The 72,089-nt window shown below is 34.2% G+C and overlaps 3 protein-coding genes across 3 annotated transcripts; all 3 read right to left on the bottom strand.

Annotated features, from left to right (window-relative positions):
• Positions 1-13,154: 13,154 nt before the first annotated feature.
• LOC145131376 (disease resistance protein At4g27190-like) lies at positions 13,155-16,061 on the bottom strand. The gene has a single exon (XM_079066067.1). It carries the CDS (start codon positions 16,059-16,061, stop codon positions 13,155-13,157), a length of 2,907 nt encoding a protein of 968 aa, XP_078922193.1.
• Positions 16,062-37,180: 21,119 nt separating this feature from the next.
• LOC145131377 (disease resistance protein At4g27190-like) lies at positions 37,181-40,087 on the bottom strand. Its single transcript, XM_079066069.1, has one exon. The coding sequence runs from the start codon at positions 40,085-40,087 to the stop codon at positions 37,181-37,183; it is 2,907 nt and encodes a 968-aa protein (XP_078922195.1).
• A 21,138-nt stretch (positions 40,088-61,225) lies between these two features.
• On the bottom strand, positions 61,226-63,916 carry LOC145131378 (disease resistance protein At4g27190-like). The gene has a single exon (XM_079066070.1). It carries the CDS (start codon positions 63,914-63,916, stop codon positions 61,226-61,228), a length of 2,691 nt encoding a protein of 896 aa, XP_078922196.1.
• Positions 63,917-72,089: the final 8,173 nt, after the last annotated feature.

Consider the following 72,089-nt stretch of genomic DNA (forward strand, 5'->3'; position numbering starts at 1 on the left):
AGGACCATTTGGGCCTTTCTGAAATCCAACAACCAAGCCAACGTGACCGTTCTAAACACCTCTCCCGTAAGTAGATCAATCAGTATAACGAATTGGAATCACTGATAACTCTTGTTTCTAGTTTCATAATAACGATAATGAATTTAAACATAAGTTACACTTAAAGTGTAATAGGGGTAGCTCAACCTACAGGGTTTCTAGCGAAAACTTAGAACTCCGTGGTCAGAACTTCATCACTGAATCCTTTTTCTAAAAAGATTCTTGTAGTGCTTCAACGCTCACCTTACTATACGAAAACTATAGAAAGAGAAGTCGAATCACGAGGGACCGAAATGCTCGGGGATAAGAAGAGAAAAACTCTTGAATCAAGAAATGGTGCAAGAAATATGAGAGCCTAGAGCTTCTTATTTATAGTAATTGAATTTTCAAAAACTATCATTTATAGTTACTTAAATATCCTTATAGTTATTTAAACGACTAAACACCTCTTTATAATACTATTTATAGTAATAGATTTAACGATAGTAATAGATTTAACGATATTTGTACTAAACTAATGTCGAAAGCACTCAATACTAGTATTATAATGACCGCATCGTCGATACCTTTCTAATGATATATACATATGTATATGTGTGTGTGTGTATATATATATATATATATATATATATATATATATATATATGTATGTATGTATATACGTATATGTAATTTATACTTTATTTTAATACGTAAATATGCTATTATAAATCATAACTCGTTCATACGAACTCCGTTTTTGACGTTATTTATATCCACCCGTAGCTATCGACAAGATCTACAACTTCCGTTTAGACTCCGTCGGCTAATTTTCACTTTATTTTTCGTCCATATTCTTATAAAATTAAATGATTTTGCTAAAATCATAACACTCTCGTACGGACTCCATTTTTTGACATTCTTTTTCTTAAAATTCTTATTTTAAAGAGTACTACAATTTTCTTTTTGGTGGCTTTAGCTAAAATTCAATCATTTTCTTACTAGCTTTTTACGTCATACATTTATTGTGCGCGTCTCACTTTTATATCTAATAAAAATCATATCTAATTCATACAGAGTCGGATTTCTACGAAATTTATATTTCGTGATCGGGACGACATGTACTTTCTAAATATATAATAATATATATGTTTTGTCAAACTTATTTTTACGATTTACGGGCGATTCGGCTGATTTTTCCTATTTTATTATATTATAGAAATCATGAAACACATAATATTCACATAATTCTTATTTATTACATCAAATAGGTTACAATTGTTGACCCTAACTATTACATCATCTTATTAATGCTTACTGAGAAATACGGACGTTACAGCGGGAGATGCAATCCCCGTCCCGTTTGCCCCCGTTGACATCTCTACCTTGAAGTCTAATTAAGGCAACATACAATTGCCCATGCAAAATAACAGGATCTTTAAGATACAGACCAACCTAAGGTAACGAAGGCCCTTGGCTCTTATTTAATGTCATTGCCAAACATTCATAAACTACATGTGACAACCGTTAATTTTGGTCAAACAAAGTCAACAAAAGTCAACCAGGTCAACTCAACTCGTATTCGAATTTTAGGAGGAATGAGATATTCCCTAATGTTTCTAATGTACTATTAACAAGTTATAATACAAAGCACCTCTCTTGTTTCCATATATTAAATATAAACCCTAATCAGTAACATAAAAATTCGATAATTCAATTATATATTATTTAGGTATAAATAATATTCATAACACAATGTAGTTGAGTTCATAAACTTTATGCTATATGGAAAATTCATAACAAGGGTTACATATTCAGATTTTTGGTGAATTCGTCACCAAATGCGACAAATTCTTTATCAAGCTTAAACACTCAAACTTTAAGGAAAAGAATTAAGAATCATCCTAACTTTCATGTAAGGTGTTATTATTTTTTGATGATAATGATTTTTATAAAGATTTGAATTTATATGATTCAAACTAAGTAATTATACATCATTTTTACCATACTTTTTATAAAAATCACAAACTCTTATAAAAATTACCCAATTTATATACAAATACACTACAAAGACAACATTTGTCTTATATGGTGATTACACCTTTAATAAAGAATTGTTATTTTAATAAAAAAATCAACTTGAATTTTTTATTCAAAAAGCCACACCCTACCCCCTATACCCACCCCACCTCACCCCCCCCCCTCACCCCTCCCTCTCTTCCTTAAACTCGGCCGAACCCTCCCCCCCCCTATTCATTCTATTTTCTTCATTTCTTCATCTTCTTCAAGAACAAGTCATTTCTCTCAAGATTAATATCCATAAGTTGGTTCTTGATCTTTTGGTAAGTTTTTCCTTACTAATCTAGTGATTCTATACAAATATATACTAGTTTTGTTATTGTTACACACAGTAATATGTGTTAATATCCATAGGATATTTCGAACTTCAAATGTTCTTCAAGTGTTCTTCGAGTGTTCTTATCTTGAAACCTTCATCTTCACCTCTTTATCCACCAAGAAACACACTCAAAGTGAGTTCATATCCCTCATTTTCATTTTTATCCAACTTTTAGGGGGGGGGGGGGAGGGAAATACAAGTAAACTTGTATAATTATACAAGTTGTTATACATGCTTTATCTTCATGTTGTGTAAAAATGTTATCTATATGAAATAATGTTATTACCTAGTATTATGAACATTTATGTGTGGTATGTTGTTTAAACTGCAAATCTATGAAAAATGAGTATAAATATGCTATATGTTCTTAAGAAAAGTCATATAAACAAAGGTAACTAGCGTTTTTATGAACATAATATGACTTTTCTAGCAAAAAAATGGTTTTTAACCAAGTTATTCTCCCATTTTTGTGGGATATAAACCAAAATATATTATTTTGGACATATGTTATGAAACTAGTTATAAATACCAAGGATTTGGTTTTACAAAAAGAAAACCCAAAAATCCACCATTTTTATGTAAAAATTAGGGTTTTCTAGTAAAAATGGTCATAACCCGGTTATGGTACCATTTTTGTGAGTTTTAACCTAAAATATGTTGTTTTAAACATATAAGGTTAGCTTGACATAAACTTCACAAAAAGGTAAAAATAATTTTTACAAAGTTTATAATTTAATATTTACCGTTTGGTGATGTAAAAAGGCCAAAAACTAGAAAACTGGCCTTATCATACTAAAAGTTCATATACTCGTGTTAGATGTATAATATATGTTATTTATGAAACATTTATAACATTTTGGGTACAACGAAACATTTATAATAAACTATAATAGGTATAGTTTATGGGTCATTAACACTATTATAACGTTTTGGGACAAGACGAATAATTATATAAAAGTATATAATTATTATACGCTACATTAATACTATGGAAAAGTGATATTTACACTTACAAAGGGTTTTCATTACACAAAACGTAAACTTGTTGAAATAATTATGTGACCGTAAACATTAGGGAACTCGACGAATCACTCAAGTGACTCGACGAGTTGGCGAGCCATGCAAGTAACTCGACGAGTGGCTGGTTATACTCGACGAGTTGAGGTCAACATGGACTGTTGACCTTGACCATGGACCTTGACTTTGTCCGGGGTTGACCTGAGGGTATTTATGGGTTTGTGTCAAATAAATCAGATGATGATTATGGGCAGTTGAGAAGGAGCAACGTGTGGGATATGTCTGATTTCATCTTATCAGTTCAGCATTCGAGAGATGAGTCTTCTCACCATACCAATAGGTCTAAGGTACCAAGGCCGGCCCATTTTATGATAGTTGGTATACTTGCTTTGTAGAGGTGTGTGATATGTATGTATGCATGATATGCGGTAGAGATAGCCTTTGTGGCTAACAGTAGAGATAGCCTTCCGGCTAGTGGTAGAGATAGCCTTCGGGCTAATGGTAGAGATAGCCTTCTGGTTAATGGTAAAGACAACCTTTATGGCTGATGGTAGAGATAGCCTTGTGGCTAATGGTAGAGATAGCCTTTGTGGCTAACGGTAGAGATAGTTTGTATAGCTAATTGATATGTGCTAATGGTAGAGATAGCTTTTATAGCTATTTGATATGTGATATGTGGTTGAAGTAGCTTTTATAGCTGATTGATATGTGAAAATGGTAGAGATAGCTTTTATAGCTAAATGATACGCGATATGTGGTAGAGGTAGCTGTTATAGCCACTTGCTCTGTATTATGCGGTAGAGATAACTATTACAGCTAATACGATATGTGTTATGTGGATTGAGTGTGGGGTATGCTCTGGGGGACTCACTAAGCTTCGTGCTTACGGTTTACAGTTTTGGTTTTAGGTATCTTCGATTTGGAAAAGAAGGGCTCGGACTGATCCCAGTGCACACACCTATGCAAGGTTGTAGAACTCGTTACTCGGTACCTGTTCGACCGACTACCGAGTAGCGAGTAGTCGGGAGTACTTGGAAGTACTCAGGGAGTACTCGGATTTGATAATTCATATAGAAATATTTTTAGGGAAATTATATATGTCAAAATCATAAGTTAAAACCATAAATTGATTGAAATATATAACAAAATTAGATAAATATGAATACACAAAAACTAAAAAACACATAATGGTCTCACTTCATGAGTAATTACTGAAAATTTAAGATATATATGTAGTAATAATCACATGTGTTTGTGTTAAATAATAAATCATTAAGTATATTATACATATTAATCACTGGGTTGACCGAGTTTTACAACATGGCTCAGTTCAGTAAGGGGCCGATCGGGGAGTACTCGGGATTCTGTAACTCGCCTCGGTAAGGGGCCGAGTAGCGAGTACTCGGAGGAGTAATCGGCCAACTCGGCGAGTTTTACAACAATGCACCTATGAATTCCGCAATGAATGATTTTGGGACGAACTCTGATATATGATTTCATTAACATTGTTGTGGATGTTTGGAATAACCGATATTTATGTTCTGACTATATTAAAAACGAAATTTTTACCATGGATTTTTGGGTCGTTACAAGTTGGTATCAGAGCCTTGTTTTGAGGGATTCGGACATACTTTCGGGTGAGTCTGAACTCAAACTGAGGATCTGTAAAGTTTTCAAAGGAAAAATGTTTTAAGTAAAGAATTTATAAGACAAGAAAAGGTGTGGTGCATGCAATCATCCGAGCTCAAGTAAGTTTCCCCAGGATACCCACATATGTTATCTGTTATAACTTGGTTTATGAATCTGTGAATCGCATGCTAGCTAGGGCTAGGGGAGATGCATGTATATGTTGTATGAGCTGGTAGACTTGCATGTTAGTGCTGAGTAGTCAGCAATAGATCGGCCTGATATGTGATACTTGTAGCCTTGGGAATATTTGATGCCATGCTAGAATGAGAATGATTATTAGTATTAGTAAGTGCTACGTGTATGCTTTTAAAGTTTTATACGGTTAGGATCTTATAGCCTTAGAATAATTGATTTGGCCTTATTTCCTGTTCCTTGTTTGGTTGTGGTCCTAGGGTAGAGTCAATTATTCGACATTCTATTAGATCCTGTTCTGTGTATAATTTGCATGCATAAGGCAGCCGACAGTGAGGATGGATGGATGTGGATAGTGCGAGTTGCGATGTGTGGGTGGAATGTTCTATGGTAGTTCTTTGGATCGGAGTGCTACTGCACGAATGCTGCATGCTTTGTTCTTTGTGGAACTCTTGAGTGATGGGAGTCAGCTACTAAGTGGATATGACGATATCCAAGAGGTGGATGGCTGGCATCATGGGGAGTTCCTCAGCAGCTGATGGCAGGGTGAGGTTGGGAACCTAGGAAAGCCTAGGTTATGCTCCAGTGAGTTAGTGGGGCGGTTAGTAGAGGTTGGGAGCCTAGGAGTTGTTTCGGTGAGTATCGTGTCGTTGTTGAGAGGGTATCTAGTACATCATGGGAGTAGGTGACTTAGAAGATCCGAGATGATTTCGGAGGAAAGTATGGATAGGTGTGGAAGGTAGTATCGGGCGCGTACTACTGAATGCACAAGATCCATACTCGAATCGGGGAAAGTCTTGGAGAATCTAAGAAGCCTATGAAGGAGAATTCTAGGTTATGATTGGACCGTGAGGATAGCTGCTGTGCAGAATGCGGATGAGCACGTAAGGGAAAGGACCAGGGTTTGGTCCCGACTCCGGTGGAGAGCCAGTTGGCGGAAGGACTGCTAGGACTTTAAGTTCGCTTTGGACCTCTTGTATTACGCAGAAAGGATTGATTGTGCGGTCTATTGCATTTTCAGGATTGGAGACTATGTCTTGGGAACAGTTTATAGGCGGCTTAGAGCAGAAGTTGCTCCAGTTACTGTAGTTCAGCCGTTGGTGATTGAACTGGCAAGGGTGTCGGGGTGTGAGACCCTGAATGGTATGGATCACAGAGCCGAGGACGGAAGACTGATTAAGAGTACCTCAATAGGAGAGGTTCAGGTAAGGTGAATTTATTGGAGGGTCTCAGGTTGAGACCCAAGAGTTTGGATCAGCATTTGAGTGGCCAGCAGGGTCGGATCCAGTGCAACGTTTGCAGAAACTGCGCGATGAAGTTTCGTTCCAAGGGTTTGGACTGTCATCGGGATCGGAATGAGGAAGTTACACCATTTTCTCAGGGTGGTAGAGGTATCACAAGAGGAGGTGGTCAGGATTCTTCAGATGTTTGTGGATATGCTAACTTCAGCCATTTCCGGTGGATATTGGGTAATTGTATCGCTTGGGTATTGTGATAAGTTGGATCTCAGATCGGTATTCTGCTATTGTCTGGGTTAGCAAGGGATGTCAGATGCCATCCAGCATGACGATGAATCTTTGAGAGATCTTCAGGCGGATGTATCTCCCGGAGCGGAACCCGCGTGTACTGTGATTGGTCCGAGTCGTTGTCGGAATCTGTTCAGTGATCTGGGTTGCTACGGGTGTATCAGGTTTGGTCGCGTTTCCAAGGATTAACCACGAGGGGCAAGCCCGTTATATTTCCTACGATCAGAAGGGTAACAAGGAAGTCGACCGTTTAAGAATCAGAGAGGAGCGGTGAGAGCATCCGTTCCGGCTATTTTGAGGATCACCATTGGACGAGAGGGTGGAGTCGGAGCCTAGCGGGGAGGGGCCCCACTTTGCAGGGTTAGACTGGGGAGGTCGGAACTCCTGCAGGCAAGGGTGCGAGGTATGTACCCTTTTGCCTCCCCACCAGCGTTGCCTGTATTTAGTAGCAGTTATTTTTCATCAGCATGGGAAGGCGTATCATTAATTGTTATCTTTAGTAGTGGTTGATTTATACACACCTTCAAGAAGAGCTATATGTCATCTGCATATTGTGAAATTGGATGGAATAGTACGGGATCATCTCCGAATATATCGGGGATTTTCCAGCAATTGAGTGTCATTTTGAGTATGGTCGGGGTGGTTCAAGGGTTCGTACGAGGGGATTTTGGCTAGGTTTCAGTAACCTTAGAAATTATGTTAAGAAAGCCCCTCGGAGTTGCTGAGAGAGAGAGAGAGATGTTGTCGCTGAAGTATTGTGGGATCATCCGACCTTGGACTCCGAGATCTGAATGTGATATCAGGGTGAACACCTTATTGAGGTACTGATTCGTTACCTTAAGTCTTAGACTCTTAGATCTCACTCTTGTCACGTAAAGGACCATTATTTGGGGCAAATGGAGTTCAAATCGAGATCTGGACGTATCCCTAGGATATGGTTCCAGATCTGGACCTTTCTGGGTCCTCAATATCATAAAGTTGTATCTTTTTCTAGTTTAACTCCTCACCATGCATGAAAACCTTGTTTGAAGGTTAGTTTGGGTATTACGGTCATGTGAGGCCTTGCATGCACGTAAAGTTTGCAACTTTACGTGACATCTATGTTAGGAGATTATGGATCTGAATTTGGAGGCCTTAAATCCCTCTGGGAAGGACCGAATACGTGGGAAATCATTGAGCCGCTCTGGTGACTCGGAGAGTCGGGAGGGTTTTCTCATTCACGGTCAAGGGTTCACGGCCAAGGGTTCGCGGTCAAGGGTGTTCGGTTGGGAGTTTACGACCGTAAACATTAGGGAACTCGACGAGTCACTCAAGTGACTCGGTGAGTAGGTGAGCCATGCAAGGAACCCGACAAGTGGCTGGTTGTACTCGACGAGTTGAGGTCAACATGGACTGTTGACCTTGACGGTGGACCATGACTTTGTCCGGGGTTGACCTGAGGGTATTTATGGGTTTGTGTCAAATTAATCACCTGATGATTATGGGCAGTTGAGAAGGAGCAGCGTGTGGGATATGTTTGATTTCAGCTTATCAGTTCAGCATTCGAGAGGTGAGTCTTCTCACCATACCAATGGCTCTAAGGCACCAAGGCCTGCCCATTTTATGATAGTTGGTATACTTGCTATGTAGAGGTGTGTGATATGTATGTATGCATGATATGCGGTAGAGATAGCCTTTGTGGCTAACGGTAGAGATAGCCTTCCGGCTAGTGGTAGAGATAGCCTTCTGGCTAATGGTAGAGACAACCTTTATGGCTGATGGTAGAGATAGCCTTTGTGGCTAACGGTAGAGATATCTTGTATAGCTAATTGATATGTGTTAATGGTAGAGATAGCTTTTATAGCTATTTGATATGTGATATGTGGTAGAAGTAGCTTTTATAGCTGATTGATATGTGATAATGGTAGAGATAGCTTTTATAGCTAAATGATACGCGGTATGTGGTAGAGGTAGCTGTTATAGCCACTTGCTCTGTATTATGCGGTAGAGATAACTATTACAGCTAATACAATATATGTTATGTGGATTGAGTGTGGGGTATGCTCTGGGGGACTCACTAACTTCGTGCTTACGGTTTACAGTTTTGGTTTCAGGTATCTTCGATTTGGAAAAGAAGGGCTCGGACTGATCGCAGTGCACACACCTATGAATTCCGTAATGAATGATTTTGGGACGAACTCTGATAAATGATTTCATTAGCATTGTTGTGGATGTTTGAAATAACCAATATTTATGTTCTGACTATATTAAAAACGAAAATTTTACCCTGAATTTTTGGGTCGTTACAATTCTTTTTCCTGGGACAAAAAGATTAAGACGTTAACATTTAAATAAAGAACTGTTTGGTCACCTGTGTTGTTGTTTAACAGCCAAAGAATTTAAAAAGATACATGAAATAACATTGTACTTTCATTTTTTGTTATCAATCAAAATCATGAAAATTTTAAAATATTTCTCATAAAATAAACTTATAAATAAAATGCCTTATCTTACAAATTCCAATTGCATTCTATGATGAAAATGAAAAAAGAAACACCCACCACCTAAGGTATGAAAATTAAGAAAAATTAAGAAATTCGAGTCCTTCATGAATGATCTATTCCATTCCCTTCTCAGATGATCCTTTCCTTTCTCAGATGCTTCATTAAATTCAAAGTGTCCCATTGAGTTCCAAGTGTTCCATTGAACCCAAATGCTCCATAAGAATCTCCAAATGCCCAAGTCACATTTAACAGAATATAAAATAATACTAGAATTTTTTTCCCATACTCGAAAGAAGATTTATAATATTTGTAGAATTCCCAAACCCTTCATCAATTTTTTTGTCTCGCATTTACAAGATTGATTATGATTTTTAAGTTTATATTAAATAATATATAAGGGTATATTTGGAAATTATGTGAAAAAAGCTACATGAGCTTATCAATAAACAATCTCAAATAGTATTTTTAAAATCCAATTTACAAGCTATTTTATTAGTCTCACCAAATGCTACACAGTTTCATTCAAGAAAACCTCCAAAATCTTTAAGCATACCCATTATTTCTCAATCGAATTCCCCTCTCCAACTATCAATGGCCATAGCCGGTTCTACCCCCGATTAGTCATAACAAAATCAAAGGTGCTTAGCAACACCAAAGCAACCCTTGGTGACTGGAACCTCGTCGGAAAGCATGAACACCACACCCAATTTCTCCTTCAATTGTTATTATAGCAATCTACTTTTGTTTCTTTCTATTACAACATTGTGCTTATATACTCTTTAAATGATTACAATAATAGGAAGAAGATTATGTGTACTTGTCTCTACATTATGACAAAGAAAATCCCTATTGATGGGAAAACATCGAACCTTAATTGACGAATTAATTGAAAGTAGGATGCCAAAATACACAAATAAATTGAAGTACATTATTATTTCTTGTAATTGGAAGTTTTTAGATCGGTGAAATGCAAGAAACAGCAAGACATGTCCATGTATTTGTGTATTATAACATTAAATCTAATCAATTATAAGAATGTCATTGAAATACAAAGCAATTTGTACTACTTTAAATGGGTAAACATTTTAAAAGTTTAATATCCTAATTTGGTAGGTTTTTTCAAACTACAATACCTTAATAATAATAAAAAAAAACAAATGTACAATCTTGCAAATAGGAAAACAAATAAAGTGAGATCTATAATACAAAAAAAAAAAAAAAAAAAAAAAACGATAAGGAAAATCTTAAATTTCTTTGTTTAGTTTAGCATCCTACTTTAGACGGCTAATAACATCCTATTTTGGACAATTCTTTTTCCTGGAACAGAAAGATTAAGAAGTTAACATTTAAATAAATAAATGTTTGGTCACCTGTGTTGTTGTTCAACAGCCAAAGAATTTAAAAAGATACATGAAATAACATTGTACTTTCATTTTTTGTTATCAATCAAAATCATGAAAATTTTAAAATATTTCTCATAAATAAAAATATAAATAAAAATGGCTTATCTTACAAATTCCAACTTCATTCTATGATGAAAATGAAAAAAAGAAACACCTCCCACTTAAGGTATGAAAATTAAGAAAAATGAAGAAATTCGAGTCCTTCATGAATGATCTATTCCATTCGACCAGGAAAAAACAAACAATTCTTTTTATTCCACTGGAATAACCAATTCAATTCTTTATCCGATTTTACCATTCCAAATAGTAAAAAGAAATATTATATGAGAAGAAGCAACTAAGAATTTTTAAAACGATATTTTTCAATTAAATATTAACTGAAATGAGGAATTAGTTGTTACTTTAAGTAATAAGAGATATATGACACAAACAATACAAAATTTTGATAATGTATTCGACACGAGCATTATACTTGTAACTTGTAACTTATAGGAGAAAATCCCTAACTTAGATTATGTATGCAGAAGTTTCTTCATAAAAAATGAATACACAAGTCTAGGTAATCACATATTAAAACTTCAATTTACAAAGACCGAAGAAAAGAGACACCGGTCTGGTACCAGTTAATCAGTTTTTGCGGTTAAGGTTTGGATTTTTTTTGGGTTAGGTTATGGCCAGCCGAAATACTCTTGACTGCTTTTTCATAATATCCACCAATATCAATTGATCATTTGATCCAACTTGTGTAGCTGTGTAGCCTCAGATGTCTTCATTTGTCTTTTCTTGACCATTGTCTGCACATTAAAGAAACTTTCAAAATGGATACAATAATATGCTAACATCCATAATTTCCTTTAACAATTTCCTAACTTTTTGTGTATCAATTTCTACTTAATGTTCCATTTATCAACATGTTTGGTATCTACCTATATTTCTCATCTAAACCAACACCCTTAGCTCGCTAGTCCCATCATATTTGCATACTCCTAACCCACTTTCTTACAAAAAGAAAAAATGGTACAAAAAGGACATTAAATGGATGAATTTCAATTAACAAAGATATAAAATAAGTAAGACAACATACTTCAAATCCTCACCACTCAAATCATTGATTTCACTTTGGACTTTCTGTCAGATTGAAAGAGAAATAAAGGTTAGTCAGAACCGAACCAAAAGGAGAATAGTTAAGGGGATCAAGAAACCCATACCATGACTAAAATCCAAAAGATAGTCGTTGTCTAGTTAGGGTTGAGTAAATTATTAACTCAAATCAGATAAACACATGATTTATTATACACACAAAAAAACTTGAGACAAAAAAAATACAATAGAGTAGTAGAAAGATAGAGCACCTGGGTAAATTACAATATTTGGGTTGTATCGCAATTTGCGGTTTGTAAAAACTTTCAATTCACTCATTTTCAGAACACCTAAAGTCATATCCTACAACAAACAATCTTTAGAATCAAAAAGTGGCTAACTCTCATCCCACACCCAATTACAAAAATAAATAATCAATCTTTATAATCATAATTCATAAAGGTGGTACTTATAATTCTTTATGTTATTTAGAGACGATTGAAAGGAGAAACAGTGTCGTTGATGAAGTTGGGATGAGAAAGACAATCCGAGACAATCAAAAAGAAATGAAGCCCTATATTTGACAAAGTCGAAGAAATATCAAATTTGTTTGCTGATTTTTAAAAAGGGAGATTTTATAGGGTTTTGTGGTAGTTCAATTTGAAGATATTTTACTGGAATTTGATGAAAAACCCCTACGCCGACTACCAAGTCTCTCACTCAGGTGCATTGAAATTTGATCAATGTTTAGAATCATGTCCGTTATGAATTGGGAAAGGTGCTAATAGGCAAATGATAAAATGTTGATGCTTACCAATTTTTTGATGAATTGCCATGGCGATATTATGAGGAAAAAAAGCTAAAGAGCATATGCTGTCTCCTCTGTGCTTCTCTCTATTGTAACCAAATTGAGCGAGCCATAAGAATTCAATATAAAATCTTTGAGGAAAAGCTTCACATCTATAGTAGACATGGATGACAGGATGAGGATGAGGATGATGATGATGAGACTTGGGAGTTGGGAAGATGAGATTGCTGATGGAGAAGAAGAGGAAGATGATGACATAGAACCACTCTGTTTTTTTGCAATTAATTCTAAATATTCTTCAAGTAATTCACTCTTTGAACACTGTTGGTTGTTGGAGCCATAATTTTAAATTTGGAAGCATCAAAACTACAATAAACCTGGATTCTATGGTTGTTTCAACGTAGCTCCTAAACTATACAATAAACCTTGATTTTGTGTTAATCTTCGGTAGAGCATGAAATCTTGAGGGGGAAAAAGAAGAAAGATGAGTCTTTGAAACATATAAATTGGTCTCCGTCTCCTTGGCTGTATATTACTCATCTTTTCATATATATACCCGTCTTCTCATACCTCTCATGGTACATGTACTTGCTGAAAAGATCATGAATGGAACAACTTAAGGATCTCTTCATCATCACCAAATTTGATGTTGGGCATATCGTGGTCTCCGGAACCCCATCTCTTCATGGTACCACAATTTCTCACCTTGATAAACTCCAAAGAAGGATATCTGACTGTAGAATCCCCAGAGTCGAAGCTCTTTAGTTGGGGCAAATCCATAAGGGAAATATGGGTAAGTCTAGGGAACTCAATGTCATTATGAGTTGTTTGCTCATCTCCACCAGAAATCACTACCATCATACTTTTACACCCCCGAATTGATATACGTCTCAGATTGGAAAGTCCTTGTGCTACACTTAACGGGAATACCATCAACAAGGAAGGACAACCAAAAATTTGAATGACTTGTAGATTACACAAGCTTATATATTGAAATGAACAATCAAAAAGAAGCTTCAGGTTATCAAGGCCAATCAGACAGATTTTTTCCACGTGGGAGAAATACTTTTCCTTTGTTGTTTTCCTTTGACCAAGCATCAGGTCATTGGGTGCAACAAAAGTTTGTGTTGCATCCTCATCCTCATCCGTTCTCTTCACCAAGCATGAAACTTTGTCACATTCCTCCAATTCAATAGACTTTAATTCATCAATAGTACTTTCTCCATAAAGGTCTGGTATGATGTCATCCAAATCGTTTATCCTCCGTAGTACTATACCATCACTTACCTGAAACAGTTTCTTGATTGGCATCTTGAACGGGAAGTTAGACTCTGAAATGTGTAGTCGACGTTTTAAATATGATTTTGATTCTATCTCAAATAAAGACCTTTTGCCGTTCCAAAATCGAAAATAGAATTCTTTCAACTTTTCGAAGTAGGTGCCTTCCGGAAAAATATGACAATCATCTGGGACCATCCATAAATGCAGAGCTCTAAAGGATTTCAACTTACTTATTTCCATAAGACCAAAGCGAGACACTGCGTTCTTGTCATTGATAAAGGTTCCAAAATACAACTCTTCCAACCAAGTGAGCTTTGATATGACACCAGGTGTTACATGAGATAGATAGGGACAGTGGCGCGCATCCAACAGCCTTAAGTTGGTCAATTGACCGATCTCTTCAGGAATCACTTCAATTCTGGTCGCTCTAACCTGTAGAATCTCCAGGTCCTTTAGCTCCCCAACTATAGAAATATCATTGAGAGATCCATTGCCACTTAGATCGAGCGAGATGAGTTTTGTGAGCAGCTTCAGTGATTGTGGGAGGGATGTGATGTTATTACCAGAGATATCTAAAACTTTAACTTCTTTCATGCCTCCAAAGAATTCATCAGGAATAATCGAAAGACCATTGTTCCGTATAAGGAAAGTATCAAGGAGTGGGAAATGAAGCTGATGATCTGGAAGCTTACCAATTCGATTATCAATGAGTGAGATCTTGGTGTAGCTTTCTAAGGTTTTGTTTCTTGGTTGCCATTCTGTCAAATCTTTTCCCGCCTCCACTAAAAACTTCTCCTTCTCTTCACCTTCAGAAAAAGAAGTTATTAACAAAGCCACCTCACGGACAACGTCATGCATTTTTACCTTGTCTCCCTTGTTTCCCACCGACAATAACAAGCCAGAGGATGTGAGAGTGTCAACTGCCATTTCGACTCTTTTTTTGGCATCGTTAATGCTATCCAGATTATCAAATATCCGCAGACCCACCCCATATTCTACTAAACGTAAAGTATATATGATATCATCTTCCTTGAACAAACTAGACAGTAAGAAGCATGATTTAGCTTCTTTGCTTTCAAGTAAGTCATAGCTCAGCTTCAGATGTGTAAATGCTTTCCTTATCTCTGGAGCAATCTCAAGAGGGGCATGCTTTCTTAGTCGGTCAAGTGCCGCCTCCCATATATCAATTTTTTTATTTTTTAAAGCATTTCCCACCGATTGAATGATGAGGGGCAATCCACCACATTCTTCAGTCACCTCTTTTGCAACTTTCTCCAGACTAGAATTATTCGCTAACTTTTCATCACCAACTATACGTTTGAAGAGTACCCACGCTTCTTCCTTCTTCAAAGCGTTTACGCATATATTCCTATCAACGTTCATCCCTTCACATACATTTCTGTTTCTAGACGTCAACAAGATCTTGCAATTCATGTGGTCATTCCCACATGGAATACCCACATCAGAGAGGACTAGCTTTCCCCATATGTCATCTAAAATAATTAGAACCTTCTCCTTATTAATCATTATCCGCTTTGAAGCTACTTCAACGTTCTTCTTAATCTTTTCAACGTCTACAGTCTGTGAGACAGTTATAAACACAATGTCTGCAAATTGATTCTTCACTTCTGCAGCAACTTCATTGGCTAATGTAGTTTTCCCTACACCTCCTGATCCATAAATTCCAACCATCTGTATGCTCTCATCTTTGATAGCTTCAATGATTTCCCTCAACGCCAACTTGTGGGTATCAATATCATCAAGATTCTTTGTTTGGTAGAGGTCTACAAATTTTGGGGTGGGAGTGGGAATGGAGACACAAGATTCGTAAGTTTGACCATCTTCTTGATGCTGCAGAAGAAAAGGGGTTTTGTTTATCGACATCTTACTGTAATGGTGGAGGCTGCTCAAATTGACACAAGGTCGTAAGTTGAAGCACGTCTTCATGGCGTTGGCTTCTTCTTCAAGAAACTCTCCCACTTTGGATATTTCATCGTCTGCCTTGTCCATCCAGTTCTGCACACCAGCTAAGAGAGCTTCTCCTTTTTCTTTTGCTGCATCGATTCGTTGTTGAATCCTACCCCTCATATCCTTGAGCTTTTGAGTTTCACTCTTCAACTTGTCAACATTTTTAGTGCAATTTCGGACATAATCAATCTCCCGTTTAGCCGAACTAAACAATAAGTCCATTATTTTCCCAACCACAGTATTAGTGACCTCTCCCATTCTACCGAGGTTGCTTCTTTTCTGATTGTTTGGATTCTTTAGATATGAAAAAAAAGATTTATGATTACCCAAAAACCGAAGGCCCTGACTATCAATTGCACAAAAGTAAAGATAACAGTGTTTGTTTGGCTAACAAAAGAAGAGTATGATAAAGCAAGAATGGAAGACGGTAGCTGCATAAAGAAAAGCAGTGACGATAAGAGTGAATATTATTCAACACTTTCGGAGTGTATGATTGGTTTACAAAAGAAGATAAGATAAGAGTTATTGTACACAAAATGATAGGTACCTTTTTTATAGATCACAACGCTAAACGTTAAAGTACAAATTTGGTCATTCATTATATTTTTTAAATTCTATTGTTAAAATAATAACTTATTATATCATCGGATTTAGGTTTAATAAAGAACAGAAAAAAAAAAAAAAAAAAAAAACTAATGCGTGAGTAACTGGGCATCGGAATGCATAGTATCAATGTAGGAAACAATGATGTATATTTCTTAGACCTTATTTGAAAAATGCACTGAATTATAAGAAAAATCTTATTTCAATTTTTATTATTTTTTTAAAGTCGTAGGGACTGAACCTGGTAGCTTGTAATACTAAGAGGTTGAAAATGATATTTTCTGTACTGGATGGTATCCAAGTGAACTCTTTCAAAATGGAACTATATACTTGACATTTGCCCCGCCGAAGTGCTTATCAGTCGATGGATTTTTCTGACTATTTTTTAAATAATTCTTTGATGTACTCTTTTTTTTTTTTTTGACTATTTTTAGGAATTGATTTATTATTTTTTTCTTTTCAAAAAAAAAAAAACATAAACATTCTAGGATAAATATTTTTGAAAAAAGAAAAAAACATATCGTTAACAGAATACATTTTCATTCTTGAAAGAATATGATTTATTTTTGGAACAAAACATTCCTAAAAGAATATCAATTGCAAATAAATGAAATCTACCAAAAAAAAGATACATTCATTGAATAATATGAATATATTTTTTAAAAAAATGTTCTTATGAGAATGAAATACAAGAAACCATGATTTTAAACTAAAAATTACATTAAAATTAAAAAATTATTCTGGAATCATGCTAATGTCATACAAAAACTGAAATTCTATTAAGGATGAAATAGTTAAAAGGAAAAAACAAAAAAAACAAAAAAAACAAAAAAACAAAAATTACAAGCATAATTCTGAAAAAAAAATCGATCATTATTCTTACGAATCAGATTCATTCTTGTAAGAATTGAATATAGTGCATGTAAAAAAGACATTACAGGAGAATTCTTTTTAACAACCCTAAACATGTTTTCCCGTTCCTTCACTCTTCTCCAAAATCGCACTAAGGCTAGAGGGAGTGGTGTCACACTCCCTCATTTTGTCACACTGCCACGTAAGCGCCACATCAACATTTAACACAAAAGTGTGGTTTCTTGCCACACCCAAGGAGTGGTGCCACATTTTTTTTAATAATTTTTTTTGAAAAAAAAAAGCTTCATTTTTATAAAAACATTTCATTACTTAAAAAAACATTACATTACATTACTTAAAAAAATATGTCATGACATTAAAAAACATACATTAAACGACTAAAATAACTAAAAACATAACATGACATTAAAAAAATCTTAAAAACTTAGAAAAAAAACTAGATAACTTAAACCTACAACCTTAAAAAAACATAAATGACACGTTTAAATTACTAAAAATTTTAAAACTACTTAGCATATAGGTACATATAGATAAAAAATTTAAAAAAAAAAGATGGGTTATATATAGGTAAATATGAAAAATTTTGAGTGATGTTTGGTAAAAAAAGATGGGTTATATATAGCTAAATATAAAGATAAATTAAAAAAATAATAATACAATAAAAAAAAATTGAAAATTGACATTTCCAACGGTTATTTTTCAATCCACCAATCAGATTTCACGGCCAAAATGGGGAGAGGTGCGGCCAAACCGCACCCAAGACCGCATAGGGGGCGGTGTTCCCCTGCCTATGTGACAAAAAGTGCGGTCTCTACCGCGTCACTCCTCCAAGTCTAACATCCCTGTTACAAAAAATAAATAAATAAAAAATAACCATAAAAAAGATGAAACCATATTCAAATCTTCAAAAATACTCATGCCATTTACCATACCTTACATGCTTTCTCTCACAAACTCCATTAAAATTCTCCAAGAAATTGAAATTCGACAAACCAATTAACAAGTTTAAATAAACACATGATCATTCATTAAGATAATTTATGGGTAAAAGAGACAACAAACTTGCAATCCTACAATATAAAACCCTACAAAACACAAAATCTTAGCATTCATATAATCAAGACCAATGATCTAGCCATTACCCACCAAAATTGTGGCAAAATAAAGGCACATAGCTAAGATCTCATACAAACAGATTGTCTGCACACATTTGGATTGTTTAATTAAAAAACGAATTTATAACGGAATCTAAATCTACTTTGTGAGATGGAATATATTTTGGTTCATATAACAAAAGAATACTAAAAGTTGTAGTTTCTAGAAATTGATCTTTATTTGAAATTTGAACAAGATCTTATTGTTTTAATTTTTTACAACAAAACATACATTTTATTTATATATTTCGAACAAATAATGAACTATTAAGAAAAGATAAGGGTGCGATTTTGAAACTTTTATCCAAATGGAATAAAAAAAGATTTGAAATAAACTCGGACGTGAATGGTGAAGATTCTCCCACAGCCAGATTCAAGCAACCTTCTCTTCTCCTCTTGTTACGCCATTAACGAGCTTAAGGTAGCGAGCCCCTTAGCGAAAGCTAGGGGCGGTGTTCTTTCTTCCTAGCGAGCGCGTAACGAGCTCCTTAGCACCTTCACTCCTATCAGCCGAAAATGACCTAAGAGATTGAGTTTGGAGGAGAACAGAGAAGTCGGTGGTCCGACACTGATGATTGTGGTCCAATGGTGTGTGTAGACTTTGAAGAACTTGGTAGTGGCCGGTAAAAATGGTGGAACAGTGGAGGCGGTAGTCAAAGTGATGGTGATTGGTGATTGTTTTGAATGTAATATTGTTACAAAACAAATTCATTTGTGGTTTAAAAAAATAAAATTTGTTTAATATTTACGCACAAAAAATGTTTCTTTATTAAAATAAAGTAATTTAATTAAATTAGAAAAAGAAAAATCAAAAAATAATGGAGTGCTAGGACTATTACCACTCCCTACCAAATGCTAAGATTAAATACTAAATGTTCAAAAATGAGGTAGCACTTCAAAATCTTACGTGAAAAGGTGTTAGAGTGTTACCACTCCCTATAACATTAGGATAGAAGGCTTCAAATTAAAACAGTTTGCTATAACCATATGATAATATTTAAATTTTATTTATTTACTAGGTTATGGAACCACGGGAAAAAGATTTATAAAACATATATACTATTAATAAGATTAAAGTTTTTTTTTGTATTGATTATTTAAAATTAATATATATTTTTATTTGAATATCATTGTCGTTACGTATGTAAAGACAATGATGATTTATAAAACAGAATATAAATTCAAATCGAGTGTAATAAAATCGCAATCAATAATGGAAATAACATTGATATAAGAAACAATAAAAATAAAATAAATGTAATAAATATAAAAATAACGCAATACAATAAATTACAAATTAAAGACTACAAATTGTTATAAATTTCTAAAACATCCTTATACACAACATTGGAAATTTTGTTTGTAAATCTACTATCCTTATCTAAAATTAACAATTTTAATCATTATTTACCTTCAACTAGGGATGTCAAAAAGTCTTGTGGGGCCCCGATCCCATATAGGGATATTTGTTAAAAAAATCGGGGGCAGGGACGGGGTGGGGGCAATGTTAACCTCCGTTTTAATTTTGGGGGCGAGGGCGGGGACAAGGGTAGGTAGTCTCGTCCCGAAACCCCATGCACGGGCCCCGTTAAAATTATATATATATATATATATATATATATATATATATATATATATATATATATATATATATATATATATATATATATATATATATATATATAACAAAAAAAAAAGATATGGCTTAGACACACCATTTGGAGAAGATTGGCGTTTTTATTTTTGAAAAATGATGAGTTGATTATGAGTTCGTTAGTTCACACGTTTTTTTTAGTTCTCACAGTAACTCAGCCATATATATATATATATATATATATATATATATATATATATATATATATATATATATATATATATATATATATATATATATATATGTGTGTGTGTGTGTGTGTGTGTGTGTGTGTGAGTAGGATCAAATGAGAACACCAAAAAGGTTGAGAACACGAGAACAAATCTGAGCTCTTCAAATATTACGATCTAAGGCTAATATAATTTATAAAAATCATGAGATGAAGTTGTAAATTTCTAAAAGTCATGGGATGAGATTGTAAATTTTTAATACTCTAAAGGGTAATATGGTCATTACAAGTTAACCTATTTTTGTCAAGTTGTTGGAATCTCTCTCTGCCGCTCTCTCTATCTCTCACTCGTGTATCCTTCTTCCTCTCACTCTCTAAATACAAATTTCAAACCTTTAAACCCTAATTGAGCCGTCACCACCATACACTTCCAAAACCATCACCCCAACCTTCATCTTTTATCCTTTAGTGCATCTACAAAACCTGCAACTTGTTATCAAGACTTGTAAATCAATCTACAATCGATCTCCTGCTGCTCATTCTTTTTTCATAAATTTTATTTTGAGATTCTAGACTTGCAAATCGATTTTAATCAAAAATGATTGTTCTCGATTTTTCTTAAATGTGCTAATGTGAAGGTCTCGATTAATGGAGAAGAACAAGAGGCTCAAGGTGTTGAATCAATTTTCAGGGCCAAAGTGAGCACCATTTTTGCGTTGTGTCGCTACCTCATCTCCGCCCTGATGCTCTTTTTCATCACAACCTACTTATGTCGCCTCATTCTTCTTCTTTCTTCGTGTGTTGTTGTTGCTGCCTCTCTTTCTCCCTAATTTGTATTTCATGATGCTGTGAATCTGAGTTTGTTGTTTGATCACGATATGCTTTTTTCTGATTTGTGAATTATTTTCTTGTAGTTTGACTAATACTGTAATTCAATTCAGCAAGAAAAGGGAGAAGTTTGTTGCGATTTTTGGTGAGTCTTGATTGGAATTTGAGAAAAGAAAAAGAAATGGGATACCGTGGGAAGGGAATACATAACACAATCGTTCAAAAATAAAAAAAAACCATTGTTTCAAGGTGTGTTATTATTTTCTTAATGTTTGAGTTTTTTTACTGACTTTTGCGTCATTCTCTTTTAGGCATCTATTACATTCATTCGGCTTTGTTTTTATTATTTCACCACAAATGCTTGATTTTAACATTAATATTGAAATTGCAAGAGATTTTGACTTGGTTTCGATTATATATTGTGGTAGTTTGGTGCCTATTTAACGAATCTTTGATGGAATTTTTACTAAATGTTAAGTACTTGGATACATTGTATTCATTTTTTATTGTTGTAAGATTGATTTTCAACTTTCAATTTTTTTATTTTTATAAAATTTTATTCACTAATGATAATCTATTTTCCTGTTTATGACATTTTGATTTAATAATGCAATTTAGAAAACAAATTGGCTAATGAGTTAAGCACTTTGTGGAAAAATAATACAAAAAAAATTCTTTGATTTCTTGTAGATTGACCGAGTTAATACGGATGGGCTAAAGGATTATAAGGATGAAGGATGAATGCACATGTACAACAACTTGGAAGGAACCAAAATTTATTTATATTAAGACATTGTAAATTTTTATTTGTGATTATAATTGTATTCATATATGATTGTAAATGTGTTTTGTTTATTTATTTTTTTGCAAAGTTGATGTTTTATCTCTAATTTGTGTTCTATTCATTTAAGATTACAAATGTATTGATTTTTTTTATTTTTATAATGTTCTTTATTCAATTACGATTATATTTGTATTCATTAAAAAACTATAATATTTTATATTTATGAATAAAAATGTGCATTCATATATGAGTACATGGTCTCAAAGTGATTTTAATCATTAAGTACAATTGTGTCAATTTAAATGTACAAAGTCCAATTATAATATAATCATTTATGATTGATAGTTTAGTTTTTTATTCATTTACGATTGACGTATAATTTACGTGAAATCGGAGAAAAAATGTTTTTTTAAGAACTTTTTTTCAGTTTTAAAATAAATTTTGGCAAAAATGTTTTTTATATTCCATTAATAAGAAAAATAAAAAATAGAGTATTTCTTTGTTTTTTGGTAACTGATCCTAAATTTAAGGGAATTTGACTGAATTTTATTTTATTTTAATTTAATTAAGATATACAAAAATTACTAATATGCTTTTATATATTGATTGGTCCAAAACTGTTCTTGCGTTCTCAACCTTTTAGGTGTGCTCATTTGATCCTTACCCTATATATATATATATATATATATATATATATATATATATATATATATATATATAAGATAATAACAATGATTTTGAGCTTCCAAAAGTTAACAAAAAATTATTTTTTTTAAGTTGTTAGTATAAAGTTTTTGAGATGTGATAACATTTTTGTTTTTAACATGTAAAATTAAGTTATAAGTAACTATTTTTAATCCCAAAAAATAGTTTCATTAAGCCCAAAAAAGAACTTCTTTTTAGCCCAATAAAAATATCTCAAAATCAATCGGGGACGGGGAAACGGGGGCGGGGGCGGGGGTAATCCATGAATTCGGGGAAGGGGTGAGGGTAGGGAGGCTGGAAATTTTGGGGGTGGGGGCGGGGGCGGAGGAATGGGTAAAATTTGGGGGTGGGGCGGGTGTGACATCCCCAATTTCACGTCCAGAAAAGACTGATTTGTTTATGCTTTATTTAAAAATCAGAGTATCCTTTTGAAGAATAATATTGCAGAATTTGTTCCCAAAATATGATAAAGATATTATCAAAGTATTTCCAAAGAAATGTATTTTAATTATATTAAAAACGATGGGATGTCGTCGTCAATATATTACATATGCATAAACGGAAATAACATAGGCCTTACAAACATCTATTATTCTACTGGCCTATAATCCATAAATCTCTCATCTGATCATCGCACATGTGCTCTTATGCCACTACTAGTAATACCAGAAATTGAGTGGGTCAGGCTTGGGAACCTAGTGAGCACATAGGGTTTTCAACCCACAATAATTAAATTCTTTATTATCATCAAATCATTCAACCCGTTACCTGTTCTTGTTATCCTCACTTTCTGTCCCTAAAGCATCTAATTTAAGGGACCTAGCCTAAGGATTATCTTCGAGATTGAAAATAATGCTTAGGGGATTCCTCAACAATATATGTTAGTAAGGCAACCATGAGGGGGATGGTGTACACTTGGTGAACATGTCGTTCAAAAACACCTACAGGTTGTGAGTCTGCCAGCGTTCCAGTAGACTGTCTAGAATAGTCTGTGGTCGTCATCTCTAGATGACTGAATCAGCTTTAAAGTCAAGGCTTCTCATCATTTATTTCATCTTTCATCATCTATGTCATCTTTCATCTACCCATCTTTACCCAACATATTTATAGGTATAAAATACATATACAGTTTAAATTAAGTAAAACATGTATAAATCATTCATCCAACACAGATATCAAGAACACAAATAATATAGGAACATATAGCACGTAATTTATATTAAATACTTCATATCTATGTGTAAGATGAAAGTAACTATGCACTCACTTTTTAAAGTGACGATTTGTAATTCGGACAACGCTTCGCTTCTAGTAACTGTCTTTTATGTTAACGTAACCTAGTATCATTATCACTAAGTTTTAGTCTAATATTTATTGCAACTAATTATTAGTCTAGATTCATCATTAATTCAAATTCTACTTCTTGATCTATTAAGTAAGGATCAGCCAGGTAGGACAGTTGGGAGGCAGGACCATTTGGGCCTTTCTGAAATCCAACAACCAAGCCAACGTGACCGTTCTAAACACCTCTCCCGTAAGTAGATCAATCAGTATAACGAATTGGAATCACTGATAACTCTTGTTTCTAGTTTCATAATAACGATAATGAATTTAAACATAAGTTACACTTAAAGTGTAATAGGGGTAGCTCAACCTACAGGGTTTCTAGCGAAAACTTAGAACTCCGTGGTCAGAACTTCATCACTGAATCCTTTTTCTAAAAAGATTCTTGTAGTGCTTCAACGCTCACCTTACTATACGAAAACTATAGAAAGAGAAGTCGAATCACGAGGGACCGAAATGCTCGGGGATAAGAAGAGAAAAACTCTTGAATCAAGAAATGGTGCAAGAAATATGAGAGCCTAGAGCTTCTTATTTATAGTAATTGAATTTTCAAAAACTATCATTTATAGTTACTTAAATATCCTTATAGTTATTTAAACGACTAAACACCTCTTTATAATACTATTTTAAATAGATTTAACGATATTTGTACTAAACTAATGTCGAAAGCACTCAATACTAGTATTATAATGACCGCATCGTCGATACCTTTCTAATGATATATACATATGTATATGTGTATGTGTGTATATATATATATATATATATATATATATATATATATATATATATATGTATGTATATACGTATATGTAATTTATACTTTATTTTAATACGTAAATATGCTATTATAAATCATAACTCGTTCATACGAACTCCGTTTTTGACGTTATTTATATCCACCCGTAGCTATCGACAAGATCTACAACTTCCGTTTAGACTCCGTCGGCTAATTTTCACTTTATTTTTCGTCCATATTCTTATAAAATTAAATGATTTTGCTAAAATCATAACACTCTCGTACGGACTCCATTTTTTGACATTCTTTTTCTTAAAATTCTTATTTTAAAGAGTACTACAATTTTCTTTTTGGTGGCTTTAGCTAAAATTCAATCATTCTCTTACTAGCTTTTTACGTCATACATTTATTGTGCGCGGCTCACTTTTATATCTAATAAAAATCATATCTAATTCATACAGAGTCGGATTTCTAAGAAATTTATATTTCGTGATCGGGACGACATGTACTTTCTAAATATATAATAATATATATGTTTTGTCAAACTTATTTTTACGATTTACGGGCGATTCGGCTGATTTTTTCTATTTTATTATATTATAGAAATCATGAAACACATAATATTCACATAATTCTTATTTATTACATCAAATAGGTTACAATTGTTGACCCTAACTATTACATCATCTTATTAATGCTTACTGAGAAATACGGACGTTACAGCGGGAGATGCAATCCCCGTCCCGTTTGCCCCCGTTGACATCTCTACCTTGAACTCTAATTAAGGCAACATACAATTGCCCATGCAAAATAACAGGATCTTTAAGATACAGACCAACCTAAGGTAACGAAGGCCCTTGGCTCTTATTTAATGTCATTGCCAAACATTCATAAACTACATGTGACAACCGTTAATTTTGGTCAAACAAAGTCAACAAAAGTCAACCAGGTCAACTCAACTCGTATTCGAATTTTAGGAGGAATGAGATATTCCCTAATGTTTCTAATGTACTATTAACAAGTTATAATACAAAGCACCTCTCTTGTTTCCATATATTAAATATAAACCCTAATCAGTAACATAAAAATTCGATAATTCAATTATATATTATTTAGGTATAAATAATATTCATAACACAATGTAGTTGAGTTCATAAACTTTATGCTATATGGAAAATTCATAACAAGGGTTACATATTCAGATTTTTGGTGAATTCGTCACCAAATGCGACAAATTCTTTACCAAGCTTAAACACTCAAACTTTAAGGAAAAGAATTAAGAATCATCCTAACTTTCATGTAAGGTGTTATTATTTTTTGATGATAATGATTTTTATAAAGATTTGAATTTATATGATTCAAACTAAGTAATTATACATCATTTTTACCATACTTTTTATAAAAATCACAAACTCTTATAAAAATTACCCAATTTATATACAAATACACTACAAAGACAACATTTGTCTTATATGGTGATTACACCTTTAATAAAGAATTGTTATTTTAATAAAAAAAATCAACTTGAATTTTTTATTCAAAAAGCCACACCCTACCCCCTATACCCACCCCACCCCACCCCCCCCCCTCACCCCTCCCTCTCTTCCTTAAACTCGGCCGAACCCTCCCCCCCCCCCTATTCATTCTATTTTCTTCATTTCTTCATCTTCTTCAAGAACAAGTCATTTCTCTCAAGATTAATATCCATAAGTTGGTTCTTGATCTTTTGGTAAGTTTTTCCTTACTAATCTAGTGATTCTATACAAATATATACTAGTTTTGTTATTGTTACACACATTAATATGTGTTAATATCCATAGGATATTTCGAACTTCAAATGTTCTTCAAGTGTTCTTCGAGTGTTCTTATCTTGAAACCTTCATCTTCACCTGTTTATCCACCAAGAAACACACTCAAAGTGAGTTCATACCCCTCATTTTCATTTTTATCCAACTTTTAGGCGGGGGGGGAGGGAAATACAAGTAAACTTGTATAATTATACAAGTTGTTATACATGCTTTATCTTCATGTTGTGTAAAAATGTTATCTATATGAAATAATGTTATTACCTAGTATTATGAACATTTATGTGTGGTATGTTGTTTAAACTGCAAATCTATGAAAAATGAGTATAAATATGCTATATGTTCTTAAGAAAAGTCATATAAACAAAGGTAACTAGCGTTTTTATGAACATAATATGACTTTTCTAGCAAAAAAATGGTTTTTAACCAAGTTATTCTCCCATTTTTGTGGGATATAAACCAAAATATATTATTTTGGACATATGTTATGAAACTAGTTATAAATACCAAGGATTTGGTTTTACAAAAAGAAAACCCAAAAATCCACCATTTTTATGTAAAAATTAGGATTTTCTAGTAAAAATGGTCATAACCCGGTTATGGTACCATTTTTGTGAGTTTTAACCTAAAATATGTTGTTTTAAACATATAAGGTTAGCTTGACATAAACTTCACAAAAAGGTAAAAATAATTTTTACAAAGTTTATAATTCAATATTTACCGTTTGGTGATGTAAAAAGGCCAAAAACTAGAAAACTGGCCTTATCATACTAAAAGTTCATATACTCGTGTTAGATGTATAATATATGTTATTTATGAAACATTTATAACATTTTGGGTACAACGAAACATTTATAATAAACTATAATAGGTATAGTTTATGGGTCATTAACACTATTATAACGTTTTGGGACAAGACGAATAATTATATAAAAGTATATAATTATTATACGCTACATTAATACTATGGAAAAGTGATATTTACACTTACAAAGGGTTTTCATTACACAAAACGTAAACTTGTTGAAATAATTATGTGACCGTAAACATTAGGGAACTCGACGAATCACTCAAGTGACTCGACGAGTTGGCGAGCCATGCAAGTAACTCGACGAGTGGCTGGTTATACTCGACGAGTTGAGGTCAACATGGACTGTTGACCTTGACCATGAACCTTGACTTTGTCCGGGGTTGACCTGAGGGTATTTATGGGTTTGTGTCAAATAAATCAGATGATGATTATGGGCAGTTGAGAAGGAGCAACGTGTGGGATATGTCTGATTTCATCTTATCAGTTCAGCATTCGAGAGATGAGTCTTCTCACCATACCAATAGGTCTAAGGTACCAAGGCCGGCCCATTTTATGATAGTTGGTATACTTGCTTTGTAGAGGTGTGTGATATGTATGTATGCATGATATGCGGTAGAGATAGCCTTTGTGGCTAACAGTAGAGATAGCCTTCCGGCTAGTGGTAGAGATAGCCTTCGGGCTAATGGTAGAGATAGCCTTCTGGTTAATGGTAAAGACAACCTTTATGGCTGATGGTAGAGATAGCCTTGTGGCTAATGGTAGAGATAGCCTTTGTGGCTAACGGTAGAGATAGTTTGTATAGCTAATTGATATGTGCTAATGGTAGAGATAGCTTTTATAGCTATTTGATATGTGATATGTGGTTGAAGTAGCTTTTATAGCTGATTGATATGTGAAAATGGTAGAGATAGCTTTTATAGCTAAATGATACGCGATATGTGGTAGAGGTAGCTGTTATAGCCACTTGCTCTGTATTATGCGGTAGAGATAACTATTACAGCTAATACGATATGTGTTATGTGGATTGAGTGTGGGGTATGCTCTGGGGGACTCACTAAGCTTCGTGCTTACGGTTTACAGTTTTGGTTTCAGGTATCTTCGATTTGGAAAAGAAGGGCTCGGACTGATCCCAGTGCACACACCTATGCAAGGTTGTAGAACTCGTTACTCGGTACCTGTTCGACCGACTACCGAGTAGCGAGTAGTCGGGAGTACTTGGAAGTACTCAGGGAGTACTCGGATTTGATAATTCATATAGAAATATTTTTAGGGAAATTATATATGTCAAAATCATAAGTTAAAACCATAAATTGATTGAAATATATAACAAAATTAGATAAATATGAATACACAAAAACTAAAAAACACATAATGGTCTCACTTCATGAGTAATTACTAAAAATTTAAGATATATATGTAGTAATAATCACATGTGTTTGTGTTAAATAATAAATCATTAAGTATATTATACATATTAATCACTGGGTTGACCGAGTTTTACAACATGGCTCAGTTCAGTAAGGGGCCGATCGGGGAGTACTCGGGATTCTGTAACTCGCCTCGGTAAGGGGCCGAGTAGCGAGTACTCGGAGGAGTAATCGGCCAACTCGGCGAGTTTACAACAATGCACCTATGAATTCCGCAATGAATGATTTTGGGACGAACTCTGATATATGATTTCATTAACATTGTTGTGGATGTTTGGAATAACCGATATTTATGTTCTGACTATATTAAAAACGAAATTTTTACCATGGATTTTTGGGTCGTTACAAGTTGGTATCAGAGCCTTGTTTTGAGGGATTCGGACATACTTTCGGGTGAGTCTGAACTCAAACTGAGGATCTGTAAAGTTTTCAAAGGAAAAATGTTTTAAGTAAAGAATTTATAAGACAAGAAAAGGTGTGGTGCATGCAATCATCCGAGCTCAAGTAAGTTTCCCCAGGATACCCACATATGTTATCTGTTATAACTTGGTTTATGAATCTGTGAATCGCATGCTAGCTAGGGCTAGGGGAGATGCATATATATGTTGTATGAGCTGGTAGACTTGCATGTTAGTGCTGAGTAGTCAGCAATAGATCGGCCTGATATGTGATGCTTGTAGCCTTGGGAATATTTGATGCCATGCTAGAATGAGAATGATTATTAGTATTAGTAAGTGCTACGTGTATGCTTTTAAAGTTTTATACGGTTAGGATCTTATAGCCTTAGAATAATTGATTTGGCCTTATTTCCTGTTCCTTGTTTGGTTGTGGTCCTAGGGTAGAGTCAATTATTCAACATTCTATTAGATCCTGTTCTGTGTATAATTTGCATGCATAAGGCAGCCGACAGTGAGGATGGATGGATGTGGATAGTGCGAGTTGCGATGTGTGGGTGGAATGTTCTATGGTAGTTCTTTGGATCGGAGTGCTACTGCACGAATGCTGCATGCTTTGTTCTTTGTGGAACTCTTGAGTGATGGGAGTCAGCTACTAAGTGGATATGACGATATCCAAGAGGTGGATGGCTGGCATCATGGGGAGTTCCTCAGCAGCTGATGGCAGGGTGAGGTTGGGAACCTAGGAAAGCCTAGGTTATGCTCCAGTGAGTTAGTGGGGCGGTTAGTAGAGGTTGGGAGCCTAGGAGTTGTTTCGGTGAGTATCGTGTCGTTGTTGAGAGGGTATCTAGTACATCATGGGAGTAGGTGACTTAGAAGATCCGAGATGATTTCGGAGGAAAGTATGGATAGGTGTGGAAGGTAGTATCGGGCGCGTACTACTGAATGCACAAGATCCATACTCGAATCGGGGAAAGTCTTGGAGAATCTAAGAAGCCTATGAAGGAGAATTCTAGGTTATGATTGGACCGTGAGGATAGCTGCTGTGCAGAATGCGGATGAGCACGTAAGGGAAAGGACCAGGGTTTGGTCCCGACTCCGGTGGAGAGCCAGTTGGCAAAAGGACTGCTAGGACTTTAAGTTCGCTTTGGACCTCTTGTATTACGCAGAAAGGATTGATTGTGCGGTCTATTGCATTTTCAGGATTGGAGACTATGTCTTGGGAACAGTTTATAGGCGGCTTAGAGCAGAAGTTGCTCCAGTTACTGTAGTTCAGCCGTTGGTGATTGAACTGGCAAGGGTGTCGGGGTGTGAGACCCTGAATGGTATGGATCACAGAGCCGAGGACGGAAGACTGATTAAGAGTACCTCAATAGGAGAGGTTCAGGTAAGGTGAATTTATTGGAGGGTCTCAGGTTGAGACCCAAGAGTTTGGATCAGCATTTGAGTGGCCAGCAGGGTCGGATCCAGTGCAACGTTTGCAGAAACTGCGCGATGAAGTTTCGTTCCAAGGGTTTGGACTGTCATTGGGATCGGAATGAGGAAGTTACACCATTTTCTCAGGGTGGTAGAGGTATCACAAGAGGAGGTAGTCAGGATTCTTCAGATGTTTGTGGATATGCTAACTTCAGCCATTTCCGGTGGATATTGGGTAATTGTATCGCTTGGGTATTGTGATAAGTTGGATCTCAGATCGGTATTCTGCTATTGTCTGGGTTAGCAAGGGATGTCAGATGCCATCCAGCATGACGATGAATCTTTGAGAGATCTTCAGGCGGATGTATCTCCCGGAGCGGAACCCGCGTGTACTGTGATTGGTCCGAGTCGTTGTCGGAATCTGTTCAGTGATCTGGGTTGCTACGGGTGTATCAGGTTTGGTCGCGTTTCCAAGGATTAACCACGAGGGGCAAGCCCGTTATATTTCCTACGATCAGAAGGGTAACAAGGAAGTCGACCGTTTAAGAATCAGAGAGGAGCGGTGAGAGCATCCGTTCCGGCTATTTTGAGGATCACCATTGGACGAGAGGGTGGAGTCGGAGCCTAGCGGGGAGGGGCCCCACTTTGCAGGGTTAGACTGGGGAGGTCGGAACTCCTGCAGGCAAGGGTGCGAGGTATGTACCCTTTTGCCTCCCCACCAGCGTTGCCTGTATTTAGTAGCAGTTATTTTTCATCAGCATGGGAAGGCGTATCATTAATTGTTATCTTTAGTAGTGGTTGATTTATACACACCTTCAAGAAGAGCTATATGCCATCTGCATATTGTGAAATTGGATGGAATAGTACGGGATCATCTCCGAATATATCGGGGATTTTCCAGCAATTGAGTGTCATTTTGAGTATGGTCGGGGTGGTTCAAGGGTTCGTACGAGGGGATTTTGGCTAGGTTTCAGTAACCTTAGAAATTATGTTAAGAAAGCCCCTCGGAGTTGCTGAGAGAGAGAGAGATGTTGTCGCTGAAGTATTGTGGGATCATCCGACCTTGGACTCCGAGATCTGAATGTGATATCAGGGTGAACACCTTATTGAGGTACTGATTCGTTACCTTAAGTCTTAGACTCTTAGATCTCACTCTTTTCACGTAAAGGACCATTATTTGGGGCAAATGGAGTTCAAATCGAGATCTGGACGTATCCCTAGGATATGGTTCCAGATCTGGACCTTTCTGGGTCCTCAATATCATAAAGTTGTATCTTTTTCTAGTTTAACTCCTCACCATGCATGAAAACCTTGTTTGAAGGTTAGTTTGGGTATTACGGTCATGTGAGGCCTTGCATGCACGTAAAGTTTGCAACTTTACGTGACATCTATGTTAGGAGATTATGGATCTGAATTTGGAGGCCTTAAATCCCTCTGGGAAGGACCGAATACGTGGGAAATCATTGAGCCGCTCTGGTGACTCGGAGAGTCGGGAGGGTTTTCTCATTCACGGTCAAGGGTTCACGGCCAAGGGTTCGCGGTCAAGGGTGTTCGGTTGGGAGTTTACGACCGTAAACATTAGGGAACTCGACGAGTCACTCAAGTGACTCGGTGAGTAGGTGAGCCATGCAAGGAACCCAACAAGTGGCTGGTTGTACTCGACGAGTTGAGGTCAACATGGACTGTTGACCTTGACGGTGGACCATGACTTTGTCCGGGGTTGACCTGAGGGTATTTATGGGTTTGTGTCAAATTAATCACCTGATGATTATGGGCAGTTGAGAAGGAGCAGCGTGTGGGATATGTTTGATTTCAGCTTATCAGTTCAGCATTCGAGAGGTGAGTCTTCTCACCATACCAATGGCTCTAAGGCACCAAGGCCTGCCCATTTTATGATAGTTGGTATACTTGCTATGTAGAGGTGTGTGATATGTATGTATGCATGATATGCGGTAGAGATAGCCTTTGTGGCTAACGGTAGAGATAGCCTTCCGGCTAGTGGTAGAGATAGCCTTCTGGCTAATGGTAGAGACAACCTTTATGGCTGATGGTAGAGATAGCCTTTGTGGCTAACGGTAGAGATATCTTGTATAGCTAATTGATATGTGTTAATGGTAGAGATAGCTTTTATAGCTATTTGATATGTGATATGTGGTAGAAGTAGCTTTTATAGCTGATTGATATGTGATAATGGTAGAGATAGCTTTTATAGCTAAATGATACGCGGTATGTGGTAGAGGTAGCTGTTATAGCCACTTGCTCTGTATTATGCGGTAGAGATAACTATTACAGCTAATACAATATATGTTATGTGGATTGAGTGTGGGGTATGCTCTGGGGGACTCACTAACTTCGTGCTTACGGTTTACAGTTTTGGTTTCAGGTATCTTCGATTTGGAAAAGAAGGGCTCGGACTGATCGCAGTGCACACACCTATGAATTCCGTAATGAATGATTTTGGGACGAACTCTGATAAATGATTTCATTAGCATTGTTGTGGATGTTTGAAATAACCAATATTTATGTTCTGACTATATTAAAAACGAAAATTTTACCCTGAATTTTTGGGTCGTTACAATTCTTTTTCCTGGGACAAAAAGATTAAGACGTTAACATTTAAATAAAGAACTGTTTGGTCACCTGTGTTGTTGTTTAACAGCCAAAGAATTTAAAAAGATACATGAAATAACATTGTACTTTCATTTTTTGTTATCAATCAAAATCATGAAAATTTTAAAATATTTCTCATAAAATAAACTTATAAATAAAATGCCTTATCTTACAAATTCCAATTGCATTCTATGATGAAAATGAAAAAAGAAACACCCACCACTTAAGGTATGAAAATTAAGAAAAATTAAGAAATTCGAGTCCTTCATGAATGATCTATTCCATTCCCTTCTCAGATGATCCTTTCCTTTCTCAGATGCTTCATTAAACTCAAAGTGTCCCATTGAGTTCCAAGTGTTCCATTGAACCCAAATGCTCCATAAGAATCTCCAAATGCCCAAGTCACATTTAACAGAATATAAAATAATACTAGAATTTTTTTCCCATACTCGAAAGAAGATTTATAATATTTGTAGAATTCCCAAACCCTTCATCAATTTTTTTGTCTCGCATTTACAAGATTGATTATGATTTTTAAGTTTATATTAAATAATATATAAGGGTATATTTGGAAATTATGTGAAAAAAGCTACATGAGCTTATCAATAAACAATCTCAAATAGTATTTTTAAAATCCAATTTACAAGCTATTTTATTAGTCTCACCAAATGCTACACAGTTTCATTCAAGAAAACCTCCAAAATCTTTAAGCATACCCATTATTTCTCAATCGAATTCCCCTCTCCAACTATCAATGGCCATAGCCGGTTCTACCCCCGATTAGTCATAACAAAATCAAAGGTGCTTAGCAACACCAAAGCAACCCTTGGTGACTGGAACCTCGTCGGAAAGCATGAACACCACACCCAATTTCTCCTTCAATTGTTATTATAGCAATCTACTTTTGTTTCTTTCTATTACAACATTGTGCTTATATACTCTTTAAATGATTACAATAATAGGAAGAAGATTATGTGTACTTGTCTCTACATTATGACAAAGAAAATCCCTATTGATGGGAAAACATCGAACCTTAATTGACGAATTAATTGAAAGTAGGATGCCAAATACACAAATAAATTGAAGTACATTATTATTTCTTGTAATTGGAAGTTTTTAGATCGGTGAAATGCAAGAAACAGCAAGACATGTCCATGTATTTGTGTATTATAACATTAAATCTAATCAATTATAAGAATGTCATTGAAATACAAAGCAATTTGTACTACTTTAAATGGGTAAACATTTTAAAAGTTTAATATCCTAATTGGGTAGGTTTTTTCAAACTACAATACCTTAATAATAATAAAAAAAAAACAAATGTACAATCTTGCAAATAGGAAAACAAATAAAGTGAGATCTATAATACAAAAAAAAAAAAAAAAAAAAAAAAAAAAACGATAAGGAAAATCTTAAATTTCTTTGTTTAGTTTAGCATCCTACTTTAGACGGCTAATAACATCCTATTTTGGACAATTCTTTTTCCTGGAACAGAAAGATTAAGAAGTTAACATTTAAATAAATAAATGTTTGGTCACCTGTGTTGTTGTTCAACAGCCAAAGAATTTAAAAAGATACATGAAATAACATTGTACTTTCATTTTTTGTTATCAATCAAAATCATGAAAAATTTTAAAATATTTCTCATAAATAAAAATATAAATAAAAATGGCTTATCTTACAAATTCCAACTTCATTCTATGATGAAAATGAAAAAAAGAAACACCTCCCACTTAAGGTATGAAAATTAAGAAAAATAAAGAAATTCGAGTCCTTCATGAATGATCTATTCCATTCGACCAGGAAAAAACAAACAATTCTTTTTATTCCACTGGAATAACCAATTCAATTCTTTATCCGATTTTACCATTCCAAATAGTAAAAAGAAATATTATATGAGAAGAAGCAACTAAGAATTTTTAAAACGATATTTTTCAATTAAATATTAACTGAAATGAGGAATTAGTTGTTACTTTAAGTAATAAGAGATATATGACACAAACAATACAAAATTTTGATAATGTATTCGACACGAGCATTATACTTGTAACTTGTAACTTATAGGAGAAAATCCCTAGCTTAGATTATGTATGCAGAAGTTTCTTCATAAAAAATGAATACACAAGTCTAGGTAATCACATATTAAAACTTCAATTTACAAAGACCGAAGAAAAGAGACACCGGTCTGGTACCAGTTAATCAGTTTTTGCGGTTAAGGTTTGGATTTTTTTTGGGTTAGGTTATGGCCAGCCGAAATACTCTTGACTGCTTTTTCATAATATCCACCAATATCAATTGATCATTTGATCCAACTTGTGTAGCTGTGTAGCCTCAGATGTCTTCATTTGTCTTTTCTTGACCATTGTCTGCACATTAAAGAAACTTTCAAAATGGATACAATAATATGCTAACATCCATAATTTCCTTTAACAATTTCCTAACTTTTTGTGTATCAATTTCTACTTAATGTTCCATTTATCAACATGTTTGGTATCTACCTATATTTCTCATCTAAACCAACACCCTTAGCTCGCTAGTCCCATCATATTTGCATACTCCTAACCCACTTTCTTACAAAAAGAAAAAATGGTACAAAAAGGACATTAAATGGATGAATTTCAATTAACAAAGATATAAAATAAGTAAGACAACATACTTCAAATCCTCACCACTCAAATCATTGATTTCACTTTGGACTTTCTGTCAGATTGAAAGAGAAATAAAGGTTAGTCAGAACCGAACCAAAAGGAGAATAGTTAAGGGGATCAAGAAACCCATACCATGACTAAAATCCAAAAGATAGTCGTTGTCTAGTTAGGGTTGAGTAAATTATTAACTCAAATCAGATAAACACATGATTTATTATACACACAAAAAAACTTGAGACAAAAAAAATACAATAGAGTAGTAGAAAGATAGAGCACCTGGGTAAATTACAATATTTGGGTTGTATCGCAATTTGCGGTTTGTAAAAACTTTCAATTCACTCATTTTCAGAACACCTAAAGTCATATCCTACAACAAACAATCTTTAGAATCAAAAAATGGCTAACTCTCATCCCACACCCAATTACAAAAATAAATAATCAATCTTTATAATCATAATTCATAAAGGTGGTACTTATAATTCTTTATGTTATTTAGAGACGATTGAAAGGAGAAACAGTGTCGTTGATGAAGTTGGGATGAGAAAGACAATCCGAGACAATCAAAAAGAAATGAAGCCCTATATTTGACAAAGTCGAAGAAATATCAAATTTGTTTGCTGATTTTTAAAAAGGGAGATTTTATAGGGTTTTGTGGTAGTTCAATTTGAAGATATTTTACTGGAATTTGATGAAAAACCCCTACGCCGACTACCAAGTCTCTCACTCAGGTGCATTGAAATTTGATCAATGTTTAGAATCATGTCCGTTATGAATTGGGAAAGGTGCTAATAGGCAAATGATAAAATGTTGATGCTTACCAATTTTTTGATGAATTGCCATGGCGATATTATGAGGAAAAAAAGCTAAAGAGCATATGCTGTCTCCTCTGTGCTTCTCTCTATTGTAACCAAATTGAGCGAGCCATAAGAATTCAATATAAAATCTTTGAGGAAAAGCTTCACATCTATAGTAGACATGGATGACAGGATGAGGATGAGGATGATGATGATGAGACTTGGGAGTTGGGAAGATGAGATTGCTGATGGAGAAGAAGAGGAAGATGATGACATAGAACCACTCTGTTTTTTTGCAATTAATTCTAAATATTCTTCAAGTAATTCACTCTTTGAACACTGTTGGTTGTTGGAGCCATAATTTTAAATTTGGAAGCATCAAAACTACAATAAACCTGGATTCTATGGTTGTTTCAACGTAGCTCCTAAACTATACAATAAACCTTGATTTTGTGTTAATCTTCGGTAGAGCATGAAATCTTGAGGGGGGAAAAGAAGAAAGATGAGTCTTTGAAACATATAAATTGGTCTCCGTCTCCTTGGCTGTATATTACTCATCTTTTCATATATATACCCGTCTTCTCATACCTCTCATGGTACATGTACTTGCTGAAAAGATCATGAATGGAACAACTTAAGGATCTCTTCATCATCACCAAATTTGATGTTGGGCATATCGTGGTCTCCGGAACCCCATCTCTTCATGGTACCACAATTTCTCACCTTGATAAACTCCAAAGAAGGATATCTGACTGTAGAATCCCCAGAGTCGAAGCTCTTTAGTTGGGGCAAATCCATAAGGGAAATATGGGTAAGTCTAGGGAACTCAATGTCATTATGAGTTGTTTGCTCATCTCCACCAGAAATCACTACCATCATACTTTTACACCCCCGAATTGATATACGTCTCAGATTGGAAAGTCCTTGTGCTACACTTAACGGGAATACCATCAACAAGGAAGGACAACCAAAAATTTGAATGACTTGTAGATTACACAAGCTTATATATTGAAATGAACAATCAAAAAGAAGCTTCAGGTTATCAAGGCCAATCAGACAGATTTTTTCCACGTGGGAGAAATACTTTTCCTTTGTTGTTTTCCTTTGACCAAGCATCAGGTCATTGGGTGCAACAAAAGTTTGTGTTGCATCCTCATCCTCATCCGTTCTCTTCACCAAGCATGAAACTTTGTCACATTCCTCCAATTCAATAGACTTTAATTCATCAATAGTACTTTCTCCATAAAGGTCTGGTATGATGTCATCCAAATCGTTTATCCTCCGTAGTACTATACCATCACTTACCTGAAACAGTTTCTTGATTGGCATCTTGAACGGGAAGTTAGACTCTGAAATGTGTAGTCGACGTTTTAAATATGATTTTGATTCTATCTCAAATAAAGACCTTTTGCCGTTCCAAAATCGAAAATAGAATTCTTTCAACTTTTCGAAGTAGGTGCCTTCCGGAAAAATATGACAATCATCTGGGACCATCCATAAATGCAGAGCTCTAAAGGATTTCAACTTACTTATTTCCATAAGACCAAAGCGAGACACTGCGTTCTTGTCATTGATAAAGGTTCCAAAATACAACTCTTCCAACCAAGTGAGCTTTGATATGACACCAGGTGTTACATGAGATAGATAGGGACAGTGGCGCGCATCCAACAGCCTTAAGTTGGTCAATTGACCGATCTCTTCAGGAATCACTTCAATTCTGGTCGCTCTAACCTGTAGAATCTCCAGGTCCTTTAGCTCCCCAACTATAGAAATATCATTGAGAGATCCATTGCCACTTAGATCGAGCGAGATGAGTTTTGTGAGCAGCTTCAGTGATTGTGGGAGGGATGTGATGTTATTACCAGAGATATCTAAAACTTTAACTTCTTTCATGCCTCCAAAGAATTCATCAGGAATAATCGAAAGACCATTGTTCCGTATAAGGAAAGTATCAAGGAGTGGGAAATGAAGCTGATGATCTGGAAGCTTACCAATTCGATTATCAATGAGTGAGATCTTGGTGTAGCTTTCTAAGGTTTTGTTTCTTGGTTGCCATTCTGTCAAATCTTTTCCCGCCTCCACTAAAAACTTCTCCTTCTCTTCACCTTCAGAAAAAGAAGTTATTAACAAAGCCACCTCACGGACAACGTCATGCATTTTTACCTTGTCTCCCTTGTTTCCCACCGACAATAACAAGCCAGAGGATGTGAGAGTGTCAACTGCCATTTCGACTCTTTTTTTGGCATCGTTAATGCTATCCAGATTATCAAATATCCGCAGACCCACCCCATATTCTACTAAACGTAAAGTATATATGATATCATCTTCCTTGAACAAACTAGACAGTAAGAAGCATGATTTAGCTTCTTTGCTTTCAAGTAAGTCATAGCTCAGCTTCAGATGTGTAAATGCTTTCCTTATCTCTGGAGCAATCTCAAGAGGGGCATGCTTTCTTAGTCGGTCAAGTGCCGCCTCCCATATATCAATTTTTTTATTTTTTAAAGCATTTCCCACCGCTTGAATGATGAGGGGCAATCCACCACATTCTTCAGTCACCTCTTTTGCAACTTTCTCCAGACTAGAATTATTCGCTAACTTTTCATCACCAACTATACGTTTGAAGAGTACCCACGCTTCTTCCTTCTTCAAAGCGTTTACGCATATATTCCTATCAACGTTCATCCCTTCACATACATTTCTGTTTCTAGACGTCAACAAGATCTTGCAATTCATGTGGTCATTCCCACATGGAATACCCACATCAGAGAGGACTAGCTTTCCCCATATGTCATCTAAAATAATTAGAACCTTCTCCTTATTAATCATTATCCGCTTTGAAGCTACTTCAACGTTCTTCTTAATCTTTTCAACGTCTACAGTCTGTGAGACAGTTATAAACACAATGTCTGCAAATTGATTCTTCACTTCTGCAGCAACTTCATTGGCTAATGTAGTTTTCCCTACACCTCCTGATCCATAAATTCCAACCATCTGTATGCTCTCATCTTTGATAGCTTCAATGATTTCCCTCAACGCCAACTTGTGGGTATCAATATCATCAAGATTCTTTGTTTGGTAGAGGTCTACAAATTTTGGGGTGGGAGTGGGAATGGAGACACAAGATTCGTAAGTTTGACCATCTTCTTGATGCTGCAGAAGAAAAGGGGTTTTGTTTATCGACATCTTACTGTAATGGTGGAGGCTGCTCAAATTGACACAAGGTCGTAAGTTGAAGCACGTCTTCATGGCGTTGGCTTCTTCTTCAAGAAACTCTCCCACTTTGGATATTTCATCGTCTGCCTTGTCCATCCAGTTCTGCACACCAGCTAAGAGAGCTTCTCCTTTTTCTTTTGCTGCATCGATTCGTTGTTGAATCCTACCCCTCATATCCTTGAGCTTTTGAGTTTCACTCTTCAACTTGTCAACATTTTTAGTGCAATTTCGGACATAATCAATCTCCCGTTTAGCCGAACTAAACAATAAGTCCATTATTTTCCCAACCACAGTATTAGTGACCTCTCCCATTCTACCGAGGTTGCTTCTTTTCTGATTGTTTGGATTCTTTAGATATGAAAAAAAAGATTTATGATTACCCAAAAACCGAAGGCCCTGACTATCAATTGCACAAAAGTAAAGATAACAGTGTTTGTTTGGCTAACAAAAGAAGAGTATGATAAAGCAAGAATGGAAGACGGTAGCTGCATAAAGAAAAGCAGTGACGATAAGAGTGAATATTATTCAACACTTTCGGAGTGTATGATTGGTTTACAAAAGAAGATAAGATAAGAGTTATTGTACACAAAATGATAGGTACCTTTTTTATAGATCACAACGCTAAACGTTAAAGTACAAATTTGGTCATTCATTATATTTTTTAAATTCTATTGTTAAAATAATAACTTATTATATCATCGGATTTAGGTTTAATAAAGAACAGAAAAAAAAAAAAAAAAAAAAAACTAATGCGTGAGTAACTGGGCATCGGAATGCATAGTATCAATGTAGGAAACAATGATGTATATTTCTTAGACCTTATTTGAAAAATGCACTGAATTATAAGAAAAATCTTATTTCAATTTTTATTATTTTTTTAAAGTCGTAGGGACTGAACCTGGTAGCTTGTAATACTAAGAGGTTGAAAATGATATTTTCTGTACTGGATGGTATCCAAGTGAACTCTTTCAAAATGGAACTATATACTTGACATTTGCCCCGCCGAAGTGCTTATCAGTCGATGGATTTTTCTGACTATTTTTTAAATAATTCTTTGATGTACTCTTTTTTTTTTTTTTTTTTTGACTATTTTTAGGAATTGATTTATTATTTTTTTCTTTTCAAAAAAAAAAAACATAAACATTCTAGGATAAATATTTTTGAAAAAAGAAAAAAACATATCGTTAACAGAATACATTTTCATTCTTGAAAGAATATGATTTATTTTTGGAACAAAACATTCCTAAAAGAATATCAATTGCAAATAAATGAAATCTACCAAAAAAAAGATACATTCATTGAATAATATGAATATATTTTTTAAAAAAATGTTCTTATGAGAATGAAATACAAGAAACCATGATTTTAAACTAAAAATTACATTAAAATTAAAAAATTATTTTGGAATCATGCTAATGTCATACAAAAACTGAAATTCTATTAAGGATGAAATAGTTAAAAGGAAAAAACAAAAAAAACAAAAAAAACAAAAAAACAAAAATTACAAGCATAATTCTGAAAAAAAAATCGATCATTATTCTTACAAATCAGATTCATTCTTGTAAGAATTGAATATAGTGCATGTAAAAAAGACATTACAGGAGAATTCTTTTTAACAACCCTAAACATGTTTTCCCGTTCCTTCACTCTTCTCCAAAATCGCACTAAGGCTGGAGGGAGTGGTGTCACACTCCCTCATTTTGTCACACTGCCACGTAAGCGCCACATCAACATTTAACACAAAAGTGTGGTTTCTTGCCACACCCAAGGAGTGGTGCCACATTTTTTTTAATAATTTTTTTTGAAAAAAAAAAGCTTCATTTTTATAAAAACATTTCATTACTTAAAAAAACATTACATTACATTACTTAAAAAAATATGTCATGACATTAAAAAACATACATTAAACGACTAAAATAACTAAAAACATAACATGACATTAAAAAAATCTTAAAAACTTAGAAAAAAAACTAGATAACTTAAACCTACAACCTTAAAAAAACATAAATGACACGTTTAAATTACTAAAAATTTTAAAACTACTTAGCATATAGGTACATATAGATAAAAAATTTAAAAAAAAAAAGATGGGTTATATATAGGTAAATATGAAAAATTTTGAGTGATGTTTGGTAAAAAAAGATGGGTTATATATAGCTAAATATAAAGATAAATTAAAAAAATAATAATACAATAAAAAAAAATTGAAAATTGACATTTCCAACGGTTATTTTTCAATCCACCAATCAGATTTCACGGCCAAAATGGGGAGAGGTGCGGCCAAACCGCACCCAAGACCGCATAGGGGGCGGTGTTCCCCTGCCTATGTGACAAAAAGTGCGGTCTCTACCGCGTCACTCCTCCAAGTCTAACATCCCTGTTACAAAAAATAAATAAATAAAAAATAACCATAAAAAAGATGAAACCATATTCAAATCTTCAAAAATACTCATGCCATTTACCATACCTTACATGCTTTCTCTCACAAACTCCATTAAAATTCTCCAAGAAATTGAAATTCGACAAACCAATTAACAAGTTTAAATAAACACATGATCATTCATTAAGATAATTTATGGGTAAAAGAGACAACAAACTTGCAATCCTACAATATAAAACCCTACAAAACACAAAATCTTAGCATTCATATAATCAAGACCAATGATCTAGCCATTACCCACCAAAATTGTGGCAAAATAAAGGCACATAGCTAAGATCTCATACAAACAGATTGTCTGCACACATTTGGATTGTTTAATTAAAAAACGAATTTATAACGGAATCTAAATCTACTTTGTGAGATGGAATATATTTTGGTTCATATAACAAAAGAATACTAAAAGTTGTAGTTTCTAGAAATTGATCTTTATTTGAAATTTGAACAAGATCTTATTGTTTTAATTTTTTACAACAAAACATACATTTTATTTATATATTTCGAACAAATAATGAACTATTAAGAAAAGATAAGGGTGCGATTTTGAAACTTTTATCCAAATGGAATAAAAAAAGATTTGAAATAAACTCGGACGTGAATGGTGAAGATTCTCCCACAGCCAGATTCAAGCAACCTTCTCTTCTCCTCTTGTTACGCCATTAACGAGCTTAAGGTAGCGAGCCCCTTAGCGAAAGCTAGGGGCGGTGTTCTTTCTTCCTAGCGAGCGCGTAACGAGCTCCTTAGCACCTTCACTCCTATCAGCCGAAAATGACCTAAGAGATTGAGTTTGGAGGAGAACAGAGAAGTCGGTGGTCCGACACTGATGATTGTGGTCCAATGGTGTGTGTAGACTTTGAAGAACTTGGTAGTGGCCGGTAAAAATGGTGGAACAGTGGAGGCGGTAGTCAAAGTGATGGTGATTGGTGATTGTTTTGAATGTAATATTGTTACAAAACAAATTCATTTGTGGTTTAAAAAAATAAAATTTGTTTAATATTTACGCACAAAAAATGTTTCTTTATTAAAATAAAGTAATTTAATTAAATTAGAAAAAGAAAAATCAAAAAATAATGGAGTGCTAGGACTATTACCACTCCCTACCAAATGCTAAGATTAAATACTAAATGTTCAAAAATGAGGTAGCACTCCAAAATCTTACGTGAAAAGGTGTTAGAGTGTTACCACTCCCTATAACATTAGGATAGAAGGCTTCAAATTAAAACAGTTTGCTATAACCATATGATAATATGTAAATTTTATTTATTTACTAGGTTATGGAACCACGGGAAAAAGATTTATAAAACATATATACTATTAATAAGATTAAAGTTTTTTTTTGTATTGATTATTTAAAATTAATATATATTTTTATTTGAATATCTGATAAACGTTACGTATGTAAAGACAATGATGATTTATAAAACAGAATATAAATTCAAATCGAGTGTAATAAAATCGCAATCAATAATGGAAATAACATTGATATAAGAAACAATAAAAATAAAATAAATGTAATAAATATAAAAATAACGCAATACAATAAATTACAAATTAAAGACTACAAATTGTTATAAATTTCTAAAACATCCTTATACACAACATTGGAAATTTTGTTTGTAAATCTACTATCCTTATCTAAAATTAACAATTTTAATCATTATTTACCTTCAACTAGGGATGTCAAAAAGTCTTGTGGGGCCCCGATCCCATATAGGGATATTTGTTAAAAAAATCGGGGGCAGGGACGGGGTGGGGGCAATGTTAACCTCCGTTTTAATTTTGGGGGCGAGGGCGGGGACAAGGGTAGGTAGTCTCGTCCCGAAACCCCATGCACGGGCCGCGTTAAAATTATATATATATATATATATATATATATATATATATATATATATATATATATATATATATATATATATATATATATATATATATATATATATATATATATATATATATATATATATATAACAAAAAAAAAGATATGGCTTAGACACACCATTTGGAGAAGATTGGCGTTTTTATTTTTGAAAAATGATGAGTTGATTATGAGTTCGTTAGTTCACACGTTTTTTTTAGTTCTCACAGTAACTCAGCCATATATATATATATATATATATATATATATATATATATATATATATATATATATATATATATATATATATATATATATATATATGTGTGTGTGTGTGTGTGTGTGTGTGTGTGTGAGTAGGATCAAATGAGAACACCAAAAAGGTTGAGAACACGAGAACAAATCTGAGCTCTTCAAATATTACGATCTAAGGCTAATATAATTTATAAAAATCATGAGATGAAGTTGTAAATTTCTAAAAGTCATGGGATGAGATTGTAAATTTTTAATACTCTAAAGGGTAATATGGTCATTACAAGTTAACCTATTTTTGTCAAGTTGTTGGAATCTCTCTCTGCCGCTCTCTCTATCTCTCACTCGTGTATCCTTCTTCCTCTCACTCTCTAAATACAAATTTCAAACCTTTAAACCCTAATTGAGCCGTCACCACCATACACTTCCAAAACCATCACCCCAACCTTCATCTTTTATCCTTTAGTGCATCTACAAAACCTGCAACTTGTTATCAAGACTTGTAAATCAATCTACAATCGATCTCCTGCTGCTCATTCTTTTTTCATAAATTTTATTTTGAGATTCTAGACTTGCAAATCGATTTTAATCAAAAATGATTGTTCTCGATTTTTCTTAAATGTGCTAATGTGAAGGTCTCGATTAATGGAGAAGAACAAGAGGCTCAAGGTGTTGAATCAATTTTCAGGGCCAAAGTGAGCACCATTTTTGCGTTGTGTCGCTACCTCATCTCCGCCCTGATGCTCTTTTTCATCACAACCTACTTATGTCGCCTCATTCTTCTTCTTTCTTCGTGTGTTGTTGTTGCTGCCTCTCTTTCTCCCTAATTTGTATTTCATGATGCTGTGAATCTGAGTTTGTTGTTTGATCACGATATGCTTTTTTCTGATTTGTGAATTATTTTCTTGTAGTTTGACTAATACTGTAATTCAATTCAGCAAGAAAAGGGAGAAGTTTGTTGCGATTTTTGGTGAGTCTTGATTGGAATTTGAGAAAAGAAAAAGAAATGGGATACCGTGGGAAGGGAATACATAACACAATCGTTCAAAAATAAAAAAAAACCATTGTTTCAAGGTGTGTTATTATTTTCTTAATGTTTGAGTTTTTTTACTGACTTTTGCGTCATTCTCTTTTAGGCATCTATTACATTCATTCGGCTTTGTTTTTATTATTTCACCACAAATGCTTGATTTTAACATTAATATTGAAATTGCAAGAGATTTTGACTTGGTTTCGATTATATATTGTGGTAGTTTGGTGCCTATTTAACGAATCTTTGATGGAATTTTTACTAAATGTTAAGTACTTGGATACATTGTATTCATTTTTTATTGTTGTAAGATTGATTTTCAACTTTCAATTTTTTTATTTTTATAAAATTTTATTCACTAATGATAATCTATTTTCCTGTTTATGACATTTTGATTTAATAATGCAATTTAGAAAACAAATTGGCTAATGAGTTAAGCACTTTGTGGAAAAATAATACAAAAAAAATTCTTTGATTTCTTGTAGATTGACCGAGTTAATACGGATGGGCTAAAGGATTATAAGGATGAAGGATGAATGCACATGTACAACAACTTGGAAGGAACCAAAATTTATTTATATTAAGACATTGTAAATTTTTATTTGTGATTATAATTGTATTCATATATGATTGTAAATGTGTTTTGTTTATTTATTTTTTTGCAAAGTTGATGTTTTATCTCTAATTTGTGTTCTATTCATTTAAGATTACAAATGTATTGATTTTTTTTATTTTTATAATGTTCTTTATTCAATTACGATTATATTTGTATTCATTAAAAAACTATAATATTTTATATTTATGAATAAAAATGTGCATTCATATATGAGTACATGGTCTCAAAGTGATTTTAATCATTAAGTACAATTGTGTCAATTTAAATGTACAAAGTCCAATTATAATATAATCATTTATGATTGATAGTTTAGTTTTTTATTCATTTACGATTGACGTATAATTTACGTGAAATCGGAGAAAAAATGTTTTTTTAAGAACTTTTTTTCAGTTTTAAAATAAATTTTGGCAAAAATGTTTTTTATATTCCATTAATAAGAAAAATAAAAAATAGAGTATTTCTTTGTTTTTTGGTAACTGATCCTAAATTTAAGGGAATTTGACTGAATTTTATTTTATTTTAATTTAATTAAGATATACAAAAATTACTAATATGCTTTTATATATTGATTGGTCCAAAACTGTTCTTGCGTTCTCAACCTTTTAGGTGTGCTCATTTGATCCTTACCCTATATATATATATATATATATATATATATATATATATATATATATATATATATATATATATATATATATATAAGATAATAACAATGATTTTGAGCTTCCAAAAGTTAACAAAAAATTATTTTTTTTAAGTTGTTAGTATAAAGTTTTTGAGATGTGATAACATTTTTGTTTTTAACATGTAAAATTAAGTTATAAGTAACTATTTTTAATCCCAAAAAATAGTTTCATTAAGCCCAAAAAAGAACTTCTTTTTAGCCCAATAAAAATATCTCAAAATCAATCGGGGACGGGGAAACGGGGGCGGGGGCGGGGGTAATCCATGAATTCGGGGAAGGGGTGAGGGTAGGGAGGCTGGAAATTTTGGGGGTGGGGGCGGGGGCGGAGGAATGGGTAAAATTTGGGGGTGGGGCGGGTGTGACATCCCCAATTTCACGTCCAGAAAAGACTGATTTGTTTATGCTTTATTTAAAAATCAGAGTATCCTTTTGAAGAATAATATTGCAGAATTTGTTCCCAAAATATGATAAAGATATTATCAAAGTATTTCCAAAGAAATGTATTTTAATTATATTAAAAACGATGGGATGTCGTCGTCAATATATTACATATGCATAAACGGAAATAACATAGGCCTTACAAACATCTATTATTCTACTGGCCTATAATCCATAAATCTCTCATCTGATCATCGCACATGTGCTCTTATGCCACTACTAGTAATACAAGAAATTGAGTGGGTCAGGCTTGGGAACCTAGTGAGCACATAGGGTTTTCAACCCACAATAATTAAATTCTTTATTATCATCAAATCATTCAACCCGTTACCTGTTCTTGTTATCCTCACTTTTTGTCCCTAAAGCATCTAATTTAAGGGACCTAGCCTAAGGATTATCTTCGAGATTGAAAATAATGCTTAGGGGATTCCTCAACAATATATGTTAGTAAGGCAACCATGAGGGGGATGGTGTACACTTGGTGAACATGTCGTTCAAAAACACCTACAGGTTGTGAGTCTGCCAGCGTTCCAGTAGACTGTCTAGAATAGTCTGTGGTCGTCATCTCTAGATGACTGAATCAGCTTTAAAGTCAAGGCTTCTCATCATTTATTTCATCTTTCATCATCTATGTCATCTTTCATCTACCCATCTTTACCCAACATATTTATAGGTATAAAATACATATACAGTTTAAATTAAGTAAAACATGTATAAATCATTCATCCAACACAGATATCAAGAACACAAATAATATAGGAACATATAGCACGTAATTTATATTAAATACTTCATATCTATGTGTAAGATGAAAGTAACTATGCACTCACTTTTTAAAGTGACGATTTGTAATTCGGACAACGCTTCGCTTCTAGTAACTGTCTTTTATGTTAACGTAACCTAGTATCATTATCACTAAGTTTTAGTCTAATATTTATTGCAACTAATTATTAGTCTAGATTCATCATTAATTCAAATTCTACTTCTTGATCTATTAAGTAAGGATCAGCCAGGTAGGACAGTTGGGAGGCAGGACCATTTGGGCCTTTCTGAAATCCAACAACCAAGCCAACGTGACCGTTCTAAACACCTCTCCCGTAAGTAGATCAATCAGTATAACGAATTGGAATCACTGATAACTCTTGTTTCTAGTTTCATAATAACGATAATGAATTTAAACATAAGTTACACTTAAAGTGTAATAGGGGTAGCTCAACCTACAGGGTTTCTAGCGAAAACTTAGAACTCCGTGGTCAGAACTTCATCACTGAATCCTTTTTCTAAAAAGATTCTTGTAGTGCTTCAACGCTCACCTTACTATACGAAAACTATAGAAAGAGAAGTCGAATCACGAGGGACCGAAATGCTCGGGGATAAGAAGAGAAAAACTCTTGAATCAAGAAATGGTGCAAGAAATATGAGAGCCTAGAGCTTCTTATTTATAGTAATTGAATTTTCAAAAACTATCATTTATAGTTACTTAAATATCCTTATAGTTATTTAAACGACTAAACACCTCTTTATAATACTATTTTAAATAGATTTAACGATATTTGTACTAAACTAATGTCGAAAGCACTCAATACTAGTATTATAATGACCGCATCGTCGATACCTTTCTAATGATATATACATATGTATATGTGTGTGTGTGTATATATATATATATATATGTATGTATATACGTATATGTAATTTATACTTTATTTTAATACGTAAATATGCTATTATAAATCATAACTCGTTCATACGAACTCCGTTTTTGACGTTATTTATATCCACCCGTAGCTATCGACAAGATCTACAACTTCCGTTTAGACTCCGTCGGCTAATTTTCACTTTATTTTTCGTCCATATTCTTATAAAATTAAATGATTTTGCTAAAATCATAACACTCTCGTACGGACTCCATTTTTTGACATTCTTTTTCTTAAAATTCTTATTTTAAAGAGTACTACAATTTTCTTTTTGGTGGCTTTAGCTAAAATTCAATCATTCTCTTACTAGCTTTTTACGTCATACATTTATTGTGCGCGGCTCACTTTTATATCTAATAAAAATCATATCTAATTCATACAGAGTCGGATTTCTACGAAATTTATATTTCGTGATCGGGACGACATGTACTTTCTAAATATATAATAATATATATGTTTTGTCAAACTTATTTTTACGATTTACGGGCGATTCGGCTGATTTTTCCTATTTTATTATATTATAGAAATCATGAAACACATAATATTCACATAATTCTTATTTATTACATCAAATAGGTTACAATTGTTGACCCTAACTATTACATCATCTTATTAATGCTTACTGAGAAATACGGACGTTACAGCGGGAGATGCAATCCCCGTCCCGTTTGCCCCCGTTGACATCTCTACCTTGAAGTCTAATTAAGGCAACATACAATTGCCCATGCAAAATAACAGGATCTTTAAGATACAGACCAACCTAAGGTAACGAAGGCCCTTGGCTCTTATTTAATGTCATTGCCAAACATTCATAAACTACATGTGACAACCGTTAATTTTGGTCAAACAAAGTCAACAAAAGTCAACCAGGTCAACTCAACTCGTATTCGAATTTTAGGAGGAATGAGATATTCCCTAATGTTTCTAATGTACTATTAACAAGTTATAATACAAAGCACCTCTCTTGTTTCCATATATTAAATATAAACCCTAATCAGTAACATAAAAATTCGATAATTCAATTATATATTATTTAGGTATAAATAATATTCATAACACAATGTAGTTGAGTTCATAAACTTTATGCTATATGGAAAATTCATAACAAGGGTTACATATTCAGATTTTTGGTGAATTCGTCACCAAATGCGACAAATTCTTTATCAAGCTTAAACACTCAAACTTTAAGGAAAAGAATTAAGAATCATCCTAACTTTCATGTAAGGTGTTATTATTTTTTGATGATAATGATTTTTATAAAGATTTGAATTTATATGATTCAAACTAAGTAATTATACATCATTTTTACCATACTTTTTATAAAAATCACAAACTCTTATAAAAATTACCCAATTTATATACAAATACACTACAAAGACAACATTTGTCTTATATGGTGATTACACCTTTAATAAAGAATTGTTATTTTAATAAAAAAAATCAACTTGAATTTTTTATTCAAAAAGCCACACCCTACCCCCTATACCCACCCCACCTCACCCCCCCCCCCTCACCCCTCCCTCTCTTCCTTAAACTCGGCCGAACCCTCCCCCCCCTATTCATTCTATTTTCTTCATTTCTTCATCTTCTTCAAGAACAAGTCATTTCTCTCAAGATTAATATCCATAAGTTGGTTCTTGATCTTTTGGTAAGTTTTTCCTTACTAATCTAGTGATTCTATACAAATATATACTAGTTTTGTTATTGTTACACACAGTAATATGTGTTAATATCCATAGGATATTTCGAACTTCAAATGTTCTTCAAGTGTTCTTCGAGTGTTCTTATCTTGAAACCTTCATCTTCACCTCTTTATCCACCAAGAAACACACTCAAAGTGAGTTCATATCCCTCATTTTCATTTTTATCCAACTTTTAGGGGGGGGGGGGGGGGAGGGAAATACAAGTAAACTTGTATAATTATACAAGTTGTTATACATGCTTTATCTTCATGTTGTGTAAAAATGTTATCTATATGAAATAATGTTATTACCTAGTATTATGAACATTTATGTGTGGTATGTTGTTTAAACTGCAAATCTATGAAAAATGAGTATAAATATGCTATATGTTCTTAAGAAAAGTCATATAAACAAAGGTAACTAGCGTTTTTATGAACATAATATGACTTTTCTAGCAAAAAAATGGTTTTTAACCAAGTTATTCTCCCATTTTTGTGGGATATAAACCAAAATATATTATTTTGGACATATGTTATGAAACTAGTTATAAATACCAAGGATTTGGTTTTACAAAAAGAAAACCCAAAAATCCACCATTTTTATGTAAAAATTAGGGTTTTCTAGTAAAAATGGTCATAACCCGGTTATGGTACCATTTTTGTGAGTTTTAACCTAAAATATGTTGTTTTAAACATATAAGGTTAGCTTGACATAAACTTCACAAAAAGGTAAAAATAATTTTTACAAAGTTTATAATTTAATATTTACCGTTTGGTGATGTAAAAAGGCCAAAAACTAGAAAACTGGCCTTATCATACTAAAAGTTCATATACTCGTGTTAGATGTATAATATATGTTATTTATGAAACATTTATAACATTTTGGGTACAACGAAACATTTATAATAAACTATAATAGGTATAGTTTATGGGTCATTAACACTATTATAACGTTTTGGGACAAGACGAATAATTATATAAAAGTATATAATTATTATACGCTACATTAATACTATGGAAAAGTGATATTTACACTTACAAAGGGTTTTCATTACACAAAACGTAAACTTGTTGAAATAATTATGTGACCGTAAACATTAGGGAACTCGACGAATCACTCAAGTGACTCGACGAGTTGGCGAGCCATGCAAGTAACTCGACGAGTGGCTGGTTATACTCGACGAGTTGAGGTCAACATGGACTGTTGACCTTGACCATGGACCTTGACTTTGTCCGGGGTTGACCTGAGGGTATTTATGGGTTTGTGTCAAATAAATCAGATGATGATTATGGGCAGTTGAGAAGGAGCAACGTGTGGGATATGTCTGATTTCATCTTATCAGTTCAGCATTCGAGAGATGAGTCTTCTCACCATACCAATAGGTCTAAGGTACCAAGGCCGGCCCATTTTATGATAGTTGGTATACTTGCTTTGTAGAGGTGTGTGATATGTATGTATGCATGATATGCGGTAGAGATAGCCTTTGTGGCTAACAGTAGAGATAGCCTTCCGGCTAGTGGTAGAGATAGCCTTCGGGCTAATGGTAGAGATAGCCTTCTGGTTAATGGTAAAGACAACCTTTATGGCTGATGGTAGAGATAGCCTTGTGGCTAATGGTAGAGATAGCCTTTGTGGCTAACGGTAGAGATAGTTTGTATAGCTAATTGATATGTGCTAATGGTAGAGATAGCTTTTATAGCTATTTGATATGTGATATGTGGTTGAAGTAGCTTTTATAGCTGATTGATATGTGAAAATGGTAGAGATAGCTTTTATAGCTAAATGATACGCGATATGTGGTAGAGGTAGCTGTTATAGCCACTTGCTCTGTATTATGCGGTAGAGATAACTATTACAGCTAATACGATATGTGTTATGTGGATTGAGTGTGGGGTATGCTCTGGGGGACTCACTAAGCTTCGTGCTTACGGTTTACAGTTTTGGTTTCAGGTATCTTCGATTTGGAAAAGAAGGGCTCGGACTGATCCCAGTGCACACACCTATGCAAGGTTGTAGAACTCGTTACTCGGTACCTGTTCGACCGACTACCGAGTAGCGAGTAGTCGGGAGTACTTGGAAGTACTCAGGGAGTACTCGGATTTGATAATTCATATAGAAATATTTTTAGGGAAATTATATATGTCAAAATCATAAGTTAAAACCATAAATTGATTGAAATATATAACAAAATTAGATAAATATGAATACACAAAAACTAAAAAACACATAATGGTCTCACTTCATGAGTAATTACTGAAAATTTAAGATATATATGTAGTAATAATCACATGTGTTTGTGTTAAATAATAAATCATTAAGTATATTATACATATTAATCACTGGGTTGACCGAGTTTTACAACATGGCTCAGTTCAGTAAGGGGCCGATCGGGGAGTACTCGGGATTCTGTAACTCGCCTCGGTAAGGGGCCGAGTAGCGAGTACTCGGAGGAGTAATCGGCCAACTCGGCGAGTTTTACAACAATGCACCTATGAATTCCGCAATGAATGATTTTGGGACGAACTCTGATATATGATTTCATTAACATTGTTGTGGATGTTTGGAATAACCGATATTTATGTTCTGACTATATTAAAAACGAAATTTTTACCATGGATTTTTGGGTCGTTACAAGTTGGTATCAGAGCCTTGTTTTGAGGGATTCGGACATACTTTCGGGTGAGTCTGAACTCAAACTGAGGATCTGTAAAGTTTTCAAAGGAAAAATGTTTTAAGTAAAGAATTTATAAGACAAGAAAAGGTGTGGTGCATGCAATCATCCGAGCTCAAGTAAGTTTCCCCAGGATACCCACATATGTTATCTGTTATAACTTGGTTTATGAATCTGTGAATCGCATGCTAGCTAGGGCTAGGGGAGATGCATGTATATGTTGTATGAGCTGGTAGACTTGCATGTTAGTGCTGAGTAGTCAGCAATAGATCGGCCTGATATGTGATACTTGTAGCCTTGGGAATATTTGATGCCATGCTAGAATGAGAATGATTATTAGTATTAGTAAGTGCTACGTGTATGCTTTTAAAGTTTTATACGGTTAGGATCTTATAGCCTTAGAATAATTGATTTGGCCTTATTTCCTGTTCCTTGTTTGGTTGTGGTCCTAGGGTAGAGTCAATTATTCGACATTCTATTAGATCCTGTTCTGTGTATAATTTGCATGCATAAGGCAGCCGACAGTGAGGATGGATGGATGTGGATAGTGCGAGTTGCGATGTGTGGGTGGAATGTTCTATGGTAGTTCTTTGGATCGGAGTGCTACTGCACGAATGCTGCATGCTTTGTTCTTTGTGGAACTCTTGAGTGATGGGAGTCAGCTACTAAGTGGATATGACGATATCCAAGAGGTGGATGGCTGGCATCATGGGGAGTTCCTCAGCAGCTGATGGCAGGGTGAGGTTGGGAACCTAGGAAAGCCTAGGTTATGCTCCAGTGAGTTAGTGGGGCGGTTAGTAGAGGTTGGGAGCCTAGGAGTTGTTTCGGTGAGTATCGTGTCGTTGTTGAGAGGGTATCTAGTACATCATGGGAGTAGGTGACTTAGAAGATCCGAGATGATTTCGGAGGAAAGTATGGATAGGTGTGGAAGGTAGTATCGGGCGCGTACTACTAAATGCACAAGATCCATACTCGAATCGGGGAAAGTCTTGGAGAATCTAAGAAGCCTATGAAGGAGAATTCTAGGTTATGATTGGACCGTGAGGATAGCTGCTGTGCAGAATGCGGATGAGCACGTAAGGGAAAGGACCAGGGTTTGGTCCCGACTCCGGTGGAGAGCCAGTTGGCGGAAGGACTGCTAGGACTTTAAGTTCGCTTTGGACCTCTTGTATTACGCAGAAAGGATTGATTGTGCGGTCTATTGCATTTTCAGGATTGGAGACTATGTCTTGGGAACAGTTTATAGGCGGCTTAGAGCAGAAGTTGCTCCAGTTACTGTAGTTCAGCCGTTGGTGATTGAACTGGCAAGGGTGTCGGGGTGTGAGACCCTGAATGGTATGGATCACAGAGCCGAGGACGGAAGACTGATTAAGAGTACCTCAATAGGAGAGGTTCAGGTAAGGTGAATTTATTGGAGGGTCTCAGGTTGAGACCCAAGAGTTTGGATCAGCATTTGAGTGGCCAGCAGGGTCGGATCCAGTGCAACGTTTGCAGAAACTGCGCGATGAAGTTTCGTTCCAAGGGTTTGGACTGTCATCGGGATCGGAATGAGGAAGTTACACCATTTTCTCAGGGTGGTAGAGGTATCACAAGAGGAGGTGGTCAGGATTCTTCAGATGTTTGTGGATATGCTAACTTCAGCCATTTCCGGTGGATATTGGGTAATTGTATCGCTTGGGTATTGTGATAAGTTGGATCTCAGATCGGTATTCTGCTATTGTCTGGGTTAGCAAGGGATGTCAGATGCCATCCAGCATGACGATGAATCTTTGAGAGATCTTCAGGCGGATGTATCTCCCGGAGCGGAACCCGCGTGTACTGTGATTGGTCCGAGTCGTTGTCGGAATCTGTTCAGTGATCTGGGTTGCTACGGGTGTATCAGGTTTGGTCGCGTTTCCAAGGATTAACCACGAGGGGCAAGCCCGTTATATTTCCTACGATCAGAAGGGTAACAAGGAAGTCGACCGTTTAAGAATCAGAGAGGAGCGGTGAGAGCATCCGTTCCGGCTATTTTGAGGATCACCATTGGACGAGAGGGTGGAGTCGGAGCCTAGCGGGGAGGGGCCCCACTTTGCAGGGTTAGACTGGGGAGGTCGGAACTCCTGCAGGCAAGGGTGCGAGGTATGTACCCTTTTGCCTCCCCACCAGCGTTGCCTGTATTTAGTAGCAGTTATTTTTCATCAGCATGGGAAGGCGTATCATTAATTGTTATCTTTAGTAGTGGTTGATTTATACACACCTTCAAGAAGAGCTATATGTCATCTGCATATTGTGAAATTGGATGGAATAGTACGGGATCATCTCCGAATATATCGGGGATTTTCCAGCAATTGAGTGTCATTTTGAGTATGGTCGGGGTGGTTCAAGGGTTCGTACGAGGGGATTTTGGCTAGGTTTCAGTAACCTTAGAAATTATGTTAAGAAAGCCCCTCGGAGTTGCTGAGAGAGAGAGAGAGATGTTGTCGCTGAAGTATTGTGGGATCATCCGACCTTGGACTCCGAGATCTGAATGTGATATCAGGGTGAACACCTTATTGAGGTACTGATTCGTTACCTTAAGTCTTAGACTCTTAGATCTCACTCTTGTCACGTAAAGGACCATTATTTGGGGCAAATGGAGTTCAAATCGAGATCTGGACGTATCCCTAGGATATGGTTCCAGATCTGGACCTTTCTGGGTCCTCAATATCATAAAGTTGTATCTTTTTCTAGTTTAACTCCTCACCATGCATGAAAACCTTGTTTGAAGGTTAGTTTGGGTATTACGGTCATGTGAGGCCTTGCATGCACGTAAAGTTTGCAACTTTACGTGACATCTATGTTAGGAGATTATGGATCTGAATTTGGAGGCCTTAAATCCCTCTGGGAAGGACCGAATACGTGGGAAATCATTGAGCCGCTCTGGTGACTCGGAGAGTCGGGAGGGTTTTCTCATTCACGGTCAAGGGTTCACGGCCAAGGGTTCGCGGTCAAGGGTGTTCGGTTGGGAGTTTACGACCGTAAACATTAGGGAACTCGACGAGTCACTCAAGTGACTCGGTGAGTAGGTGAGCCATGCAAGGAACCCGACAAGTGGCTGGTTGTACTCGACGAGTTGAGGTCAACATGGACTGTTGACCTTGACGGTGGACCATGACTTTGTCCGGGGTTGACCTGAGGGTATTTATGGGTTTGTGTCAAATTAATCACCTGATGATTATGGGCAGTTGAGAAGGAGCAGCGTGTGGGATATGTTTGATTTCAGCTTATCAGTTCAGCATTCGAGAGGTGAGTCTTCTCACCATACCAATGGCTCTAAGGCACCAAGGCCTGCCCATTTTATGATAGTTGGTATACTTGCTATGTAGAGGTGTGTGATATGTATGTATGCATGATATGCGGTAGAGATAGCCTTTGTGGCTAACGGTAGAGATAGCCTTCCGGCTAGTGGTAGAGATAGCCTTCTGGCTAATGGTAGAGACAACCTTTATGGCTGATGGTAGAGATAGCCTTTGTGGCTAACGGTAGAGATATCTTGTATAGCTAATTGATATGTGTTAATGGTAGAGATAGCTTTTATAGCTATTTGATATGTGATATGTGGTAGAAGTAGCTTTTATAGCTGATTGATATGTGATAATGGTAGAGATAGCTTTTATAGCTAAATGATACGCGGTATGTGGTAGAGGTAGCTGTTATAGCCACTTGCTCTGTATTATGCGGTAGAGATAACTATTACAGCTAATACAATATATGTTATGTGGATTGAGTGTGGGGTATGCTCTGGGGGACTCACTAACTTCGTGCTTACGGTTTACAGTTTTGGTTTCAGGTATCTTCGATTTGGAAAAGAAGGGCTCGGACTGATCGCAGTGCACACACCTATGAATTCCGTAATGAATGATTTTGGGACGAACTCTGATAAATGATTTCATTAGCATTGTTGTGGATGTTTGAAATAACCAATATTTATGTTCTGACTATATTAAAAACGAAAATTTTACCCTGAATTTTTGGGTCGTTACAATTCTTTTTCCTGGGACAAAAAGATTAAGACGTTAACATTTAAATAAAGAACTGTTTGGTCACCTGTGTTGTTGTTTAACAGCCAAAGAATTTAAAAAGATACATGAAATAACATTGTACTTTCATTTTTTGTTATCAATCAAAATCATGAAAATTTTAAAATATTTCTCATAAAATAAACTTATAAATAAAATGCCTTATCTTACAAATTCCAATTGCATTCTATGATGAAAATGAAAAAAGAAACACCCACCACCTAAGGTATGAAAATTAAGAAAAATTAAGAAATTCGAGTCCTTCATGAATGATCTATTCCATTCCCTTCTCAGATGATCCTTTCCTTTCTCAGATGCTTCATTAAATTCAAAGTGTCCCATTGAGTTCCAAGTGTTCCATTGAACCCAAATGCTCCATAAGAATCTCCAAATGCCCAAGTCACATTTAACAGAATATAAAATAATACTAGAATTTTTTTCCCATACTCGAAAGAAGATTTATAATATTTGTAGAATTCCCAAACCCTTCATCAATTTTTTTGTCTCGCATTTACAAGATTGATTATGATTTTTAAGTTTATATTAAATAATATATAAGGGTATATTTGGAAATTATGTGAAAAAAGCTACATGAGCTTATCAATAAACAATCTCAAATAGTATTTTTAAAATCCAATTTACAAGCTATTTTATTAGTCTCACCAAATGCTACACAGTTTCATTCAAGAAAACCTCCAAAATCTTTAAGCATACCCATTATTTCTCAATCGAATTCCCCTCTCCAACTATCAATGGCCATAGCCGGTTCTACCCCCGATTAGTCATAACAAAATCAAAGGTGCTTAGCAACACCAAAGCAACCCTTGGTGACTGGAACCTCGTCGGAAAGCATGAACACCACACCCAATTTCTCCTTCAATTGTTATTATAGCAATCTACTTTTGTTTCTTTCTATTACAACATTGTGCTTATATACTCTTTAAATGATTACAATAATAGGAAGAAGATTATGTGTACTTGTCTCTACATTATGACAAAGAAAATCCCTATTGATGGGAAAACATCGAACCTTAATTGACGAATTAATTGAAAGTAGGATGCCAAAATACACAAATAAATTGAAGTACATTATTATTTCTTGTAATTGGAAGTTTTTAGATCGGTGAAATGCAAGAAACAGCAAGACATGTCCATGTATTTGTGTATTATAACATTAAATCTAATCAATTATAAGAATGTCATTGAAATACAAAGCAATTTGTACTACTTTAAATGGGTAAACATTTTAAAAGTTTAATATCCTAATTTGGTAGGTTTTTTCAAACTACAATACCTTAATAATAATAAAAAAAAAATGTACAATCTTGCAAATAGGAAAACAAATAAAGTGAGATCTATAATACAAAAAAAAAAAAAAAAAAAAAACGATAAGGAAAATCTTAAATTTCTTTGTTTAGTTTAGCATCCTACTTTAGACGGCTAATAACATCCTATTTTGGACAATTCTTTTTCCTGGAACAGAAAGATTAAGAAGTTAACATTTAAATAAATAAATGTTTGGTCACCTGTGTTGTTGTTCAACAGCCAAAGAATTTAAAAAGATACATGAAATAACATTGTACTTTCATTTTTTGTTATCAATCAAAATCATGAAAATTTTAAAATATTTCTCATAAATAAAAATATAAATAAAAATGGCTTATCTTACAAATTCCAACTTCATTCTATGATGAAAATGAAAAAAAGAAACACCTCCCACTTAAGGTATGAAAATTAAGAAAAATGAAGAAATTCGAGTCCTTCATGAATGATCTATTCCATTCGACCAGGAAAAAACAAACAATTCTTTTTATTCCACTGGAATAACCAATTCAATTCTTTATCCGATTTTACCATTCCAAATAGTAAAAAGAAATATTATATGAGAAGAAGCAACTAAGAATTTTTAAAACGATATTTTTCAATTAAATATTAACTGAAATGAGGAATTAGTTGTTACTTTAAGTAATAAGAGATATATGACACAAACAATACAAAATTTTGATAATGTATTCGACACGAGCATTATACTTGTAACTTGTAACTTATAGGAGAAAATCCCTAACTTAGATTATGTATGCAGAAGTTTCTTCATAAAAAATGAATACACAAGTCTAGGTAATCACATATTAAAACTTCAATTTACAAAGACCGAAGAAAAGAGACACCGGTCTGGTACCAGTTAATCAGTTTTTGCGGTTAAGGTTTGGATTTTTTTTGGGTTAGGTTATGGCCAGCCGAAATACTCTTGACTGCTTTTTCATAATATCCACCAATATCAATTGATCATTTGATCCAACTTGTGTAGCTGTGTAGCCTCAGATGTCTTCATTTGTCTTTTCTTGACCATTGTCTGCACATTAAAGAAACTTTCAAAATGGATACAATAATATGCTAACATCCATAATTTCCTTTAACAATTTCCTAACTTTTTGTGTATCAATTTCTACTTAATGTTCCATTTATCAACATGTTTGGTATCTACCTATATTTCTCATCTAAACCAACACCCTTAGCTCGCTAGTCCCATCATATTTGCATACTCCTAACCCACTTTCTTACAAAAAGAAAAAATGGTACAAAAAGGACATTAAATGGATGAATTTCAATTAACAAAGATATAAAATAAGTAAGACAACATACTTCAAATCCTCACCACTCAAATCATTGATTTCACTTTGGACTTTCTGTCAGATTGAAAGAGAAATAAAGGTTAGTCAGAACCGAACCAAAAGGAGAATAGTTAAGGGGATCAAGAAACCCATACCATGACTAAAATCCAAAAGATAGTCGTTGTCTAGTTAGGGTTGAGTAAATTATTAACTCAAATCAGATAAACACATGATTTATTATACACACAAAAAAACTTGAGACAAAAAAAATACAATAGAGTAGTAGAAAGATAGAGCACCTGGGTAAATTACAATATTTGGGTTGTATCGCAATTTGCGGTTTGTAAAAACTTTCAATTCACTCATTTTCAGAACACCTAAAGTCATATCCTACAACAAACAATCTTTAGAATCAAAAAGTGGCTAACTCTCATCCCACACCCAATTACAAAAATAAATAATCAATCTTTATAATCATAATTCATAAAGGTGGTACTTATAATTCTTTATGTTATTTAGAGACGATTGAAAGGAGAAACAGTGTCGTTGATGAAGTTGGGATGAGAAAGACAATCCGAGACAATCAAAAAGAAATGAAGCCCTATATTTGACAAAGTCGAAGAAATATCAAATTTGTTTGCTGATTTTTAAAAAGGGAGATTTTATAGGGTTTTGTGGTAGTTCAATTTGAAGATATTTTACTGGAATTTGATGAAAAACCCCTACGCCGACTACCAAGTCTCTCACTCAGGTGCATTGAAATTTGATCAATGTTTAGAATCATGTCCGTTATGAATTGGGAAAGGTGCTAATAGGCAAATGATAAAATGTTGATGCTTACCAATTTTTTGATGAATTGCCATGGCGATATTATGAGGAAAAAAAGCTAAAGAGCATATGCTGTCTCCTCTGTGCTTCTCTCTATTGTAACCAAATTGAGCGAGCCATAAGAATTCAATATAAAATCTTTGAGGAAAAGCTTCACATCTATAGTAGACATGGATGACAGGATGAGGATGAGGATGATGATGATGAGACTTGGGAGTTGGGAAGATGAGATTGCTGATGGAGAAGAAGAGGAAGATGATGACATAGAACCACTCTGTTTTTTTGCAATTAATTCTAAATATTCTTCAAGTAATTCACTCTTTGAACACTGTTGGTTGTTGGAGCCATAATTTTAAATTTGGAAGCATCAAAACTACAATAAACCTGGATTCTATGGTTGTTTCAACGTAGCTCCTAAACTATACAATAAACCTTGATTTTGTGTTAATCTTCGGTAGAGCATGAAATCTTGAGGGGGAAAAAGAAGAAAGATGAGTCTTTGAAACATATAAATTGGTCTCCGTCTCCTTGGCTGTATATTACTCATCTTTTCATATATATACCCGTCTTCTCATACCTCTCATGGTACATGTACTTGCTGAAAAGATCATGAATGGAACAACTTAAGGATCTCTTCATCATCACCAAATTTGATGTTGGGCATATCGTGGTCTCCGGAACCCCATCTCTTCATGGTACCACAATTTCTCACCTTGATAAACTCCAAAGAAGGATATCTGACTGTAGAATCCCCAGAGTCGAAGCTCTTTAGTTGGGGCAAATCCATAAGGGAAATATGGGTAAGTCTAGGGAACTCAATGTCATTATGAGTTGTTTGCTCATCTCCACCAGAAATCACTACCATCATACTTTTACACCCCCGAATTGATATACGTCTCAGATTGGAAAGTCCTTGTGCTACACTTAACGGGAATACCATCAACAAGGAAGGACAACCAAAAATTTGAATGACTTGTAGATTACACAAGCTTATATATTGAAATGAACAATCAAAAAGAAGCTTCAGGTTATCAAGGCCAATCAGACAGATTTTTTCCACGTGGGAGAAATACTTTTCCTTTGTTGTTTTCCTTTGACCAAGCATCAGGTCATTGGGTGCAACAAAAGTTTGTGTTGCATCCTCATCCTCATCCGTTCTCTTCACCAAGCATGAAACTTTGTCACATTCCTCCAATTCAATAGACTTTAATTCATCAATAGTACTTTCTCCATAAAGGTCTGGTATGATGTCATCCAAATCGTTTATCCTCCGTAGTACTATACCATCACTTACCTGAAACAGTTTCTTGATTGGCATCTTGAACGGGAAGTTAGACTCTGAAATGTGTAGTCGACGTTTTAAATATGATTTTGATTCTATCTCAAATAAAGACCTTTTGCCGTTCCAAAATCGAAAATAGAATTCTTTCAACTTTTCGAAGTAGGTGCCTTCCGGAAAAATATGACAATCATCTGGGACCATCCATAAATGCAGAGCTCTAAAGGATTTCAACTTACTTATTTCCATAAGACCAAAGCGAGACACTGCGTTCTTGTCATTGATAAAGGTTCCAAAATACAACTCTTCCAACCAAGTGAGCTTTGATATGACACCAGGTGTTACATGAGATAGATAGGGACAGTGGCGCGCATCCAACAGCCTTAAGTTGGTCAATTGACCGATCTCTTCAGGAATCACTTCAATTCTGGTCGCTCTAACCTGTAGAATCTCCAGGTCCTTTAGCTCCCCAACTATAGAAATATCATTGAGAGATCCATTGCCACTTAGATCGAGCGAGATGAGTTTTGTGAGCAGCTTCAGTGATTGTGGGAGGGATGTGATGTTATTACCAGAGATATCTAAAACTTTAACTTCTTTCATGCCTCCAAAGAATTCATCAGGAATAATCGAAAGACCATTGTTCCGTATAAGGAAAGTATCAAGGAGTGGGAAATGAAGCTGATGATCTGGAAGCTTACCAATTCGATTATCAATGAGTGAGATCTTGGTGTAGCTTTCTAAGGTTTTGTTTCTTGGTTGCCATTCTGTCAAATCTTTTCCCGCCTCCACTAAAAACTTCTCCTTCTCTTCACCTTCAGAAAAAGAAGTTATTAACAAAGCCACCTCACGGACAACGTCATGCATTTTTACCTTGTCTCCCTTGTTTCCCACCGACAATAACAAGCCAGAGGATGTGAGAGTGTCAACTGCCATTTCGACTCTTTTTTTGGCATCGTTAATGCTATCCAGATTATCAAATATCCGCAGACCCACCCCATATTCTACTAAACGTAAAGTATATATGATATCATCTTCCTTGAACAAACTAGACAGTAAGAAGCATGATTTAGCTTCTTTGCTTTCAAGTAAGTCATAGCTCAGCTTCAGATGTGTAAATGCTTTCCTTATCTCTGGAGCAATCTCAAGAGGGGCATGCTTTCTTAGTCGGTCAAGTGCCGCCTCCCATATATCAATTTTTTTATTTTTTAAAGCATTTCCCACCGCTTGAATGATGAGGGGCAATCCACCACATTCTTCAGTCACCTCTTTTGCAACTTTCTCCAGACTAGAATTATTCGCTAACTTTTCATCACCAACTATACGTTTGAAGAGTACCCACGCTTCTTCCTTCTTCAAAGCGTTTACGCATATATTCCTATCAACGTTCATCCCTTCACATACATTTCTGTTTCTAGACGTCAACAAGATCTTGCAATTCATGTGGTCATTCCCACATGGAATACCCACATCAGAGAGGACTAGCTTTCCCCATATGTCATCTAAAATAATTAGAACCTTCTCCTTATTAATCATTATCCGCTTTGAAGCTACTTCAACGTTCTTCTTAATCTTTTCAACGTCTACAGTCTGTGAGACAGTTATAAACACAATGTCTGCAAATTGATTCTTCACTTCTGCAGCAACTTCATTGGCTAATGTAGTTTTCCCTACACCTCCTGATCCATAAATTCCAACCATCTGTATGCTCTCATCTTTGATAGCTTCAATGATTTCCCTCAACGCCAACTTGTGGGTATCAATATCATCAAGATTCTTTGTTTGGTAGAGGTCTACAAATTTTGGGGTGGGAGTGGGAATGGAGACACAAGATTCGTAAGTTTGACCATCTTCTTGATGCTGCAGAAGAAAAGGGGTTTTGTTTATCGACATCTTACTGTAATGGTGGAGGCTGCTCAAATTGACACAAGGTCGTAAGTTGAAGCACGTCTTCATGGCGTTGGCTTCTTCTTCAAGAAACTCTCCCACTTTGGATATTTCATCGTCTGCCTTGTCCATCCAGTTCTGCACACCAGCTAAGAGAGCTTCTCCTTTTCTTTTGCTGCATCGATTCGTTGTTGAATCCTACCCCTCATATCCTTGAGCTTTTGAGTTTCACTCTTCAACTTGTCAACATTTTTAGTGCAATTTCGGACATAATCAATCTCCCGTTTAGCCGAACTAAACAATAAGTCCATTATTTTCCCAACCACAGTATTAGTGACCTCTCCCATTCTACCGAGGTTGCTTCTTTTCTGATTGTTTGGATTCTTTAGATATGAAAAAAAAGATTTATGATTACCCAAAAACCGAAGGCCCTGACTATCAATTGCACAAAAGTAAAGATAACAGTGTTTGTTTGGCTAACAAAAGAAGAGTATGATAAAGCAAGAATGGAAGACGGTAGCTGCATAAAGAAAAGCAGTGACGATAAGAGTGAATATTATTCAACACTTTCGGAGTGTATGATTGGTTTACAAAAGAAGATAAGATAAGAGTTATTGTACACAAAATGATAGGTACCTTTTTTATAGATCACAACGCTAAACGTTAAAGTACAAATTTGGTCATTCATTATATTTTTTAAATTCTATTGTTAAAATAATAACTTATTATATCATCGGATTTAGGTTTAATAAAGAACAGAAAAAAAAAAAAAAAAAAAACTAATGCGTGAGTAACTGGGCATCGGAATGCATAGTATCAATGTAGGAAACAATGATGTATATTTCTTAGACCTTATTTGAAAAATGCACTGAATTATAAGAAAAATCTTATTTCAATTTTTATTATTTTTTTAAAGTCGTAGGGACTGAACCTGGTAGCTTGTAATACTAAGAGGTTGAAAATGATATTTTCTGTACCGGATGGTATCCAAGTGAACTCTTTCAAAATGGAACTATATACTTGACATTTGCCCCGCCGAAGTGCTTATCAGTCGATGGATTTTTCTGACTATTTTTTAAATAATTCTTTGATGTACTCTTTTTTTTTTTTTTTTTTGACTATTTTTAGGAATTGATTTATTATTTTTTTCTTTTCAAAAAAAAAAACATAAACATTCTAGGATAAATATTTTTGAAAAAAGAAAAAAACATATCGTTAACAGAATACATTTTCATTCTTGAAAGAATATGATTTATTTTTGGAACAAAACATTCCTAAAAGAATATCAATTGCAAATAAATGAAATCTACCAAAAAAAAGATACATTCATTGAATAATATGAATATATTTTTTAAAAAAATGTTCTTATGAGAATGAAATACAAGAAACCATGATTTTAAACTAAAAATTACATTAAAATTAAAAAATTATTCTGGAATCATGCTAATGTCATACAAAAACTGAAATTCTATTAAGGATGAAATAGTTAAAAGGAAAAAACAAAAAAAACAAAAAAAACAAAAAAACAAAAATTACAAGCATAATTCTGAAAAAAAAATCGATCATTATTCTTACGAATCAGATTCATTCTTGTAAGAATTGAATATAGTGCATGTAAAAAAGACATTACAGGAGAATTCTTTTTAACAACCCTAAACATGTTTTCCCGTTCCTTCACTCTTCTCCAAAATCGCACTAAGGCTGGAGGGAGTGGTGTCACACTCCCTCATTTTGTCACACTGCCACGTAAGCGCCACATCAACATTTAACACAAAAGTGTGGTTTCTTGCCACACCCAAGGAGTGGTGCCACATTTTTTTTAATAATTTTTTTTGAAAAAAAAAAGCTTCATTTTTATAAAAACATTTCATTACTTAAAAAAACATTACATTACATTACTTAAAAAAATATGTCATGACATTAAAAAACATACATTAAACGACTAAAATAACTAAAAACATAACATGACATTAAAAAAATCTTAAAAACTTAGAAAAAAAACTAGATAACTTAAACCTACAACCTTAAAAAAACATAAATGACACGTTTAAATTACTAAAAATTTTAAAACTACTTAGCATATAGGTACATATAGATAAAAAATTTAAAAAAAAAAAGATGGGTTATATATAGGTAAATATGAAAAATTTTGAGTGATGTTTGGTAAAAAAAGATGGGTTATATATAGCTAAATATAAAGATAAATTAAAAAAATAATAATACAATAAAAAAAAATTGAAAATTGACATTTCCAACGGTTATTTTTCAATCCACCAATCAGATTTCACGGCCAAAATGGGGAGAGGTGCGGCCAAACCGCACCCAAGACCGCATAGGGGGCGGTGTTCCCCTGCCTATGTGACAAAAAGTGCGGTCTCTACCGCGTCACTCCTCCAAGTCTAACATCCCTGTTACAAAAAATAAATAAATAAAAAATAACCATAAAAAAGATGAAACCATATTCAAATCTTCAAAAATACTCATGCCATTTACCATACCTTACATGCTTTCTCTCACAAACTCCATTAAAATTCTCCAAGAAATTGAAATTCGACAAACCAATTAACAAGTTTAAATAAACACATGATCATTCATTAAGATAATTTATGGGTAAAAGAGACAACAAACTTGCAATCCTACAATATAAAACCCTACAAAACACAAAATCTTAGCATTCATATAATCAAGACCAATGATCTAGCCATTACCCACCAAAATTGTGGCAAAATAAAGGCACATAGCTAAGATCTCATACAAACAGATTGTCTGCACACATTTGGATTGTTTAATTAAAAAACGAATTTATAACGGAATCTAAATCTACTTTGTGAGATGGAATATATTTTGGTTCATATAACAAAAGAATACTAAAAGTTGTAGTTTCTAGAAATTGATCTTTATTTGAAATTTGAACAAGATCTTATTGTTTTAATTTTTTACAACAAAACATACATTTTATTTATATATTTCGAACAAATAATGAACTATTAAGAAAAGATAAGGGTGCGATTTTGAAACTTTTATCCAAATGGAATAAAAAAAGATTTGAAATAAACTCGGACGTGAATGGTGAAGATTCTCCCACAGCCAGATTCAAGCAACCTTCTCTTCTCCTCTTGTTACGCCATTAACGAGCTTAAGGTAGCGAGCCCCTTAGCGAAAGCTAGGGGCGGTGTTCTTTCTTCCTAGCGAGCGCGTAACGAGCTCCTTAGCACCTTCACTCCTATCAGCCGAAAATGACCTAAGAGATTGAGTTTGGAGGAGAACAGAGAAGTCGGTGGTCCGACACTGATGATTGTGGTCCAATGGTGTGTGTAGACTTTGAAGAACTTGGTAGTGGCCGGTAAAAATGGTGGAACAGTGGAGGCGGTAGTCAAAGTGATGGTGATTGGTGATTGTTTTGAATGTAATATTGTTACAAAACAAATTCATTTGTGGTTTAAAAAAATAAAATTTGTTTAATATTTACGCACAAAAAATGTTTCTTTATTAAAATAAAGTAATTTAATTAAATTAGAAAAAGAAAAATCAAAAAATAATGGAGTGCTAGGACTATTACCACTCCCTACCAAATGCTAAGATTAAATACTAAATGTTCAAAAATGAGGTAGCACTCCAAAATCTTACGTGAAAAGGTGTTAGAGTGTTACCACTCCTATAACATTAGGATAGAAGGCTTCAAATTAAAACAGTTTGCTATAACCATATGATAATATTTAAATTTTATTTATTTACTAGGTTATGGAACCACGGGAAAAAGATTTATAAAACATATATACTATTAATAAGATTAAAGTTTTTTTTTGTATTGATTATTTAAAATTAATATATATTTTTATTTGAATATCTGATATACGTTACGTATGTAAAGACAATGATGATTTATAAAACAGAATATAAATTCAAATCGAGTGTAATAAAATCGCAATCAATAATGGAAATAACATTGATATAAGAAACAATAAAAATAAAATAAATGTAATAAATATAAAAATAACGCAATACAATAAATTACAAATTAAAGACTACAAATTGTTATAAATTTCTAAAACATCCTTATACACAACATTGGAAATTTTGTTTGTAAATCTACTATCCTTATCTAAAATTAACAATTTTAATCATTATTTACCTTCAACTAGGGATGTCAAAAAGTCTTGTGGGGCCCCGATCCCATATAGGGATATTTGTTAAAAAAATCGGGGGCAGGGACGGGGTGGGGGCAATGTTAACCTCCGTTTTAATTTTGGGGGCGAGGGCGGGGACAAGGGTAGGTAGTCTCGTCCCGAAACCCCATGCACGGGCCCCGTTAAAATATATATATATATATATATATATATATATATATATATATATATATATATATATATATATATATATATATATATATATATATATATATATATATATATATATATAACAAAAAAAAAAGATATGGCTTAGACACACCATTTGGAGAAGATTGGCGTTTTTATTTTTGAAAAATGATGAGTTGATTATGAGTTCGTTAGTTCACACGTTTTTTTTAGTTCTCACAGTAACTCAGCCATATATATATATATATATATATATATATATATATATATATATATATATATATATATATATATATATATATATATATGTGTGTGTGTGTGTGTGTGTGTGTGTGTGTGAGTAGGATCAAATGAGAACACCAAAAAGGTTGAGAACACGAGAACAAATCTGAGCTCTTCAAATATTACGATCTAAGGCTAATATAATTTATAAAAATCATGAGATGAAGTTGTAAATTTCTAAAAGTCATGGGATGAGATTGTAAATTTTTAATACTCTAAAGGGTAATATGGTCATTACAAGTTAACCTATTTTTGTCAAGTTGTTGGAATCTCTCTCTGCCGCTCTCTCTATCTCTCACTCGTGTATCCTTCTTCCTCTCACTCTCTAAATACAAATTTCAAACCTTTAAACCCTAATTGAGCCGTCACCACCATACACTTCCAAAACCATCACCCCAACCTTCATCTTTTATCCTTTAGTGCATCTACAAAACCTGCAACTTGTTATCAAGACTTGTAAATCAATCTACAATCGATCTCCTGCTGCTCATTCTTTTTTCATAAATTTTATTTTGAGATTCTAGACTTGCAAATCGATTTTAATCAAAAATGATTGTTCTCGATTTTTCTTAAATGTGCTAATGTGAAGGTCTCGATTAATGGAGAAGAACAAGAGGCTCAAGGTGTTGAATCAATTTTCAGGGCCAAAGTGAGCACCATTTTTGCGTTGTGTCGCTACCTCATCTATGCCCTGATGCTCTTTTTCATCACAACCTACTTATGTCGCCTCATTCTTCTTCTTTCTTCGTGTGTTGTTGTTGCTGCCTCTCTTTCTCCCTAATTTGTATTTCATGATGCTGTGAATCTGAGTTTGTTGTTTGATCACGATATGCTTTTTTCTGATTTGTGAATTATTTTCTTGTAGTTTGACTAATACTGTAATTCAATTCAGCAAGAAAAGGGAGAAGTTTGTTGCGATTTTTGGTGAGTCTTGATTGGAATTTGAGAAAAGAAAAAGAAATGGGATACCGTGGGAAGGGAATACATAACACAATCGTTCAAAAATAAAAAAAAACCATTGTTTCAAGGTGTGTTATTATTTTCTTAATGTTTGAGTTTTTTTACTGTCTTTTGCGTCATTCTCTTTTAGGCATCTATTACATTCATTCGGCTTTGTTTTTATTATTTCACCACAAATGCTTGATTTTAACATTAATATTGAAATTGCAAGAGATTTTGACTTGGTTTCGATTATATATTGTGGTAGTTTGGTGCCTATTTAACGAATCTTTGATGGAATTTTTACTAAATGTTAAGTACTTGGATACATTGTATTCATTTTTTATTGTTGTAAGATTGATTTTCAACTTTCAATTTTTTTATTTTTATAAAATTTTATTCACTAATGATAATCTATTTTCCTGTTTATGACATTTTGATTTAATAATGCAATTTAGAAAACAAATTGGCTAATGAGTTAAGCACTTTGTGGAAAAATAATACAAAAAAAATTCTTTGATTTCTTGTAGATTGACCGAGTTAATACGGATGGGCTAAAGGATTATAAGGATGAAGGATGAATGCACATGTACAACAACTTGGAAGGAACCAAAATTTATTTATATTAAGACATTGTAAATTTTTATTTGTGATTATAATTGTATTCATATATGATTGTAAATGTGTTTTGTTTATTTATTTTTTTGCAAAGTTGATGTTTTATCTCTAATTTGTGTTCTATTCATTTAAGATTACAAATGTATTGATTTTTTTTATTTTTATAATGTTCTTTATTCAATTACGATTATATTTGTATTCATTAAAAAACTATAATATTTTATATTTATGAATAAAAATGTGCATTCATATATGAGTACATGGTCTCAAAGTGATTTTAATCATTAAGTACAATTGTGTCAATTTAAATGTACAAAGTCCAATTATAATATAATCATTTATGATTGATAGTTTAGTTTTTTATTCATTTACGATTGACGTATAATTTACGTGAAATCGGAGAAAAAATGTTTTTTTAAGAACTTTTTTTCAGTTTTAAAATAAATTTTGGCAAAAATATTTTTTATATTCCATTAATAAGAAAAATAAAAAATAGAGTATTTCTTTGTTTTTTGGTAACTGATCCTAAATTTAAGGGAATTTGACTGAATTTTATTTTATTTTAATTTAATTAAGATATACAAAAATTACTAATATGCTTTTATATATTGATTGGTCCAAAACTGTTCTTGCGTTCTCAACCTTTTAGGTGTGCTCATTTGATCCTTACCCTATATATATATATATATATATATATATATATATATATATATATATATATATATATATATATATATATATATATATATATATATATATATATATATATATATATATATATATATATATATATATATATAAGATAATAACAATGATTTTGAGCTTCCAAAAGTTAACAAAAAATTATTTTTTTTAAGTTGTTAGTATAAAGTTTTTGAGATGTGATAACATTTTTGTTTTTAACATGTAAAATTAAGTTATAAGTAACTATTTTTAATCCCAAAAAATAGTTTCATTAAGCCCAAAAAAGAACTTCTTTTTAGCCCAATAAAAATATCTCAAAATCAATCGGGGACGGGGAAACGGGGGCGGGGGCGGGGGTAATCCATGAATTCGGGGAAGGGGTGAGGGTAGGGAGGCTGGAAATTTTGGGGGTGGGGGCGGGGGCGGAGGAATGGGTAAAATTTGGGGGTGGGGCGGGTGTGACATCCCCAATTTCACGTCCAGAAAAGACTGATTTGTTTATGCTTTATTTAAAAATCAGAGTATCCTTTTGAAGAATAATATTGCAGAATTTGTTCCCAAAATATGATAAAGATATTATCAAAGTATTTCCAAAGAAATGTATTTTAATTATATTAAAAACGATGGGATGTCGTCGTCAATATATTACATATGCATAAACGGAAATAACATAGGCCTTACAAACATCTATTATTCTACTGGCCTATAATCCATAAATCTCTCATCTGATCATCGCACATGTGCTCTTATGCCACTACTAGTAATACAAGAAATTGAGTGGGTCAGGCTTGGGAACCTAGTGAGCACATAGGGTTTTCAACCCACAATAATTAAATTCTTTATTATCATCAAATCATTCAACCCGTTACCTGTTCTTGTTATCCTCACTTTCTGTCCCTAAAGCATCTAATTTAAGGGACCTAGCCTAAGGATTATCTTCGAGATTGAAAATAATGCTTAGGGGATTCCTCAACAATATATGTTAGTAAGGCAACCATGAGGGGGATGGTGTACACTTGGTGAACATGTCGTTCAAAAACACCTACAGGTTGTGAGTCTGCCAGCGTTCCAGTAGACTGTCTAGAATAGTCTGTGGTCGTCATCTCTAGATGACTGAATCAGCTTTAAAGTCAAGGCTTCTCATCATTTATTTCATCTTTCATCATCTATGTCATCTTTCATCTACCCATCTTTACCCAACATATTTATAGGTATAAAATACATATACAGTTTAAATTAAGTAAAACATGTATAAATCATTCATCCAACACAGATATCAAGAACACAAATAATATAGGAACATATAGCACATAATTTATATTAAATACTTCATATCTATGTGTAAGATGAAAGTAACTATGCACTCACTTTTTAAAGTGACGATTTGTAATTCGGACAACGCTTCGCTTCTAGTAACTGTCTTTTATGTTAACGTAACCTAGTATCATTATCACTAAGTTTTAGTC

Source organism: Lactuca virosa, chromosome 8 (assembly GCF_052849685.1).
Source record: "Lactuca virosa cultivar CGN04683 chromosome 8, Lactuca_virosa_CGN04683_v6, whole genome shotgun sequence".
Taxonomy (NCBI): domain Eukaryota; kingdom Viridiplantae; phylum Streptophyta; class Magnoliopsida; order Asterales; family Asteraceae; genus Lactuca; species Lactuca virosa.

Excerpts from the sequence above, each read along its gene's own strand:
- LOC145131378 (XM_079066070.1), bottom strand. The coding sequence starts at position 63,916 with ATGGACAAGGCAGACGATGAAATATCCAAAGTGGGAGAGTTTCTTGAA.
- LOC145131377 (XM_079066069.1), bottom strand. The coding sequence starts at position 40,087 with ATGGGAGAGGTCACTAATACTGTGGTTGGGAAAATAATGGACTTATTG.
- LOC145131376 (XM_079066067.1), bottom strand. The coding sequence starts at position 16,061 with ATGGGAGAGGTCACTAATACTGTGGTTGGGAAAATAATGGACTTATTG.